Here is a 72,089-nt window from a genome sequence, read left to right as displayed (position 1 = left end):
GGGAGAGAGGAGATGGTGGGAGTAATAAAAAGATGACGGATTTGAGGGAAGGAGTTGGTGATGGAGAAGAGAAAAGGGTAGCTCAGAGGGAGTGGCGATCAACTATGGATTGTGTGTGTGTGGACACGAATGTTTCCTTCCCAGATCGACGCTCCCTATGTGCCATTGCCAGCCACCACGTCCGCACCTGCCCATACCCATGCCAGTTTTTTCCGTGGTATAGAACACCCTAGTGTGCCGTGTGTGTATTTGTGTACTTTACATACATTTCCTCTACAATATGTGTTTGGTGCCATAGCTTTGAGTTTTTTCAGTGTTATTCTATTATTATTTATGTGAATTACGTTTTCTATATTTTCTGGTGCAGACATTTGCGAGTATGGGTTGTATCCTTTAATTAATCTTTTATATAAGCAGTGGTATTGTTTGTGGTAGTGACGCCGGGTTGGACTTGTAATGGACCCACGCGCCACGTGGCCACGGTCTTCTATCGTGGCCTCCCACTACACGGATGCGCCGCATGGGGCGCAGGGCGTGAGGATGACGTTCCAAACCCTCAATCATCTATTATGTTGTCCGCTCGCACTTAATGCCGCATACAATGGCACATGACATAGTTTCGCATGTTGGGGAACGCAGTAATTTCAAAAAAAAATCCTACAATCATGCAAGATCTATCTAGGTGATGCATAGCAACGAGGGGGAGAGTGTGTCGACGTACCCTCGTAGACCGAAAGCGAAGCGTTAAGTAACACGGTTGATGTAGTCGAACGTCTTCGCGATCCAACCGATCAAGTACCAAACACACGGCACCTCCGCGATCTACACACGTTCAGCTCGGTGACGTCCCTCAAACTCTAGATCCAGCTGAGGCCGAGGGAGAGTTCCGTCAGCATGACGGCATGGTTACGGTGATGATAAAGTTACCGGCGCGGGGCTTCGCCTAAGCACTACGACGATATGACCGAGGTGGAAAACTGTGGAGGGGGGCACCACACATGGCTAAAGATCAACTTGTGTGTCTATGGGGTGCCCCCCACCCCGTATATAAAGGAGGAGAGGAGGGGGTCGGCCGGCCTCAAGGGGCGCGCCCAGGGGGGAGTCCTACTCCAAGTAGGATTAGGTTTCCCCCTTTCCTAGTCCAACTAGGAGGAGAAGGAAGGAGGGGAAGGAGAGAAGGAAGGGGGGGCCGACCCCCTAGTCCAATTCGGTTTGGGCTAGGGGGGCGCGCGCCTCACCTTGACCTGCCTCCTCTCTTCCACCAGTTGTCCCATGAGGCCCAATAACCCCCCCCCAGGGGGGGGGGGTTCCGGTAACCCCCGGTACTCCAGTTTTATCCGAAACTTGTCCAGAACACTTCTGGTGTCCGAATATAGCCGTCCAATATATAAATCTTTATGTCTCGACCATTTCGAGACTCCTCGTCATGTTCGTGATCTTATCCGGGACTCCGAACAACCATCGGTACATCAAATCACATAAACTCATAGTACCAATTGTCATCAAACGTTAAGCGTCCAGACCCTACGGGTTCGAGAACTATGTAGACATGACCGAGACACGTCTCCGGTCAATAACCAATAGCGGAAACTGGATGCTCATATTGGTTCCTACATATTCTACGAAGATCTTTATCGGTTAAACCGCATAACAACATACGTTGTTCCCTTTGTCATCGGTATGTTACTTGCCCAAGATTCGATCGTCGGTATCATCATACCTAGTTCAATCTCATTACCGGGAAGTCTCTTTAATCGTTCCGTAATACTTCATCCCGCAAATAACTCATTAGTCACAATGCTTGCAAGGCTTGTAGTGATGAGTATTACCGAGAGGGCCTAGAGATACCTCTCCGAAACACGGAGTGACAAATCCTAATCTCGATTTATGCCAACCCAACAAACACCTTCAAAGACACCTGTAGAGCACCTTTATAATCACCCATTTACGTTGTGACGTTTGGTAGCACACAAAGTATTCCTCCGGTACTCGGGAGTTGCATAATCTCATAGTCTGAGGAACTTGTATAAGTCATGAAGAAAGCAGTAGCAATGAAACTGTCATGATCATAATGCTAAGCTGATGGATGGGTCATGTCCATCACATCATTCTCCAAATGATGTGATCCCGTTCATCAAATGACAACACATGTCTATGGTTAGGAAACATAACCATCTTTGATTGACGATCTAGTCAAGTAGAGGCATACTAGGGACAATATGTTTTGTCTATGTATTCACACATGTACTAAGTTTCCGGTTAATACAAGTCTAGCATGAATAATAAACATTTATCATGAAATTGGGAAATAAATAATAACTTTATTATTGCATCTAGGGCATATTTCCTTCATCGCATGCGTCACTTCGCGCTCTCACTTAACTGTACATGACCCAGGTTGATGGATTTGTCGCTCTCTCTCAACAACCGAGCCGGGCGAGGCCTGGCCTATGCCAGGAATGATGTCAGGGATAAGTTCACCAAGATTCATGGCGCTTCGCGCTCTTGTGAGCCAGATTCAACCAAGTTTTACCGAATTGAGCCCAACTGGCACGGTTATAAAGGTCGCTAGGAGTTGACGCTCGATGAGTCAGCCCTCGGCACAACTAAGATAAGGTGAAGGAGTTGGATGTCGGGCATCCCTCGCGTGTCTAGACCCGGCTTACCATTGGGTATTCGCACCCGGCTGTTAGGGTGCTCTAGGGTTTTGGGTTTTGGTGGATGTGTGGAGAGAGAGAGAGAGAGAGAGAGAGAGAGAGAGAGGAAGAGGTGGGGGAGAGAAAGAGGATGGGAGGGAGGGAGGGGAGGTGGTGATGGAGGAGAGAAAGGGACAACTAGGAGCGAGGCACGATCAGTTGTGGTTAGCGTCAATGTGAGCACGAATGTTTCCTCCCTCGGGAGACACGCATGCTCCATGTGCCCTTTCCACCACGTCAGCCCTTGCCCATACCCATGCCAGATTTTGTCATGGTACAAAACACACTACTATGTCATCTGTGTATGTGTGTATTTTACATTTCCTCCCCAATGTGTGTTTGGTAACATAGGCTTGAGTGATTTTAGTGTTCTTCTACTATTATTTATGTGAACTTTGTTTTTTGCATTTATGAATTAATCTCAGATATAAGAAGTGATGTTGTTTGTGGTAGTAACGTAGGTAGGACTTGTTGTGATGGAACCGCATGTCATGTGACCATGGTCTTTTGCCGCGGCCTCCCACTATGTGCATGCCTCGTGTGGGGCGCGAGGCATGAAGAAGAGGGTCCAGGCCCTCATGCGCTTGTTGTATTGTCCACTCGCATTTAATGTTGCAGGCGATGGGACATTACACATTCGGGCCAACGTCGCTTTGCACTCTCGCTTGACAAGATATGACTCGGATTGATGGATCCAGTGCTTTCTCTCAGCAACCGAGTCGGCGAGGCCTGCTCTATGTCAGGAATGGCATCGGGGATAAATTTGTTAAGATCCGTGGCGCTTCTGGCTCTCGCGAGCTGGTCTCAACCAAGTTTGACCGAATCGAACCCAAGTGGCACGGTCATCAAAGGCCGACATGAGTCGACGCTCAAAAAATCGCCCCCTGACATAACTAAGATAAGGTGAAGGAGTCGAATGTCGGGCTCCCGGCTTAATCATTGTGTATTGCACCCAGCTGTTAGGGCTCTTTAAGGTTTTGGGGGGGCATGGGTGTCGATATATATAGAGAGAGAAGGAAGAGGAAGAAGCTAGATGGGAGAGGGAGGCGGTGGAGGTGGGAAAAAGGCAGCCGGGAGGGAGGGCAATCAACTGTGGTCAGGGTGTGTGTGGGCGCAAATGCTTCCTTCCCGGGGAGACTCGCCCCATGTACCCTTGCCGCCACGTCAGCCGCTGCTCTTAACCATGCCACATTTATGTGGTACAAAACACATTGGTCTACCATGTGTCTATGTGTGTGTTCTACATTTTTCTCTGCAACGTGTGTTTGGTATCACACCTTTGAGTTTTTTAGCGTTCTTATATTATTATTATGTGTATTTCCTTCCCTCTATTTTCTTGTAGACATTTGTGAGTTTTTCAGTGTTGTTCTATTAACTAATCTTGGACATAAGCAACGACAATGGCGCGGGTTGGACTAGTGATGTACCCATGCACAACCTGGTCACAGTGGTCTGCTACAATCTCCCACTGTATGCACATCCCGCGCGGGCCTAATGATGGCAGTTTATGCCCTCAAGCGCATGTTGTGTCGTTCGCTCGCATTTGAGGTTGCATACGATGGACATGGCACGGTTTGCATGCATCGCTTTGCGCTCCCGCTTGACCAGACCTAACCTGGATCGATGGATCTGTCTCTCTCTCTTGCTCTCTCTCTCTCTCCCTCTTTATCTCTCTCTCTCTCTCTCACACACACACAACCACCACCATCACACCACCACCACCACCACCACCACCAACAACAACAACAACAACAACAACCAAGTTGGATGAGGCATGGCCTATGTCAGGAATAACTTCATCAAGATTCGTTGCATCGCACTCTCGCAAGCCGGTCTCAACAAAGTTTGATCGAATTGAGCCCAAGTGAGGTAGTCAGCAAGGCTGTCAGGAGTCGACGCTTGACAATTGGCCCCTGTCACAATCAAGATAAATCGAAGGAGTCAAACGTCAGGCATCCTCGCTTGTCTAGACCCAGCTTAGCATTGGGTATTGGCACCCGGCTGTTTCCGTTGTTCCTTTCCTTCATGTGAATGACGATGGGTCCATTTACTTTTCAGGAATTCCATGCGTCCGTCAAGACCTTGTGCGTGCAGTATGAGACATCGCGCTCAGTTCGGTTTCCACCCGGACACAACTAAAGTTAATGAAGGACTCACGGGCTAATAATGACACATCATGTTGGAAATATGCCCTAGAGGCAATAATAAATGTATTATTATATTTCCTTGTTCGTGATAATTGTCTTTTATTCATGCTATAACTGTATTATCCGGAAATCGTAATACACGTGTGAATACATAGACCACAATATGTCCCTAGTGAGCCTCTAGTTGACTAGCTCGTTCTGATCAACAGATAGTCATGGTTTCCTGGCTATGGACATTGGATGTCGTTGATAACGGGATCACATCATTAGGAGAATGATATGATGGACAAGACCCAATCCTAAGCATAGCACAAAGATCGTGTAGTTCGTTTGCTAGAGCTTTTCCAATGTCAAGTATCTCTTCCTTAGACCATGAGATCGTGTAACTTCCGGATACCGTAGGAGTGCTTTGGGTGTATCAAACGTCACAATGTAACTGGGTGACTATAAAGGTGCACTACAGGTATCTCCGAAAGTGTCTGTTGGGTTGACACGGATCGAGACTGGGATCTGTCACTCCGTGTAAACGGAGAGGTATCTCTGGGCCCACTCGGTAGGACATCATCATAATGTGCACAATGTGACCAAGGGGTTGATCACGGGATGATGTGTTACGGAACGAGTAAAGAGACTTGCCGGTAACGAGATTGAACAAGGTATCGGTATACCGACGATCGAATCTTGGGCAAGTACAATACCGTTAGACAAAGGGAATTGTATACGGGATCGACTGAGTCCTTGACATCGTGGTTCATCCGATGAGATCATCGTGGATCATGTGAGAGCCAACATGGGTATCCAGATCCCGCTGTTGGTTATTGACCGGAGAACGTCTCGGTCATGTCTACATGTCTCCCGAACCCGTAGGGTCTACACACTTAAGGTTCGATGACGCTAGGGTTATAAAGGAAGTTTGTATGTGGTTACCGAATGTTGTTCGGAGTCCCGGATGAGATCCCGGACGTCACGAGGAGTTCCGGAATGGTCCGGAGGTAAAGATTTATATATGGGAAGTCCTGTTTTGGTCACCGGAAAAGTTTTGGGTTTTATCGGTAACGTACCGCGACCACCGGGAGGGTCCCAGGGGTCCACCAAGTGGGGCCACCAACCCCGGAGGGCTGCATGGGCCATGTGTGGGAGGGAACCAGCCCCAGGTGGGCTGGTGCACCCCCACAAGGGGCCCAAGGCGCAGGGGAGAGTGGGAGGGGGCAAACCCTAGGGCAGATGGGCCCTAAGGCCCACCCCAGGCGCGCCTCCCCTCTCTCTCCCCCTCTAGCCGCTACCCAGAAGGGATCTGGGGGCTGCCGCCACCCTTGGGGAGGGAACCCTAGAGGGGGCGCAGCCCCCTCCCCTCCCCCTATAAAAACTTGAGGTCTAGGGGGCTGCCAACACACGAGAACTTCTCCTCTTGGCACAGCCCCACCTCTCTCCCTTCTCCTTATATCCCGTGGTGCTTGGCGAAGCCCTGCAGGATAGCCACGCTCCTCCATCACCACCACGCCGTTGTGCTGCTGCTGGACGGAGTCTTCCTCAACCTCTCCCTCTCACCTTGCTGGATCAAGGCATGGGAGACGTCACCGGGCTGTACGTGTGTTGAATGGGGAGGTGCCGTCCGTTCGGCACTAGGATCTCCGGTGATTTGGATTACGACGAGTACGACTCCTTCAACCCCATTCTCTTGAACGCTTCCGCTTAGCGATCTACAAGGGTATGTAGATGCACTCTCCTTCCCCTCGTTGTTGGTTTCTCCATAGATAGATCTTGGTGACACGTAGGAAAATTTTGAATTTCTGCTATGTTCCCCAACAGTGGTATCCGAGCTAGGTCTATTGCATAGATTCTTTGCACGAGTAGAACACAAAGTAGTTGAGGGCGTTGATTTTGTTCAATATGTTAGGGAACGTAGTAATTTCAAAAAAATTCCTATGCACACGCAAGATCATGGTGATGATATAGCAACGAGAGGGGAGAGTGTTGTCTACGTACCCTCGTAGACCGAAGCGGCAGCGTTGACGCAACATAGAGGAAGTAGTCGTACGTCCTCCCGGTCCAACCGATCCAAGCACCGTTACTCCGGCACCTCCGAGTTCTTGACACACGAACAGCTCGATGAAACACCCCGAACTCCGATCCAGCAGAGGCACGGGGAGGAGTTCCGTCAGCACGACGGTGTGGTGACGATCTTGATGTTCTCCTGTCGCAGGGCTTCGCCTAAGCACCGCTACAATATGACCGAGGTGTAATATCGTGGAGGGGGCACCGCACACGGCTAAGGAACGATCTCAATGATCAACTTGTGTGTCTATGGGGTGCCCCCACCCCCGTATATAAAGGAGGGAGGGAGGAGGAGGCCGGCTCAAGGGGGAGGCGCGCCCTAGGGGGGCAAACCTACTCCAAGTAGGTTTGGCCCCCCTTTCCTATTAGGAGTAGGAGAGGGAAGGAAGAGGGGAGAGGAGAGAAGGAAAGGGGGGGCCGGCCCCCCTCCCAATTTGGATTGGGCTTGGGGGGGCGCGCCCCCTCCCTTGCTCCTTCTCCCTCCCTTCCACTAAGGCCCAATAAGGCCCATATACTTACCGGGGGGTTCCGGTAACCTCCCGGAACTCCGGTATAATCCCAATCTCATCCGGAACCCTTCCGGTGTCCAAATATATCCGTCCAATATATCAATCTTTATGTCTCGACCATTTCGAGACTCCTCGTCATGTCCATGATCACATCCGAGACTCCGAAAAACCTTCGGTACATCAAAATACATAAACTCATAATAACTGTCATCGAAACCTTAAGCGTGCGGACCCTATGGTTCGAGAACAATGTAGACATGACCGAGACACGTCTCCGGTCAATAACCAATAGCGGGACCTGGATGCCCATATTGGTTCCTACATATTCTACGAAGATTTTTATCGGTCAAACCGCACAACAACATACGTTGTTCCCTTTGTCATCGGTATGTTACTTGCCCAAGATCATTCAATCAGATCATTCAACTAATGATGTGACCTTGTTTAATCAAATAACAACTCATTGTTCATGGTTAGGAAACATAACCATCTTTGATTAACAAGCTAGTCAAGTAGAGGCATACTAGTGACACTCTGTTTGTCTATATATTCACACATGTATTATGTTTCCGGTTAATACAATGCTAGCATGAATAATAAACATTTATCATGATATAAGGAAATAAATAATAACTTTATTATTGCCTCTAGGGCATATTTCCTTCAGTCTCCCACTTGCACTAGAGTCAATAATCTAGATTACATAGTAATGATTCTAACACCCATGGAGTCTTGGTGTTGATCATGTTTTGCTCGTGGAAGAGGCTTAGTCAACGGGTCTGCAACATTCAGATCCGTATGTATCTTGCAAATCTCTATGTCTCCCACCTGGACTAGATCCCGGATGGAATTGAAGCGTCTCTTGATGTGTTTGGTTCTCTTGTGAAATCTGGATTCCTTCGCTAAGGCAATCGCTCCGGTATTGTCACAAAAGATTTTCATTGGACCCGATGCACTAGGTATGACACCTAGATCGGATATGAACTCCTTCATCCAGACTCCTTCATTGGCTGCTTTCGAAGCAGATATGTATTCCGCTTCACACATAGATCCCGCCACGACGCTTTGCTTTGAACTGCACCAACTGACAGCTCCACCGTTTAATGTAAATACGTATCCGGTTTGCGATTTAGAATCGTCCGGATCAGTGTCAAAGCTTGCATCAACGTAACCATTTACGATGAGCTCTTTGTCACCTCCATATACGAGAAACATATCCTTAGTCCTTTTCAGGTATTTCAGGATGTTCTTGACCGTTGTCCAGTGATCCACTCCTGGATTACTTTGGTACCTCCCTGCTAGACTTATAGCAAGGCACACATCAGGTCTGGTACACAACATTGCATACATGATAGAGCCTATGGCTGAAGCATAGGGAACACTTTTCATTTTCTCTCTATCTTCTGTAGTGGTCGGGCTTTGAGTCTTACTCAACTTCACACCTTGCAATACAGGCAAGAACCCTTTCTTTGCTTGATCCATTTTGAACTTCTTCAAAACTTTGTCAAGGTATGTGCTTTGTGAAAGTCCAATTAAGCGTCTTGATCTATCTCTATAGATCTTAATGCCCAATATGTAAGCAGCTTCACCGAGGTCTTTCATTGAAAAACTTTTATTCAAGTATCCCTTTATGCTATCCAGAAATTCTATATCATTTCCAATCAATAATATGTCATCCACATATAATATTAGAAATGCTACAGAGCTCCCACTCACTTTCTTGTAAATACAGGCTTCTCCAAAAGTTTGTATAAAACCAAATGCTTTGATCACACTATCAAAATGTTTATTCCAACTCCGAGAGGCTTGCACCAGTCCATAAATGGATCGCTGGAGCTTGCACACTTTGTTAGCCCCCTTTGGATCGATAAAACCTTCTGGTTGCATCATATACAACTCTTCCTCCAGAAATCCATTCAGGAATGCAGTTTTTACATCCATTTGCCAAATTTCATAATCATAAAATGCGGCAATTGCTAACATGATTCGGACAGACTTAAGCATCGCTACGGGTGAGAAGGTCTCATCGTAGTCAACCCCTTGAACTTGTCAAAAACCTTTTGCAACAAGTCAAGCTTTGTAGACAGTAACATTACCGTCAGCGTCAGTCTTCTTCTTGAAGATCCATTTATTCTCAATTGCTTGCCGACCATCGGGCAAGTCAACCAAAGTCCATACTTTGTTCTCATACATGGATCCCATCTCAGATTTCATGGCTTCAAGCCATTTTGCGGAATCTGGGCTCACCATCGCTTCTTCATAGTTCGTAGGTTCATCATGATCTAGTAGCATGATTTCCAGAATAGGATTACCGTACCACTCTGGTGCGGATCTTACTCTGTTCGACCTACGAGGTTCTGTATTAACTTGATCTGAAGTTCTATGATCATCATCATTAACTTCCTCACTAGTTGGTTTTGACGTCACAGAAACCGGTTCCTGTGATGTATTATTTTCCAACAAGGGAGTAGGTACAGTTACCTCATCAAGTTCTACTTTCCTCCCACTCACTTCTTTCGAGAGAAACTCCTTCTCTAGAAAGGATCCATTCTTATCAACGAATGTCTTGCCTTCGAATCTGTGATAGAAGGTGTACCCAACTGTCTCCTTTGGGTATCCCATGAAGACACATTTCTCCGATTTGGGTTCGAGCTTATCAGGTTGAAGCTTTTTCACATAAGCATCGCAGCCCCAAACTTTAAGAAATGACAACTTTGGTTTCTTGCCAAACCATAGTTCATAAGGTGTCGTCTCAACGGATTTTGACGGTGCCCTATTTAACGTGAGTGTAGCCGTCTCTAAAGCATAACCCCAAAACGATAGCGGTAAATATGTAAGAGACATCATAGATCGCACCATATCAAGTAAAGTACGATTACGACGTTCGGACACACCATTACGCTGTGGTGTTCCGGGTGGCGTGAGTTGCGAAACTATTCCACATTGTTTTAAGTGTAGACCAAACTCGTAACTCAAATATTCTCCTCCACGATCAGATCGTAGAAACTTTATTTTCTTGTTACGATGATTTTCAACTTCACTCTGAAATTCTTTGAACTTTTCAAATGTTTCAGACTTATGCTTCATTAAGTAGATATACCCGTATCTGCTTAAATCATCTGTGAAGGTGAGAAAATAACGATATCCGCCACGAGCCTCAACATTCATCGGACCACATACATCTGTATGTATGATTTCCAACAAGTCTGTTGCTCTCTCCATAGTACCGGAGAACGGTGTTTTGGTCATCTTGCCCATGAGGCACGGTTCGCAAGTACCAAGTGATTCATAATCAAGTGGTTCCAAAAGACCATCAGTATGGAGTTTCTTCATGCGCTTTACACCGATATGACCTAAACGGCAGTGCCACAAATAAGTTGCACTATCATTATCAACTCTGCATCTTTTGGCTTCAACACTATGAATATGTGTATTACTACTATCGAGATTCATCAAAAATAGACCAGTCTTCAAGGGTGCATGACCATAAAAGATATTACTCATATAAATAGAACAACCATTATTCTCTGATTTAAATGAATAACCGTCTCGCATCAAACAAGATCCAGATATAATGTTCATGCTCAACGCTGGCACCAAATAACAATTATTTAGGTCTAATACTAATCCCGAAGGTAGATGTAGAGGTAGCGTGCCGACCGCGATCACATCGACTTTGGAACCATTTCCCATGCGCATCGTCACCTCGTCCTTTGCCAGTGTTCGCTTAATCTGTAGTCCCTGTTTCGAGTTGCAAATATTAGCAACAGAACCAGTATCAAATACCCAGGTGCTACTGCGAGCTCTAGTAAGGTACACATCAATAACATGTATATCACATATACCTTTGTTCACTTTGCCATCCTTCTTATCCACCAAATACTCAGGGCATTTCCGCTTCCAGTGACCATTTCCTTTGCATTGTAAACACTCAGTTTCAGGCTATGGGCCAGCTTTGGGCTTCTTCGCAGGAGTGACAACTTGCTTGTCTTTCCACTTGAAATTCCCTTTCTTTCCCTTTGCCCTTCTCTTGAAACTAGTGATCTTGTCAATCATCAACACTTGATGCTCTTTCTTGATTTCTACCTTCGTCGATTTCATCATCAGAAGAGCTCGGGAATCGTTTTCGTTATCCCTTGCATACTATAGTTCATCACGAAGTTCTAGTAACTTAGTGATGGTGACTAGAGAATTCTGTCAATCACTATCTTATCTGGAAGATTAACTCCCACTTGATTCAAGCGATTGAAGTACCCAGACAGTCTGAGCACATGCTCACTAGTTGAGCGATTCTCCTCCATCTTTTAGCTATAGAACTTGTTGGAGACTTCATATCTCTCAACTCGGGTATTTGCTGGAAATATTAACTTCAACTCCTGGAATATCTCATATGGTCCATGACGTTCAAAACATCTTTGAAGTCCCGATTCTAAGCCGTTAAGCATGGTGCACTAAACTATCAAGTAGTCATCATTTTGAGCTAGCCAGACGTTCATAATTTCTGCATCTGCTCCTGCAATAGGTCTGTCACCTAGCGGTGCATTAAGGACATAATTTTTCTGTGCAGCAATGAGGATAATCCTCAAGTTACGGACCCAGTCCACGTAGTTGCTACCATCATCTTTCAACTTAGCTTTCTCAAGGAACGATTAAAATTCAACGGAACAACAGCACGGGCCATCTATCTACAATCAACATAGACAAGCAAGATACTATTAGGTACTAAGTTCATGATAAATTTAAGTTCAATTAATCATATTACTTAAGAACTCCCACTTAGACAGACATCTCTCTAGTCATCTAAGTGATCACGTGACCCAAATCAACTAAACAATAACCGATCATCACGTGAGATGGTGTAGTTTTCAATGGTGAACATCTTATGTTGATCATATCTACTATATGATTCACGCTCGACCTTTCGGTCTCCGTGTTCCGAGGCCATATCTGCATATGCTAGGCTCGTCAAGTTTAACCTGAGTATTCTGCGTGTGCAAAACTGGCTTGCACCCGTTGTAGATGGACGTAGAGCTTATCACACCCGATCATCACGTGGTGTCTGGGCACGACGAACTTTGGCAACGGTGCATACTCAGGGAGAACACTTCTTGATAATTTTTAGTGAGAGATCATCTTAAAATGCTACCGTCAATCAAAGCAAGATAAGATGCATAAAGGATAAACATCACATGCAATCAATATAAGTGATATGATATGGCCATCATCATCTTGTGCTTGTGATCTCCATCTCCGAAGCACCATCATGATCACCATCGTCACCGGCGCGACACCTTGATCTCCATCGTAGCATCGTTGTCGTTTACGCCATCTATTGCTTCTATGACTATCACTACCGCTTAGTGATAAAGTAAAGCAATTACAGGGCGTTTGCATTTCATACAATAAAGCGACAACCATATGGCTCCTGCCAGTTGCCGATAACTTCGGTTACAAAACATGATCATCTCATACAATAAAATATAGCATCATGTCTTGGCCATATCACATCACAACATGCCCTGCAAAAACAAGTTAGACGTCCTCTACTTTGTTGTTGCAAGTTTTATGTGGCTGCTACGGGCTGAGCAAGAACCGTTCTTACCTACGCATCAAAAACCACAACGATAGTTCGTCAAGTTGGTGCTGTTTTAACCTTCGCAAGGACCGGGCGTAGCCACACTCGGTTCAACTAAAGTTGGAGAAACTGACACCCGCCAGCCACCTGTGTGCAAAGCACGTCGGTAGAACCAGTCTCGCGTAAGCGTACGCGTAATGTCGGTCCAGGCCGCTTCATCCAACAATACCGCTGAACCAAAGTATGACATGCTGGTAAGCAGTATGACTTGTATCGCCCACAACTCACTTGTCTTCTACTCGTGCATATAACATCAACGCATAAAACCTAGGCTCGGATGCCACTGTTAGGGAACGTAGTAATTTCAAAAAAATTCCTACGCACACGCAAGATCATGGTGATGATATAGCAACAAGAGGGGAGAGTGTTGTCTACGTACCCTCGTAGACCGAAGCGGAAGCGTTGACGCAACGTAGAGGAAGTAGTCGTACGTCCTCCCGGTCCAACCGATCCAAGCACCGTTACTCCGGCACCTCCAAGTTCTTGACACACGTACAGCTCGATGACGCACCCCGAACTCCGATCCAGCAGAGGCACGGGGAGGAGTTCCGTCAGCACGACGGCATGGTGACAATCTTGATGTTCTCCTGTCGCAGGGCTTCGCCTAAGCACCGCTACAATATGACCGAGGTGTAATATCGTGGAGGGGGGCACCACACACGGCTAAGGAACGATCTCAATGATCAACTTGTGTGTCTATGGGGTGCCCCCCACCCCCGTATATAAAGGAGGAAGGGAGGAGGAGGCCGGCTCAAGGGGGAGGCGCGCCCTAGGGGGGGCAAACCTACTCCAAGTAGGTTTGGCCCCCCTTTCCTATTAGGAGTAGGAGAGGGAAGGAAGAGGGGAGATGAGAGAAGGAAAGGGGGGGCCGGCCCCCCTCCCAATTCGGATTGGGCTTGGGGGGGGGCGCGCCCCCTCCCTTGCTCCTTCTCCCTCCCTTCCACTAAGGCCCAATAAGGCCCATATACTTACCGGGGGGTTCCGGTAACCTCCCGGAACTCTGGTATAATCCCAATCTCATCCGGAACCCTTCCGGTGTCCAAATATATCCGTCCAATATATCAATCTTTATGTCTCGACCATTTCGAGACTCCTCGTCATGTCCGTGATCACATCCGGGACTCCGAACAACCTTCGGTACATGAAAATACATAAACTCATAATAACTGTCATCGAAACCTTAAGCGTGCGGACCCTACGGTTCGAGAACAATGTAGACATGACCGAGACACGTCTCCGGTCAATAACCAATAGCGGGACCTGGATGCCCATATTGGTTCCTACATATTCTACGAAGATCTTTATCGGTCAAACCGCACAACAACATACGTTGTTCCCTTTGTCATCGGTATGTTACTTGCCCGAGATTCGATCGTCGGTATCCAATACCTAGTTCAATCTCGTTACCGGCAAGTCTCTTTACTTGTTCCGTAATACATCATCTCGCAACTAACTCATTAGTTGAAGTGCTTGCAAGGCTTAAGTGATGTGTATTACCGAGAGGGCCCAGAGATACCTCTCCGACATTCGGAGTGACAAATCCTAATCTCGAAATACGCCAACCCAACAAGTACCTTCGGAGACACCTGTAGAGCACCTTTATAATCACCCAGTTACGTTGTGACGTTTGGTAGCACACAAAGTGTTCCTCCGATAAACGGGAGTTGCATAATCTCATAGTCATAGGAACATGTATAAGTCATGAAGGAAGCAGTAGCAACATACTAAACGATCGGGTGCTAAGCTAACGGAATGGGTCATGTCAATCAGATCATTCAACTAATGATGTGACCTTGTTTAATCAAATAACAACTCCTTGTTCATGGTTAGGAAACATAACCATCTTTGATTAACAAGCTAGTCAAGTAGAGGCATACTAGTGACACTCTGTTTGTCTATATATTCACACATGTATTATGTTTCCAGTTAATACAATTCTAGCATGAATAATAAACATTTATCATGATATAATGAAATAAATAATAACTTTATTATTGCCTCTAGGGCATATTTCCTTCACAATATGCTTACCGTTACTAGTCCAATCTTGTTTCGACGGTATTGTGGGATGAAGCGGCCCGGACCGACCTTACACGTACTCTTACGTGAGACAGGTTCCACCGATTGACATGCACTTGGTGCATAAGGTGGCTAGCGGGTGCCAGTCTCTCCCACTTTAGTCGGAACGGATTCGATGAAAAGGGTCCTTATGAAGGGTAAATAGCAATTGACATATCACGTTGTGGTTTTTGCATAGGTAAGAAACGTTCTTGCTAGAAACCCATAGCAGCCACGTAAAACATGCAAACAACAATTAGAGGATGTCTAACTTGTTTTTGCAGGGTATGCTATGTGATGTGATATGGCCAAGAAGAATGTGATGAATGATATGTGATGTATGAGATTGATCATGTTCTTGTAATAGGAATCACGACTTGCATGTCGATGAGTATGACAACCGGCACGAGCCATAGGAGTTGTCTTTATTTATTGTATGACCTGCGTGTCATTGAACAACGTCATGTAATTACTTTACTTTATTGCTAACCGGTAGCCATAGTAGTAGAAGTAATAAGTTGGCGAGACAACTTCATGGAGACACGATGATGGAGATCATGATGATGGAGATCATGGTGTCATGCCGGTGACGATGATGATCATGGAGCCCCGAAGATGGAGATCAAAAGGAGCAAAATGATATTGGCCATATCATGTCACTATTTGATTGCATGTGATGTTTATCATGTTTATGCATCTTGTTTACTTAGAACGACGGTAGTAAATAAGATGATCCCTTACAAAAATTTCAAGAAGTGTTCTCCCCTAACTGTGCACCGTTGCTAAAGTTCGTCGCTTCTAAGCACCACGTGATGATCGGGTGTGATGGATTCTTACGTTCACATACAACGGGTGTAAGACAGATTTACACACGCGAAACACTTAGGGTTAACTTGATGAGCCTAGCATGTACAGACATGGCCTCGGAACACAGAGACCGAAAGGTCGAGCATGAGTCGTATAGTAGATACGATCAACATGAAGATGTTCACCGATGATGACTAGTGCGTCTCACGTGATGATCGGACACGGCCTAGTTGACTCGGATCATGTAATCACTTAGATGACCAGAGGGATGTCTATCTGAGTGGGAGTTCATAAGATGAACTTAATTATCCTGAACATAGTCAAAAGATCTTTGCAAATTATGTCGTAAGCTCACGCTTTAGTTCCACTGTTTAGACATGTTCCTAGAGAAAATATAGTTGAAAGTTGAAAGTAGCGATTATGCGGACAGAAGAAAGCTTATGTCTTTAATGCACCGCTCAGTGTGCTCAACCCCAAACGTCGTTTGTGGATGTTGCGAACATCAGACATACACGTTTTGATAACTACGTGATAGTTCAGTTAAACGGTTTAGAGTTGAGGCACCAAAGACGTTTTCGAAACGTCGCGGAACATATGAGATGTTTCGAGGGCTGAAATTGAGATTTCAGGCTCGTGCCCACGTCAAGAGGTATGAGACCTCCGACGATTTTCTTAGACTGCAAACTAAGGGAGAAAAGCTCAATCGTTGAGCTTGTGCTCAGATTGTCTGAGTGCAACAATCACTTGAATCGAGTGGGAGTTGATCTTCCAAATGAGATAGTGATGTTTCTCCAAAGTCATTACCACCAAGCTGCTAGAGCTTCGTGATGAGCTATAACATATCAGGGATAGATATGATGATCCTTGAGGTATTCGCGATGTTTGACATCACGAAAGTAGAAATCAAGAAGGAGCATCAATTGTTGATGGTTGGTGAAACCACTAGTTTCAAGAAGGGCAAGGGCAAGAAGGGATACTTCATGAAACGGCAAATCAGCTGCTGCTCTAGTGAAGAAACCCAAGGTTGAACCCAAACCCGAGACTAAGTGCTTCTGTAATAAGGGGAACAACCACTGGAGCGGAATTACCCTAGATACTTGGTAGATGAGAAGGCTGGCAAGGTCGATAGAAGTATATTGGATATACATTTGTTAATGTGTACTTTACTAGTACTCCTAGTAGCACCAGGGTATTAGATACCGGTTCGGTTGCTAAGTGTTAGTAACTCGAAATAAAAGCTACGGAATAAACAGAGACTCGCTAAAGGTGAGCTGACGATATGTGTTGGAAGTGTTTCCAAGGTTGATGTGATCAAGCATCGCACGCTCCCTCTACCATCGAGATTTGGTGTTTGCGTTGAGCATAGACATGATTGGATTATGTCTATCGCAATACGGTTATTCATTTAAGGAGAATAATGGTTACTCTATTTATTTGAATAATACCTTCAATGGTCTTTCACCTAAAGGAATGGTTTATTGAATCTCGATCGTAGTGATACACATTTTCATGCCAAAAGATATAAGATAGTAATGATAGTACCACTTACTTGCGGCACTGCCATGTAAGTCATATTTGTGTAAAACGCATGAAGAAGCTCCATGTTGATGGATCTTTGGACTCACTCGTTTTGAAAAGTTTGAGACATGCGAACCATGTCTATTGGTGTATACGCATGAAGAAACTCCATGCATATGGATCATTTGGACTCACTTGATTTTGAATCACTTGAGATATGCAAATCATACCACATGGGCAAGATGACTGAAAAGCCTCGTTTTTCAGTAAAATGGAACAAGATAGCAACTTGTTGGAAGTTACACATTTTGATGTGTGCAGTCCAATGAGTGCTGAGGCATGCAGTGAATATCGTTATGTTCTTACTTCACAGATGATTCGAGTAGATGTAGAGTATATTTACTTGATGAAACACAAGTCTGAATTATTGAATGGTTCAAGTAATTTCAGAGTGAAGTTGAAGATCATCGTGACAAGAGGATGAAATGTCTATGATATGATCATAGAGATGAGTATCTGAGTTACGAGCTTTGGCACGCAATTAAGACATTGTGGAAATTGTTTCACAATTAATACCGCCTGGAACACCATAGTTTGATGGTGTGTCCGAACATCATAGTTGCACCCTATTGGATATGGTGCGTACCATGATGTCTCTTATCGAATTACCACTATCGTTTATGGGTTAGGCATTAGAGACAACCACATTCACTTTAAATAGGGCACCACGTAATTCCGTTGAGATGACACCGTATGAACTATGGTTTAGAGAAACCTAAGTTGTCATTTCTTAAAAGTTTGGGGCTGCGACGCTTATGTGAAAAAGTTTCAGGTTGATAAGCTCGAACCCAAAGCGGATAAAATGCATCTTCATAGGACACCCAAAACAGTTGGGTATACCTCCTAATTCAGATCCGAAAGCAATAGGGATTGTTTCTTGAATCGGGTCCTTTCTCGAGGAAAAGTTTGTCTCGAAAAGTTGAGTGGGAGGATGGTAGAGACTTAATGAGGTTATTGAACCATCACTTCAACCAGTGTGTAGCAGGGCACAGGAAGTTGTTCCTGTGGCACCTACACCAATTGAAGTAGAAGCTTATGATAGTGATCATGAAACTTCAGATCAAGTCACTACCGTACCTCGTAGGGTGACAAGGATGTGTACTACTTCAGAGTGGTACAGTAATCTTGTCTTGAAGGTCATGTTGCTAGACAACAATGAACCTACGAGCTATGGAGAAGCAATGGTGGGCCCAAATTCCGACAAATGGTTAGAAGCCATGAAATCCGAGATAGGATCCATGTATTAGAACAAAGCATGGACTTTGGTGGACTTGCCCGATGATCGGCAAGCCATTGAGACAAATGGATCTTTAAGAAGAAGATGGACGTGGATGGTGATGTCACCGTCTATGAAGCTCGACTTGTGGCGAAGAGTTTTTTCGCAAGTTCAAGGAGTTGACTACGATGAGATTTTCTCATCCGTAGCGATGCTTAAGTCCGTCGGAATCATGTTAGCATTAGCTGCATTTACGAGTTTCCTTACCAGTCTTCGTAAGGAAAGGTTGTATGTGATACAATCCGAAAGTTTTTGTCGATCCTAAGGATGCTAAAAGGTATGCTGGCTCCAGCGATCCTTCTAAGGACTGGAGTAAGCATCTCGGAGTTGGAATGTACGTTTTGATGAGATGATCAAAGATTTTGGGTTTATACAAATGTTTATGAGAAACTTGTATTTCCAAAGAAGTGAGTGGGAGCACTATAGAATTTCTGATGAGTATATGTTATTGACATATTGTTGATCAGAAATGATGTAGAATTTCTGGAAAGCATATAGGGTTATTGGAAAGTGTTTTTCAATAGAAAGCCTGGATTAAGCTACTTGAACAATAAGCATCAAGATCTATAAGATAGATCAAAATGCTTAATAGTACTTTCAAATGAGCACGTACCTTGACATGATCTTGAAGGTGTTCAAGATGGATCAGTCAAAGAAAGAGTTCTTGCCTGAGATGTAAGGTATGAAGTTAAGACTTAAAAGCTCGACCACGGCAGAATAGAGAGAAAGGACGAAGGTCGTCCCCTATGCTTTAGACGTAGGCTCTACAGTATGCTATGCTGTGTACCGCACCGGAAGTGTGCCTTGCCATGAGTCAGTCAAGGGGTACAAGAATGATCCAGGAATGGATCATTGGACAGCGGTCAAAAATTGTCCTTGGAGTAAATTAGGACATGTTTCTCGATTATGGAGGTGATAAAGAGTTCGGCGTAAAGGGTTACGTCGATGCAAGCTTTAACACCTATCCGAGTGACTCTGAGTAGCAAACCGGATACGTATAGTGGAGCAACCATTTGGAATAGATCCAAGTGGAGCGTGGAAGCAGCATTTACAGAATGACCTAGAGATTTGCGAAGTACATACGGATCTGAAAGTTGCAGACCCGTTGACTAAAACCTCTCTCACAAGCAAGACATGATCAAACCCCAGAACTCACTGAGTCTTAATCACATGATGATGTGAACTAGTTTAATGACACTAGTAAACTCTTTGGATGTTGGTCACATGGTGATGTGACCTGTGAGTGTTAATCACATGGCGATGTGAACTAGATTATTGACTCTAGTGCAAGTGGGAGACTGTTGGAAATATGCCCTAGAGGCAATAATAAAAGTATTATTATATTTCCTTGTTCGTGATAATTGTCTTTTATTCATGCTATAACTGTATTATTCGGAAATCGTAATACACGTGTGAATACATAGACCACAATATGTCCCTAGTGAGCCTCTAGTTGACTAGCTCGTTCTGATCAACAGATAGTCATGGTTTCCTGGCTATGGACATTGGATGTCATTGATAATGGGATCACATCATTAGGAGAATGATGTGATGGACAAGACCCAATCCTAAGCATAGCACAAAGATCGTGTAGTTCGTTTGCTAGAGCTTTTCCAATGTCAAGTATCTCTTCCTTAGACCATGAGATCGTGTAACTTCCGGATACCGTAGGAGTGCTTTGGGTGTATCAAACGTCACAATGTAACTGGGTGACTATAAAGGTGCACTACAGGTATCTCCGAAAGTGTCTGTTGGGTTGACACGGATCGAGACTGGGATCTGTCACTCCGTGTAAACGGAGAGGTATCTCTGGGCCCACTCGGTAGGACATCATCATAATGTGCACAATGTGACCAAGGGGTTGATCACGGGATGATGTGTTACGGAACGAGTAAAGAGACTTGCCGGTAACGAGATTAAACAAGGTATCGGTATACCGACGATCGAATCTTGGGCAAGTACAATACCGTTAGACAAAGGGAATTGTATACGGGATCGACTGAGTCCTTGACATCGTGGTTCATCCGATGAGATCATCGTGGATCATGTGAGAGCCAACATGGGTATCCAGATCCCGCTGTTGGTTATTGACCGGAGAACGTCTCGGTCATGTCTACATGTCTCCCGAACCCGTAGGGTCTACACACTTAAGGTTCGATGACGCTAGGGTTATAAAGGAAGTTTGTATGTGGTTACCGAATGTTGTTCGGAGTCCCGGATGAGATCCCGGACGTCACGAGGAGTTCCGGAATGGTCCGGAGGTAAAGATTTATATATGGGAAGTCCTGTTTTGGTCACCGGAAAAGTTTCGGGTTTTATCGGTAACGTACCGGGACCACCGGGAGGGTCCCGGGGGTCCACCAAGTGGGGCCACCAACCCCGGAGGGCTGCATGGGCCATGTGTGGGAGGGAACCAGCCCCAGGTGGGCTGGTGCGCCCCCCACAAGGGGCTCAAGGCGCAGGGGAGAGTGGGAGGGGCAAACCCTAGGGCAGATGGGCCCTAAGGCCCACCCCAGGCGCGCCTCCCCTCTCTCTCCCCCTCTGGCCTCTACCCAGAAGGGATCTGGGGGCTGCCGCCACCCTTGGGGAGGGAACCCTAGAGGGGGCGCAGCCCCCTCCCCTCCCCCTATAAATACTTGAGGTCTAGGGGGCTGCCAACACACGAGAACTTCTCCTCTTGGCACAGCCCCACCTCTCTCCCTTCTCCTTATATCCCGTGGTGCTTGGCGAAGCCCTGCAGGATAGCCACGCTCCTCCATCACCACCACGCCGTTGTGCTGCTCCTGGATGGAGTCTTCCTCAACCTCTCCTTCTCACCTTGCTGGATCAAGGCATGGGAGACGTCACCGGGCTGTACGTGTGTTGGACGCGGAGGTGCCGTCCGTTCGGCACTAGGATCTCCGGTGATTTGGATCACGACGAGTACGACTCCTTCAACCCCGTTCTCTTGAACGCTTCCGCTTAGCGATCTACAAGGGTATGTAGATGCACTCTCCTTCCCCTCGTTGTTGGTTTCTCCATAGATAGATCTTGGTGACACGTAGGAAAATTTTGAATTTCTGCTACGTTCCCCAACACATCACCCCCATGGTTTACCTGCGAGGCAGGAGTCGGCCTGTTAACCACGGGATGTCCCAAGCCCACGACTCGGCCCATGAAGCACACCGGGGAGCATCCCGCAAGATCTGGCATAATCCCACATGATTAAGCTAGATCATGCCAACTCGGATACGTGCAAACCCTAGCCTTTTCCCTCTATATAATGCAAGACATGGACATATACATGAGTGGTTCTCTTCAACTCCCATACTCTATGCAATCCTTACTATGTACATCACTCTACACAAACCTTCTCTCATACAAGGCTATGATCCCATTATATTTATACATCAAAATAGAAGTAGGGTATTATCTCGATCATGAGGGCCGAAACCTGGGTAAACTTGCCTCGCGTGAATCGCTTCTAGGAAATTAGCTACGTGCAATAAACTTGCCCACATGTTAAAGCTTGAGATTCAATATCGATACCTATGCTCCTAAAATTAATGGATTTCTCTTACAAATGTATTGTTGCTTAGTATTTTGTCATAAGTTTTCACCCAATAATATTCTCACATGTAATTTGAGTGTATGAGACATATCTAGCATCGGTACTTCCATTTATCCTTGTGCATAAAAATAAGACTATTATGTAGGTTAGGGATTCAATTGATGAAAAGCGTAACAGAATTACCCCTGTTGTTTCCATTGTGTGTTTATTGGCATGTAAATCCACCTCTTTCTTTTATTTTCAAAGACATGGTTAGAAGAAATACGGCCAGACATTAAATTAAATATTTGATACAGTAATGTTTCTAAAAACAAAATTATATAAAAATAATAATGTGCGAAGATTCAAAATCGAACACTTGTGCTTTTTAGGAGTTTTGCGCTGGATTCAGGTTTTTTTTTCTGAAAAAGGTTTATGCACACACGTTTTTCTAGAGTGAGTTGTAAGCACTAATTTGGTAGTACTGACAAGGATGGTCTTTGACTGATGGGCTGCAGATGCAAAGGAAGTATGCACTGCAGTTGCTGGCCCGTCGTGTAAGTGTTTGTAGGCTTGTACATTCACGCCTTTCGTTTATTTTTCAAAGATTCGACCTAGAACAAATATTAACTAGTCATGTTAGATCGAAACAGCTCGTCTCACGTGAAAGTTATTCCACACAATAAAATGTGTGTCTACCACATTGCGCGAGGTCTCTACACAATGATATACCAGGAACAAATTTCCACTAGGAAATCAGGTTTGTAGTAAACATCAATGATAAGAGACATGTTGTGATATATACACTAGTACTACTATTAAACTATCGGCTCCACCGTGATTTAATGTGGAACTATATACCAAAAGTAACCATATAAAATCGGTTTGTTAATCAACGTAAAACTAGCTTAGGAGGATATATCCCCTGCACTGTTCAGCTATATGCTGTCTTCCACCATGCAAAATGGAAATAGATAACACACTAAATGGATTTATTACATGCTGGGCACAGAAAAAACCGTCTCTTTCTGCTATCCGTGTATCTCTCTCGTGTTCAAGATTCACTCTACATGCATGTAGCTGGTATGTTCATTGTTAATTTAGAAACCGAAGCTAATCTCTCGACTAGTCAGATTGCTTAATTATTGAAGAAAGATTGCAGCAAGAGAGCAAGCAAGCAGTACACACCCAACACAAGCAACCTAACTCATCTCATGTCAAGTACTAGTACTACCAAGCAGCAACAACAACCAAGCAGCAACAAAACACCAAGCAGTCAGCGGGGCACAGACAGAATGGCGCAGAGGATCCGCAAGGAGAAATGGGTGGGGAGAGGCGAATCAGATGCCACACCACCCAATCCACACACACACATCGACGCACACACACATCCCACTATCTTCTTTACTCCACCCACACGCTGGCCAGCAAAAGTGGAGGAGGCCCTAACCCTAACCCTAACCCAACCACAGGAGGCTTAACCTGACCTAACCCAAACCAAACCACAGGGGGCCCACAAAAGATATTGAAAGCTCCGTGGCCTGCGTGGGCCCGGCGTGGGTGGGGTGCATTCAAGGAGGGGACGGACGGACTGTTGTGAAGCAAAAGTACAAAATAATGGTGGTGGTTTGTTGCTGTGCTTACCTATACATCATGCTCTTGGGGCTGCAAGGTGCACACCACCCGTGCACCTCAGAAAATAAATCATACTCCCTCCGTTTTTAAATATAAGTTATTTTAAAGATTTCAACATAGACGATTAAAATGAGTGAATCTACACTCTAAAGTATGTCTATATATATCAGTATGTGATAGATATTAAAATATTTAAAAACTTATATTTAGAAACGGAGGGAACAGTAGTGTGTATCGTTGGAACATGTTTAATTTGGCTTATGGCTTATGTGGTGTTCTCTTTTTATTGTGGGTTTAGGGAGCAATACTATTTCATGTAGGAGTAGTATATAAATAAGAAAAGAATATATGCACACACCGAGTCAGCTCGTAAAGACCGACCATCTTGGTCCAAATTTAATATTATCTAGCTAGTCATGAGGATGAGCTAGGTATTAGGGTTTGCTGAAGAAAAAAATTATCTCAATAATCTATTTTTGATGGATTTGCTCGGATCTCGTCATTGTTCGTGTGTCTACGGATTTGATCCTTCCGCTCTACGTTATTCTTCATTGACGGCGGTTGTTGTTCTGGTGCGCTAGTCCTATGAGGCCTTAGCACGACGACTTCCCGACTGTCTACTACAACAAGTTATGCCCACTCCGGCGATGAAGGGGCGATGACAGCGGGGCGCCTTCGGCTTACTTCAGTGCTTGTAGTCGTCGCTAGATGGTCGATGAATCTGCATGTAATTTTTATTATTTCTGGTGTCTGTTGTACTATCATGTTTGAAAATAAATAGATCGGAAGTTTTCTCGTAAAAAAGGAAGTATCTCCCCGCAAAAAAGAAGAAGAGTAAGTATCTCTCCACCCCCTCCCCTCTCTCACACACACAGTAGAATGCACAAAGCTCCTGCTGCACAATCCAAAAAATGTAAAATAAAAAAATCGTACTAAAAAATAGGTTGTTTTATCTCAAAATTGGTGAAAGCTTATCAAGCTACATGCATGTATGTATATATGGATATTAGCAGAATCTTCTAAATCACTACATTTGCTGAAAATGGCAATGTTGCTTTCTATAATCCGCACATTCAAGAGTGTGGTTCCCTTCCAAGATTGATTTCCTTTTTATCGTCGTAACTTCTGAAAGAATCAATGCATTCATATACACAAATATATACATCAAGCCCTGCCCCACATTATCTTTTATTTTCCTGGAGCAACAAATATTCTCTTTTCAGCTTGATGCTTGCCACGCTTTGCCCTCACCTACCACACCTTGCCACCTGTTTCCTCTAATATGGTGCGCGCTCCATCCATTAACAAAGCTACGTCCCCCCTTATTATCACACCGGCACTTGGAGGAGAAGGATTGTGCTGCAACAGGGAGATGTCATTTCTTGCTCCCTGCAGCACATGGTTCTTGACGTTCATCATATCATTGTTAGCCCAGTTTAGCTACTGATTAAAAAATGTAATTAACCATGTCATTTTCTCCTTAGCCGCAGTGGCGCTCTTAAAGTCTACACGGGCTAGCTTCTTCATTCCTGAATCAAAGGCGGGCTTTGGGTCTTCGAAGGGCAAACTAAAGTCACACATATCGATAGAATGAGAGCCACTCTTTGATTGGTCCACAGGATAGAAAAATCATAGGAATAGAAAAAAAAACATAGAAAGTGAGATGACATGTATCTCAATTCCTATAAAAGAGATGTCATTTGATGCATAGGATAGAATTTTTCATTGAGTTTAGGCTAACGTTTTATTTTTCTTTCAAATGTAAGGATTGGTTTCTATCCTACATAGGAATAGGAATCCATTCCTACAAATCAAAGGGGTTCAAAGGAAATTATTCTACAAAACTCATACCTTTAGAATTCCTACAAAATTCCTATAAGCCAAAGGTGACCTTAATATGGGCCCCATACACATAACACATAGAGTGGAGCGTAGGAAAATGTTGGTTAATTTTGTCTCACGCGTAAAACAAACCATAGTGGGCGTTTGGTACTAGCGCAACCCCACCAACCGAGTGAGGCATAATTTTCTATCTCACACAAATAAAGCAAACCCCTACGGTAAAAATATCTCAAACTTATTTACCGAGCATTTTAGCCCAAATTATGTGTTATTATCGTTTAAATTGTTAAAAAATGGCATTAAATTAATCCTTGGTTACCATATGTAAGGGTTGAAACAAATAATTTTAAATGTTTATGTATAATATTTATTATTTTAAATGCTGTTTGGGAGCATATATATATTGCATATGGTAGATACTGTTGGGTAATATTAATCCTTGATACTTTTTGGGAATATTGTTTTTGGTCGAATATATTGGTTTAGTCCTTAGCAAAATGGGGGCACTTACCACTTTTTAGCTACCTATTGATTATGTGTTAATCGATATATTCAACAAAGATAATACAAGAAATTGAAGAAACTAAAACTGGCACAAGCAGTAGAACTCTGACAAAGTTTAAAAGTTACGTCCAAGACCTCTGAAGTTGTTGTCTACAACTTCGCCCTTTCCGATCTCAATGTTCCTCCAGCATTCGACTAACGACAGACTAACCTAGAAGGCTTTGATGAGACACATGAGCCGCCTAACACTGATGTTGGTGTGACCAGGAGACTGTTGAACGCAATGTGTCGAAGAAACAACCTTTGTCAAGCAAAATGCATAGTTCTTGCCTTGTCAGCGGATCATTGGGAAGAACACTATGACCACTAATTAAAAGCATAACATGAGAGAACCATCCGTGTTGATCAACATGAAACTATGTTCCACCATCACCACAGGAACCACCGAGATAACAAAGAGCTAGATGAACGTCCACTAGATCGAAGTCTTTAGGCAGGACAAAAAGCGCCACTTTCCCCCTCTTAGTGACTAAGAAGACAAGATGGCAAGTCGACAACATAGCCAAATGAATTTAGCTTCATACACCAGAGTACAACATTTTTTTAACCATCGAGACGTCGTAGTGGATGACACACACACATACCTTAACATATAAAGATTTGATATGCACACTAAGAATACTACCCCCCCTCCCCCTTGTCAAAATGCCTCTTCCTATACCCGTACAACCCATGGAGGCAAGACGGAAAAATGGTGGTGTCTTCTTGTCCATGCGAGGTAAGATAAATTGCAATTCCATGGCGTCCTTACTAGTCAAAGTTTGAGAATTTGAAAATACCCCCCCCCCCCCCCTAATCTTGCAGAGAACTTTAGTTAACTTTGTTATTTCTTAACAGATCGCTAATTTTGCTAATAATCAAATTGATGCATATAACTTTTTACTAAAATGATTTTCCTTACTTGGGACCGGGTCAAGATGGCAACCGGGAGAAACTTGTCCAGGTATTGCTCTGTCTTCGCCGTCCTTGTGACACCAGTCCCCATCCTCTAATCCTCCCATCCACGTCCCCTGCCAGGTAAATTTCTTCGCGGGGATCCCCACTCCATCATCGTAGGCTACAACAACACAACAAGTTGCTTGTCAACACAACTATGTTCAAATCACGCAAGGCGAGGCTGCACAGCGGTGACGCAAGCCCAAGGGTCGAGGGGCATCACGAAACATGGATGGCGAGTCGCCATCAACAACTTACACTATCGGGCGGCGCAAGCGATGATGGGGAACAAGGGAGCTTTGGGAAGAGCGGATCAACGAGATGGGGTTGTCGGAGTAGCATCTTTGGTAGTGAGCACATGCTTGCGACGGCTATCGAGGCGGCGGCGGCGGCTTGATCTGGTGGAGGCATGGAGTCGTGGTCTCATGGAGAATGGGGCAAGAGAGAAAGAAGGGTTGGATGGTTGGCTGCTGAGGCAAAGTTTGGACTCGAGATGAAATTGAGCGCTTTAGGTTTAGGTAATTAGGGTTTCAAAGATAGGCCCACATATCGGCCCCTCCTGGTGGGTACTTGTGGGTATGATGTCACAATGAGAGGTTGATCGTAGCGTCTCCGGGATACTCGACGACGAAGGAAAATCTTGGCCCATTTACATACACACGAGTATCAAATTTGGCCCAACCCCCCCCCCCCCCCCCAACATAGTAATTACCCTTCGGGGTCACATAATGGGTATCCATAACCATCATCTGGGCCCCGAATAGTGTTTGATGCGCCGCAAGAAGAACAAAGAAATGTACAAAGAACTTTCCTCCAAAATAGAGTGCAACTGATTCCCAAGGATCTCATTCCTATAAATCAAAGAACATAATAACCCTCCAAAAAGACCTTTGCAATTCCTTAAATCAAAGCAGCCCTTGCTTCTCTAAAAAGAAATACCTTACTCATATCTGGCTCCCCTTCCGCTACAGATCTGGCTTTCCTTTCGTGCCACAGATGTGACAGTCACACTGACACCTACATGTGTATATAGGTTAGGCTAGTACATAAGGTGAGAGAAAAAAGGGTAGTAGACCAGCTGGCTAACTAGCAATAGCTTGCTCGACCTAGATCGCACATGATGCCATACTAGTAGTAGCTAGGTTCCACGCATCAATATCTGCACATGGTTCTCAACTCACAACAGGAGTAATACCCGGTAAGGAATAATGTCCCTAAAAAAAGGAATAATGTATTTCTCCTGTAAAAATGACATAATGGATTTATGGGACTAAATTATTCCCACCTTCTATGGATTTTAATGTAATTTTCTACTTAAAGATCCCAAGCCTCCGTGAAACAAAAAAAAGATGATAATTAGTCGTTAATTAACCCTTAAGTGTTGCTTCGGTACACCCACTTAAAAATTTGCACGGATCTTAAAGTCACTAAAAAAGAGTTTTCTCATACATTCACGATCAATAGTTTTAATCCATATTCTCCAATTCATCAAATAGGACATCAGAACAATCTAATCTTTTTTATTGAAGGAGTAGCTTCTAATCTCTATCTTTAATCTACAGCGGAATCTATAAACTGTAAACTTTTCTAAGAAGTATCAAAATCCGTAAACCCTTTTCTACCTGAAATTCTACCGCATGTTATTGTGCATGCAACCAATTTCGCATGATGTTTTTTCTTGAATATAGGTATAGATATGCCACATTAAATATTGTTGTGTGCGTCAAGATTACGCTAAGCTTGAAGGTTTCAACCTTTTATATAAAAAAGTGAATACTATAATATGTCTATTGCTGTCTTTTGAGTTGGATTATAGTTTTTCCCCGTGGATAGGTCTATTACTTACATACACAGTTTACTCCCTCAGTCCCAAAATCTTGTCTTAGATTTCTTTAGATACGGATGTATCTAGTAACATTTTAATGTTAGATACATCCATATCTAGACAAATCTAAGACGAGAATTATGGGACGGAGGGAGTACATAAATGCGCGGTATTTTACTCCAACAATCAAATATCACAATCTAATCCTTTACCATAAAGGTAATACTAACGGTTGCTACTAAGAGCATGGTTAATAATATAGCCAGCTGCAGGCTATATAGACATGTCAAGTCATCAAGAGTTAGCAATATTAATTTCTCATACAATAGTGTTGGCTACAAGGTTGGCTATAAGCCCAAAAGTTTTTTCCACTTTCTCTCTATCTCTTTCTTCTCAGTAAATGTTTTTATCTAGAACACGCATAGAACCTGACTCCTGCATAAGAGCACACTCCTTTACTTTTTCCTTATCTCTCTTCTTCATATAGGCAAAAGTGTCATGTAAGCAAGCTTATAGCCACTATTGTCTTGCTCTAAGATAAACTACTGTACACCGTTATAATCTTAGAGTAGGCAACATGTTCTGGAAAGAGCGAGGGTTAATAATTGAATAGAGGATACTCCACGGTGCTCCACCATCCTGGAGAAAACCACCACCATATCTGCTGCCTAAAGCGTTGTGCCCGGCCGGCACAGTGGAAAACCCTAGGGCTCAAATAATTAACTAGTACTACGTCACATCCATAGGTCAGAGAAATAGCCACCTCTGTCTGCGCAGTGGCTCTCACATCATAGGGTTTCTGTGGACCCAAACGCAGCGCTGCGAGACAGATCGATCGACTTTGACAGTACGTATTATTCCATCAGTATTCTTTTCATGGCGTACATCGGCCGTCGGATTTCGATCCGACGTACTGGCGGGCCCGTCTCGCAAAGGGCTTCGTAAGAGACGTACGTACCACGCGTACTGGGCGATTTGATGCGGCGATGTACTGATGTGAGCTATACTTACTTGCTGGTCAAAAACGGCATCATATCATGTACGCATCACGTATAACAGGCCAGTTTAACCAGAGAGGAAGGCAGTTTAAACCATTGTTGCCGAGTCCAAGAAGCTTGTAATTATAGCTGACAGCCCCCTGCGGCCGACCACATGGACGGTGCATGGGCGACCCGTGGTGTTCGGTCCATGATTAGGTCCATGCTTTGGTGCGTGACCAGAGAGCGTCTTCGGCGGAGGCAGATCGACCCTAGCCCTAGCGGATGGATGGATGTAATCTGCTTATGCAGTAGCAAGTTCCAGTAAGAACACGCCTCTTATTAACTATTAAATCATGGATATATAACTCGTGTGGTATAAAATCATAACCACAAGTAAGTACAATACAAATCTAACGACATTCAACTGGATGTTACATAGAGTACATACTAACAATTTAACGGTTATGCTCACAGAAAAATGTAACTTTTTTTTTTTGCGGGGCAGGAAAGAAAACCAATGTACTCTCTCCGTAAACTAATTTAAGAGCGTTACTGATCTAAACGCTTTTATATTAGTTTACGGAGGGAGTAACTGTTAGTCAAAGACTTGTCTTAAGGAAGCCTAAAATGCTACTACCTCTGTACGCAAATGTAAGACATTTTTGCAGCTCAAATTAAACTACAGAAACATCTAATATTTAGGAATAGAGAGAATAGATAATTTGGAACGGAGGTATGTTCCAGTGACTAAGAATGAGATTATAGTATGTGGAACAGACGATGTTAGGCTCCAGGGCTTTGCGTGCTATGATATTTTTAAATGTTCAAAACTATATTTAAAGAATGAAAAACTAAAACACTTTTACTTGTGTATGTATATATGCCCTGCTATATATTTAAATTTATCAACAAGTAATCTATTTGCGAGTTGTTCTGTTTTGGTAGAGCCAAAGAGGAACAAGATGCTTACAAGCAACTGTTTGGTTGCGATCTGGGGTCTCTTCCGTTTACTTACCTTGGTATTCCCATTCACCATAGTAAGTTAACTAACAGCGAATGGAAGTGCATCGAAGATCTGTTTGAGAAGAAACTGAGCTGCTGGAAGGGTAAACTTATGTCGTATGGAGGCCGGTTGATTCTTATTAATTCGGTGCTCACGAGTTTGCCTATGTTTCTCTTATCCTTTTTTGAGGTTCCAGTTGGAGTTAGGAAAAGGCTGGACTTCTATTGGTCTCGTTTCTTCTGGCAGAGCGATGAAACTAAGAGAAAATACCGCCTAGCCAAATGGGATGTCATCTGCCGACCAAAAGACCAAGGGGGTCTTGGGGTTGAGAATCTTGAAGTTAAGAACAGATGCCTTCTAAGTAAGTGGCTATATAAGTTATCTGCCGAGACTGAGGCAACTTGGGCGCAGATTCTGCGTGACAAGTATCTGTACTCTAAAACCCTGTCGCAGGTGACGGTTCGACCCACTGATTCGCCCTTCTGGAAGGGGTTAATGAGGGTCAAAGCTACTTTCTTTAACAGAACAAAGTTTGTTGTCGGTGATGGCAATAACACTCGTTTCTGGGAAGATACCTGGCTAGGTGATGCACCACTGGCACTCCAGTACCCGGCGCTTTATCGCATTGTGCAGCGACGTGATGCTCTGGTTGCAACGAGTCTGCAATCGGTTCCTCTTAACATCCGATTTAGGAGGGTGCTTGTGGGTGACCGGTGGGAGGCTTGGATTCATCTGGTGAGTAGACTTATGGAGGTTCAGCTTACTCATCAGCATGATCAGTTGTGTTGGAAGCTTACTAAATCTGGTGAGTTCACAGTCAAGTCGATGTACATTGATGTCATCAACTATAGTGTAATTCCTAGTTCCAAACACGTTTGGAAAGTTAAGGTTCCTCTGAAAATCAAAGTGTTTATGTGGTTTGTGCATAAACAAGTCGTTCTAACGAAGGATAACTTGATTAAGCGCAACTGGACAGGATCTACTAGGTGTAGTTTCTGTGATCGGGATGAAACCATCAAGCATCTTTTCTTTGAGTGCCCGATGGCGAGGGTGTTGTGGCCCTCAGTGCAGATTGCCTTTAACATTACTCCTCCGAATTCGGTCAGGTCGTTGTTTGGAACGTGGCTGGTTGGTATAGAGGCCGAAACAGCTAGACAAATTCGTGTAGGAGCATGTGCGTTGTTATGGGCAATTTGGAACTGCAGAAATGACTTGGCTTTTAACAGAACAACTGTGACGCCCGAATAATCATGCTACAGTAATCTCACGTTAATGGTGCCATGTCACCTCGGTCACTGTAGTTAATCTCGGGTTGATTCGAAAACGTTTCAAATTCAAATTCAAATTAATGTCAAACGACAAAGTTTTCAAAACTACTAAACTAAAATGTTCGGGGTGTGCAGTTAAATGCCTGGGTAATTATAATAAAGCAAACACATTTTTATAAAATACCTAGATAATTTAAAATGATTTAAAACAGAAAAGAAAATAAATAAAAAAATAAAAGAAACTACAAAAACAAAAAACAAAACAAAACAAAGAAAGGAAGAAAGCCCCCCCCCCCATGCTGGGCCTTGGCCCAGCTGGCCACCGGCCCAACTGGGCAGGCCCAAACCGGCCCAGCCGGCCACTCCCCCCACTCCCCTTATCCATCCCCCAGGGCACGAACCGCCACCGACACTCCCCACTCCTCCCCGAAAATATCTCCTCCCCCCTCTCCCCCGATTTGGATCGGGATCGAGGAGGAGGCCACCGACGCCGTCGCCCGTCGCCGTCAGGACCGCGTCGCCCGGAGCTCCCCCCCCGCCGGACTGCTTCGCCCTCCCCCGCCGGACTGCCCTCCTACGCACGTCGTCCCCGTCGTCCCCCCCCGACCTTCCCCGAGCTCACTTCTTTAGACCCTGCCACCCCCGGTGAGGCCACGACCACGGTCCCCCTCTCCTCCTCCCCCCACGCGCTCGCTCCGGTGCCGCGCTCGTCGCGCCCCGGCTCGCGCCGGCTCACCGCGCCCCAGTTTTCCCCCTTCCCCTGCACGTCCCCCCCGCTCGCGCTCGCGCTCGCCGCGCGGCGACCGCGCCCGCTCGGCCGCGCGTGCGCCTGCGCCTCTCCTCGTCCGCCCTGCTCGCTGCCGCGCCTCGCCTGGGCCGCGCCTAGCGCCGCCACCCGCCTGCGCTGCTGCCCGCTGCTGCGCCGCCGCCGCGGCTGCATCGCGCCCCCTCGCGCGCCTCGGCCCTAGCCTACGCGCGCGCATCCCCTGCCCTCGCCGCCTGCGCCACACTCGTCGTCATCCCCTGCCCGGTGCCACTCCGGCCGCTCTCCTCCCCAGCGCCCGCGCGCGCCCTCGGGACCGCTCCGCCCAGCCGGTCCGCGGCGATCCCTCCGCCGTCTCCCTTGGTCCTAGCCGCCGGCGAGCGCCGTGCGTGCCCAGCGCCCCTCGGGCTTGCGCCCGTTCGGGCTATGCCCGTTAGCCACGCGCCCACGCCCGCTCGCCTGACCCGCAAGGCCCCTGTGCCACAGACAAGTGGGCCTAGCCCCTAGAACGTTTAAAAAAACGAAATAAAAATAAATATATAATTAATTAATAATTAAAATAGTTAATGAATTAATTAAGTTAATTAATCCTGTTTAATTAATCTAATTAAGTAGATAGTTTAATTAAACCCTAATTAGACTAATCAGTCAATGACGAATGGGACCCACATGTTAGTTGACCAGTCAACGCCCTTGTTGACTGCTGACGTCATGCTGATGTCATGCTGACGTCAGCGTGCACTGTTCTGGATAATCTTGAATTTAAATAATTAAATAAATCCTAAAGATGAATTAAATCTTTTAAAATTAATATAAAATAAACCGTAGCTCGGATGGGAAAACTTTGTACATGAAAGTTGCTCAGAACGAAGAGACGAATCTGGATACGCAGCCCGTTCGTCCGCCACGCATCCCTAGCATAGAGAACCTGCAACATTTCACCTCTGGTTCATCTGTCCGAAAACACGAAACACCGGGGATACTTTCCCGGATGTTTCCCCCCTTCACCGGTATCACCTTATACCGCGTTAGAACACGTCTAGCTCTGCTTGTTGACCTGTTATGCACTTGCTTGCTATGTATTTACTGTTTCTCCCCCCTCTTCTCTCCGGTAGCCCCCGTGACGATGCTGATGCCCCTGTGGACGACTACGTCACCGACGACCCCTCCTTCTTGTCTGAGCAACCAGGCAAGCCCCCCCTTGATCACCAGATATCGCCTATTCTTCTCTATACTGCTTGCATTATAGTGTAGCATGTTACTGTTCGGTTACTCCTATTCTGTTGCATAGCCTGTCATTGTTGCTACAGTCATTGATACCTTACCCGCAATCCTAAATGCTTAGTATATGATGCTAGTTTATCATCATTGGCCCTACATTCTTGTCAGTCTGCCTTGCTATACTATTGGGCCGTGATCACTCGGGAGGTGATCATGGGTATATACTATACATATATACATACTACATATGGTGACTAAAGTCGGGTCCGCTCGAAGAGTACCCGTGAGTGATTCACGGATTTGGGGCTGAAAGGACCTTTGTCTCGACGGCCCTCTGTGTGGATCTTTGTGGCGGAGCAACAGGGCAGGTTGAGACCACCTAGGCGAGAGGTGGGCCTGGCCCTGGTCGGCGTCCGCGGTTGCTTCATAATAACACGCTTAACGAGATCTTGGTATTTGATCTGAGTCTGGCCATTTGGTCTATACGCACTAACCATCTACGCGGGAGTAGTTATGGGTATCCCGACGTCGTGGTATCAGCCGAAGCCTTCTTGACGTCAGCGACTGAGTGGCGCGCGCCGGATTGGAACGTAAGCCTGCACTTGTATTAAGGGGGCTAGTTCTGCTTCCGGCCGCGTTCGCAACGTGCAGGTGTGCAAAGGGCGATGGGCCCAAACCCCTGCGCCATAGGAGTTAGACCGGCGTGCTGACCTCTTTGTTGTGCCTAGGTGGGGCTGCGATGTGTTGATCTTCCGAGGCCGGGCATGACCCACGAAAGTGTGTCCGGCCAAATGGGATCGAGCGTGTTGGGTTATGTGGTGCACCCCTGCAGGGAAGTTTATCTATTCGAATAGCCGTGTCCCTCGGTAAAAGGACAACCCGGAGTTGTACCTTGACCTTATGACAACTAGATCCGGATACTTAATAAAACACACCCTTCCAAGTGCCAGATACAACCCGGTGATCGCTCTCTAACAGGGCGACGAGGAGAGGATCGCCGGGTAGGATTATGCTATGCGATGCTACTGGAGATGCTACTTGGAGATGCTACTTGGAGGACTTCAATCTACTCTCTTCTACATGCTGCAAGACGGAGGCCGCCAGAAGCGTAGTCTTCGACAGGATTAGCTATCCCCCTCTTATTCTGGCATTCTGCAGTTCAGTCCACTAATATGGCCCTTTACACATATACCCATGCATATGTAGTGTAGCTCCTTGCTTGCGAGTACTTTGGATGAGTACTCACAGTTGCTTTCTCCCCCCTTTTCCCCCTTTCCTTTCTTTCTGGTTGTCGCAACCAGATGCTGGAGCCCAGGAGCCAGACGCCACCGTCGACGATGACTATTACACTGGAGGTGCCTACTACTACGTGCAGGCTGCTGACGACGACCAGGAGTAGTTTAGGAGGATCCCAGGTAGGAGGCCTGCGCCTCTTTCGATCTGTATCCCAGTTTGTGCTAGCCTTCTTAAGGCAACTTGTTTAACTTATGTCTGTACTCAGATATTGTTGCTTCCGCTGACTCGTCTATGATCGAGCACTTGTATTCGAGCCCTCGAGGCCCCTGGCTTGTATTATGATGCTTGTATGACTTATTTATGTTTTTAGAGTTGTGTTGTGATATCTTCCCGTGAGTCCCTGATCTTGATCGTACACGTTTGCGTGCATGATTAGTGTACGATTGAATTGGGGGCGTCACAAGTTGGTATCAGAGCCGACTGCCTGTAGGAATCCCCTTTCCAACTCCTTGGCCGAAGTTGAGTCTAGAAGCCGAAAACTGTTTTACTAACTTGGCTGTGCGGCCCCTGGGCCCACATCGCCATTGGGTGGTATTAGGATCTTTTATTCCTTGTCCATACTCTGGGATTCTAATCTCTCTTCTATTCGGGTTAAATGATTTTGCTGAAACCTAACTCTAGGTTCTCGTTATCACTTCCTGCCGGAGAGCCCCTTCATTACAGATGATCGACCGCTTCAACAGAAGATTCTGACAATACTCTCCGATGTTTCCCTGAGACCATTGTGCCCTTCGCCGTTGCAATTCCATACCACCGATAAATCCCTATGGAAAGCTACATACACTTGTCGTCCATAACTTCATTCCCAGTTGATCTTGTTATTACAAGATACCTCGAAAATTCTCTCTATTATTCCGAGAATACTTTGTACCTACTGCCTTGCCGTTCGTTATCCACATTTACACCCCTATGGATAATTACTCGCACTTACCGAGTATCCGCCCATCCCTAGTTGTTTGTGTGTTTCACTAAGTTCTTCAAAATACTACCCGATCTTCCGAAAATCCTGATTAGCCTATTGCTCTTGAAATTCTTGCTTACTTGCATTATGGTTAATCCCATAAGTCTCGTAGTCTTAATGGCATCCCTTGTCATTATCATTTTGAGTCTGTTGACTCAATATGTTTGCGAATACACGCAATCATCATTGATACTTATAAATTACCTTTCCGACTGAGCTGCCATTCTTTTAACTGGAATTGGTTCTCGACGAATCCAATTGCCATTGATTGTACCCTAAGGCTATTCAACTTATCCATCCCTAATCAGAGCATTGCTTCTGATCCTTCGATTTGGTTTCATAATTCCTTTGCATTTATGCTTCGAATTAGTCAGATGATTCTATAACCTGATGCATTTGCATTCTTTCCTTTTCTGGTTGAGTAGCCATACTCACATCAGATCCTTTGTGGACCGTCAAGTCCTTTGTTGGATTATTATCCGAAAGTGTCCTTCATATTCAAGTAACCTTGTGAGCCTTTCCACGGATATATAAAGCCTTGTTAATTTGTATCCTCTGTTTTCTCAACCATGCTCTATTCTCGAGCTGGTGGTATTTACTATTGAAGCTTGTGGTATATGTTTCCACGATACCCTAACGGGTTCAACCTATGCATTCCTTAATATGTGTGAACTCCAAAAGTTTTCACGAGTCATACTCTTCTGGTATTTTGCTAGATAAAATTTCAACACTACAACTTCTTCGAAAGTGAGAGGTGAATGGAAGGTTATACATTGAAGAAGTGGGAGTCGACCTTGAACTTTGTGTTCATGCCCATGGACACGATGTGGGACCTACCATAGAAGCTTCTTGTTATAATAATTATTTCGTTGATATAATATCATCTGGTATCTGTGAATTGATCCTATGCAATCGTGGTTCCGACCATGTTCTCCTTCAAATACCATTTCTTGTGCAAGTTTAAGCACTTGTCTTCTGCGTAGTAATACCCCAGTCCAACCTCTACTTTGATTTGTCGTCGAGTATTACCCCCCTGGTATCTCAACATTACCACGGAACTGCTTAACTTCTTATGAGTTCTTCATCAAGTGCTACATTCTCATTGATTCCTATTTTTCACGGGCTTTGAGTTATTAAACACTCAAAGACACCGATAACTAACTCGAGTCCGCATCGCGATTAAACAAGTCTTAGTAACCTTCATTACTTACGAGTTTGAACTCAATCACGTCATTCCTAGCCTGTTTGACTATATCCTTGTCATGCCGATTTTAACTGTGCTACCTGGTCTTTCTTCCCAGAGCACAATTTTTGACGATGAGCTAAGCTTACGTCGATCTTCCTCATCATATCATTTCGCTTTGGACAACAAGCTTGCTTTGGAGTTTGTGTCGTACCCATGGTTTCAATAACCTTTTGCTTCATCATTCCTTTGACTTGATGTCATCGCCAATTGATTACATCTTCATGAATTCTCACGACAAATGTGTCGTGCTCATCATCAGCATTCTGAGCTCTTCCAGGATATCAATGGAATTCATGATGAGAAAAACAATCCTTGCCCTCGATGATTAGTGTTATCATCGACCACTCTACTACCTTTCCTCTAACACAAACTTGTTCTTGTTTCGTGTTATACCTTGAGTTCCTTGCTATCCAGCAATTGTTCTTCTTTACATTGGAGTATTGCCATCTTTTATGTCAAGAATGTCGTGAGAGTTTCACCACCTCTTAAGGAATTCTTGATACAGTGATGCTTCTCACCATCATAATTCTTCTCTTGGTCCCCGTGTTGAGTGAACTCTGTTATGAGAATTTAATATCTCTAGCAACCTTGCTACTTCAGAGTTAATGGACAATAATTCCAATGTAGTGTGCTGGTTGCTAAATTTCCATTCCGACTTTGGTCGTGCAACCCAACCCATATTTCGGGTGCCCCTTTTCAACCAATATTTAATTGTGTATGTTTTCATCGAGCATACATCATTATATCGTTTGGTCTGACAAGTGTTGCCACCTTGTTCACATCATTGTGGAAATCCATCTTTTGTTAATCTCGATGAATAGTCGCCGAGTCCATTAGCCATCTCCTCGTCTTCTCCTTGGTTTAATGATGAGCTTTTGTTTCGGAACTCGCTTCCGTAGTAAATTTCCCGAGAATCTTGCAATGTCATCTCGTCAATTTGTGTTGCACCTTTCTTCTCAGGCATCCCGAGTCCGAGTTATCCTGACACCAATCAGATCTGAATCTCGGTCAGATATGATGGTTGGAACATATTTCCAAGAGTTATAAGAATGGTCTTTATGTGACCCAGTAAGGTGCTGTCGTGCCTAGCACACCTGGCCGGAGGCCCTGTTGTTATAGATTCCTTTCCAACAAGATTATCCATTCTTCCATGAGGAAACTGTAAGACTTATTCTATAAGTTGTTTTTGATGGATCCTTTGTATCCAAAGCCTGACCTTTGCTTGAAGACCATGTCATTCCTGTCTCGAAGCATGTCGGTGGTACTCCGATTTTCAACAAGAACATTTAAAGCCCAATGATAAATGTTTCTTGATCAATTATCCAAACACCGCTGTATGGATAATGTCGTGAAAATTTTCTCCCCTACCTAAAGAGTTTTCTACATTATATCCTGTCATGGATATCATGCTCTGCTTGTCCTTGGGAAGGATATACCCTTGAATTATGTGTTTAAACACATTTTCCTTTCCATTGGTTGGTTTAACGTTTCTTCTGATCTTTATGATCTAAGCAATAATATTCTCCTGCTCATGTAAACACCTCAGTGTACAATACTATTGTTGATGACATTCTGGTGACCATCGACGGGTGATAACTTTGCCAATTGGTTCGCCTCGTTCAACAAGCAGGAAAATTGCTCTTTGTTCCCCGTCCTTGGTACCGACATTGTTGCCGACATAACTGACACCCTATTCTCTTACATGCCTTGCTTACATGATCGTGCAAGATGTCACCGCCCATCCTTCTTTTAACCCACATGGTGGGCCCATAACCCACAGTTTCACAGGATCGAAACCTGACTCTCCTATACACCCCCTGTTTCCGAAGTTATTCCCCATGCTTGGCTTCGTATGTAATTCACGAGCCACCTTCCCTGTAATCATCAATTCTGGTATTAGACACAATACTTGTTTCCGTTGCCTTGAACCCCTTTCACACTCTATTTCAGGCAACGAACGATTGTCTATCCGCTCGAAACTTCTCATGTTACCCCCTCACTTTGCTCTCAATAATGTCTAAAGTTTCAATTCGAGAGTTACTTTTCGCCACCTTCCCTGATGTTATCTGCTAGATAAGCAACCATTGTAACGGTCCATTCTTCCGTAATACCCTCTTATTCGTTCATCAGTACGATGGAGTTCCCGAAGGAAGACAACTTCATCATGATGCATTGGAATAAAGAATTGAAGACATCAACGAAAGGGATTAACTTCTTCGAGAAGATTCGCTAGAATATCGTCACCAGAACTTTCCCCCTTACTCCCCTCTTAAATCTCGGGACGAGATTTCTTGTAGTGAAGGAGAATTGTGATGCCCGGATAATCATGCTACAGTAATCTCACGTTAATGGTGCCATGTTACCTCGGTCACTGTAGTTAATCTCGGGTTGATTCGAAAACGTTTCAAATTCAAATTCAAATTAATGTCAAACGACAAAGTTTTCAAAACTATTAAACTAAAATGTTCGGGGTGTGCAGTTAAATGCCTGGGTAATTATAATAAAGCAAACACATTTTTATAAAATACCTAGATAATTTAAAATGATTTAAAACAGAAAAGAAAATAAATAAAAAAATAAAAGAAACTACAAAAACAGAAAACAAAACAAAACAAAGAAAGGAAGAAAGACCCCCCCCATGCTAGGCCTTGGCCCAGCTGGCCACCGGCCCAACTGGGCAGGCCCAAACCGGCCCAGCCGGCCACTCCCCCACTCCCCTTATCCATCCCCCAGGGCACGAACCGCCACCGACACTCCCTACTCCTCCCCGAAAATATCTTCTCCCCCCTCTCCCCCGATTTGGATCGGGATCGAGGAGGAGGCCACCGACGCCGTCGCCCGTCGCCGTCAGGACCGCGTCGCCCGGAGCTCCCCCCGCCGGACTGCCCGTCGTCCCCGTCGTCCCCCCCGACCTTCCCCGAGCTCACTTCTTTAGACCCTGCCACCCCCGGTGAGGCCACGGCCACGGTCCCCCTCTCCTCCTCCCCCCACGCGCCCGCTCCGGTGCCGCGCTCGTCGCGCCCCGGCTCGCGCCGGCTCGCGCCGGCTCACCACGCCCCGGTTTTCCCCCTTCCCCTGCACGCCCCCCCCGCTCGCGCTCGCGCTCGCCGCGCGGCGACCGCGCCCGCTCGGCCGCGCGTGCGCCCGCGCCTCCCCTCGTCCGCCCTGCTCGCTGCCGCGCCTCGCCTGCACCGCACCTAGCGCCGCCACCCGCCTGCGCTGCTGCCCGCTGCTGCGCCGCCGCCGCGGCTGCATCGCGCCCCCCCGCGCGCCTCGGCCCTAGCCTACGCGCGCGCATCCCCTGCCCTCGCCGCCTGCGCCACACTCGTCGTCATCCCCTGCCCGGTGCCACTCCGGCCGCTCTCCTCCCCAGCGCCCGCGCGCGCCCTCGGGACCGCTCCGCCGAGCCGGTCCGCGGCGATCCCTCCGCCGTCTCCCTTGGTCCTAGCCGCCGGCGAGCGCCGTGCGTGCCCAGCGCCCCTCGGGCTTGCACCCGTTCGGGCTATGCCCGTTAGCCACGCGCCCACGCCCGCTCGCCTGACCCGCAAGGCCCCTATGCCACAGACAAGTGGGCCTAGCCCGTAGAACGTTTAAAAAAAACGAAATAAAAATAAATATATAATTAATTAATAATTAAAATAGTTAATGAATTAATTAAGTTAATTAATCCTGTTTAATTAATCTAATTAAGTAGATAGTTTAATTAAACCCTAATTAGACTAATCAGTCAATGACGAATGGGACCCACATGTCAGTTGACCAGTCAACGCCCTTGTTGACTGCTGACGTCATGCTGATGTCATGCTGACGTCAGCGTGCACTGTTCTGGATAATGTTGAATTTAAATAATTAAATAAATCCTAAAAATGAATTAAATCTTTTAAAATTAATATAAAATAAACCGTAGCTCGGATGGAAAAACTTTGTACATGAAAGTTGCTCAGAACGAAGAGACGAATCCGGATACGCAGCCCGTTCGTCCGCCACGCATCCCTAGCATAGAGAACCTGCAACATTTCACCTCTGGTTCATCTGTCCGAAAACACGAAACACCGGGGATACTTTCCCGGATGTTTCCCCCCTTCACCGGTATCACCTCATACCGCGTTAGAACACGTCTAGCTCTGCTTGTTGACCTGTTATGCACTTGCTTGCTATGTATTTACTGTTTCTCCCCCCTCTTCTCTCCGGTAGCCCCCGTGACGATGCTGATGCCCCTGTGGACGACTACGTCACCGACGACCCCTCCTTCTTGTCTGAGCAACCAGGCAAGCCCCCCCCCCTTGATCACCAGATATCGCCTATTCTTCTCTATACTGCTTGCATTAGAGTAGTGTAGCATGTTACTGTTCGGTTACTCCTATTCTGTTGCATAGCCTGTCATTGTTGCTACAGTCATTGATACCTTACCCGCAATCCTAAATGCTTAGTATAGGATGCTAGTTTATCATCATTGGCCCTACATTCTTGTCAGTCTGCCTTGCTATACTATTGGGCCGTGATCACTCGGGAGGTGATCATGGGTATATACTATACATATATACATACTACATATGGTGACTAAAGTCGGGTCCGCTCGAAGAGTACCCGCGAGTGATTCACGGATTGGGGGCTGAAAGGACCTTTGTCCCGACGGCCCTCTGTGTGGATCTTTGTGGCGGAGCAACAGGGCAGGTTGAGACCACCTAGGCGAGAGGTGGGCCTGGCCCTGGTCGGCGTCCGTGGTTGCTTCATAATAACATGCTTAACGAGATCTTGGTATTTGATCTGAGTCTGGCCATTTGGTCTATACGCACTAACCATCTACGCGGGAGTAGTTATGGGTATCCCGACGTCGTGGTATCAGCCGAAGCCTTCTTGACGTCAGCGACTGAGTGGCGCGCGCCGGATTGGAATGTAAGCCTGCACTTGTATTAAGGGGGCTAGTTCTGCTTCCGGCCGCGTTCGCAACGTGCAGGTGTGCAAAGGGCGATGGGCCCAGACCCCTGCGCCATAGGAGTTAGATCGGCGTGCTGACTTCTCTGTTCTGCCTAGGTGGGGCTGCGACGTGTTGATCTTCCGAGGCCGGGCATGACCCAGGAAAGTGTGTCCGGCCAAATGAGATCGAGCGTGTTGGGTTATGTGGTGCACCCCTGCAGGGAAGTTTATCTATTCGAATAGCCGTGTCCCTCGGTAAAAGGACGACCCGGAGTTGTACCTTGACCTTATGACAACTAGAACCGGATACTTAATAAAACACACCCTTCCAAGTGCCAGATACAACCCGGTGATCGCTCTCTAACAGGGCGACGAGGAGAGGATCGCCGGGTAGGATTATTCTATGCGATGCTACTGGAGATGCTACTTGGAGATGCTACTTGGAGGACTTCAATCTACTCTCTTCTACATGCTGCAAGACGGAGGCCGCCAGAAGCGTAGTCTTCGACAGGATTAGCTATCCCCCTCTTATTCTGGCATTCTGCAGTTCAGTCCACTGATATGGCCCTTTACACATATACCCATGCATATGTAGTGTAGCTCCTTGCTTGCGAGTACTTTGGATGAGTACTCACGGTTGCTTTCTCCCTCCTTTCCCCCCTTTCCTTTCTTTCTGGTTGTCGCAACCAGATGCTGGAGCCCAGGAGCCAGACGCCACCGTCAACGACGACTATTACACTGGAGGTGCCTACTACTACGTGCAGGCTGCTGACGACGACCAGGAGTAGTTTAGGAGGATCCCAGGCAGGAGGCCTGCGCCTCTTTCGATCTGTATCCCAGTTTGTGCTAGCCTTCTTAAGGCAACTTGTTTAACTTATGTCTGTACTCAGATATTGTTGCTTCCGCTGACTCGTCTATGATCGAGCACTTGTATTCGAGCCCTCGAGGCCCCTGGCTTGTATTATGATGCTTGTATGACTTATTTATGTTTTTAGAGTTGTGTTGCGATATCTTCCCGTGAGTCCTTGATCTTGATCGTACACGTTTGCGTGCATGATTAGTGTACGATTGAATCGGGGGCGTCACAACAACAACTATTTATTTTTTGCAGGTTCTATTCCGGGCTACTGCGCTAATCCGTACTTGGTCATTACTCACTCCGACGGAGGCCAGGGCGCGTTTGGTTACTGGATCTGTCCGGTGAGAGATGGTAGCGCGGGATATCTTCAACCGGTTTGGATGGCGGTCATGTAATAGGATAGGCGCCTAGTTTACCTATCTCTCTATATTTTGCCAGCCGGTTGTGGCTTTTGGGCCTTGTTTTATTTTGCTTGCTCTGTGTGAGCCAGTTTCCTTTTGTTGCAGCACTTTATAAGACTTTGTTGAACTACTTATTTATTTATAAATGTGGCCGTATGCATCTTTCTGATGCAGAGGCCGGGGAACCCCCCCTTTTCGAAAAAAAAGTAATCTATTTGCTTGGGCTACACAAAAGATTTGTTTGTTGTTTTCCTATGACCCTTACCATAAATATGTTTCTTCATTAAATTATGTGGATGCACAATGCACGACTATACGTATACTATTTTCCCAAATGATTTAATGATTAAAACATTTTTTTATCTTTTGAAATACTAGATATACAAGGGCCAGAGGTTTTATGTATAACTAGTATTGGCCAGGTCATTCACAGCCGCCGCCTCTTCCTCCTCCAGAAAAAAAAACAGCTAGGGTTTCTGCCTCTCGCCGGCAACGTCGTAGGCCCGCCTCGTTTCCGGTGGCCCTAGGGCCATGGAGGCGCGGTGGATCCTCCCAAGGACTGGCGGGGGGGGGGGGGCTTCGTTTTTAGTCGTTTCTTTCAGTTTTATTAGAGTTAGTGTTATGCTCAGGAAGGCAAAATGGCGGCGGCTCCCTGAAGATAAAATAAAGGTCTCCCCGCCTAGCCCCCATTCCAGCGGTGCGTCTAGCATCGTTGGTGGACTTGTGGAGGTGCGTCTCTGGCGGATCTATCTTTGGTGGATTTGCTCGGATCTCGTTGGTGTTCGTCAACATTCGTGTGTCTTCGGATTCGATTCTTCTGATCTATGTTATTCTCCCTGTTCAAGAATTCATCCGATTAATCAGTTAACTTACCGATTAATCCCTACTCGTAGGGCCACCGAGTAGCCGATTAACTGATTAATCGTCTGAGTAATTGATTAAATGGCCGATTAACTTGCCGATTAGCCTATTAATCCCCTACTCGCCAGCCAACCGAGCAGCTACCGGTTAACGATTTTCTCAACAATGGTTATTCTTCATCTGCGGCGGTTGTTGTTCTGGTGCGCTGGTCCTATGAGGCCTTAGCACGACGACTTCCCGACTGTCTACTACAGCAAGTTATGCCCGACTCCACGATGGAGGGGCGATGACGGTGGCGCGCCTTCGGCTCGCTTCAGTTCTTTTAGTTGTCGCTAGGTGGTCTACGGATCTGGATGTAATTTTTATTATTTCTGGTATTCGTTGTACTTATCAAGGTTTTGTCTTGGTTTCCTTCTACAAACAAAACTAATCTTTTATTCGATTGAGCCCTCTTGAGGAGGTTGGTCATAGAAAAATTACTAGCTTAATATTTAGTACTAGGGTGTATAGCAAGGGCATATTTCTAAGAATGGCCGGGGGATTATATTAGAGGGTAGCATATATGCTACTTTATTATGAACAAAATGTTTGGTGGAAACTGGGAAGTAATGCAATGTTTGACAGGAATATAGTTGGTGGTGAAGGGAAGGAGGGAACCACCATTCGTACATGTCTCGGGTCCCTCCAAAAACTTTGTCGGCTCGGTCAAAACACTCAGTTTGCTTGCGTTTCGTATTTATGGGAATTGATCTATAGGTTGCACTGAGCGTATATATATGTGCATGCATGACTTGGGCATATAAAGTTTTTCGTTCTTCTTGTTCATACGTACTTTTCACCTTATGATTTTCTTCTTGTATCTTTTCTCTTTGTTTCTAATGTACACAGCCATCCCCATTCGTTTTCTAAAAACAAACAATCTCGATTCGTCTTCACGCATAAGTTAACGATTACTCTCGATCAGCATCAGTAGATCGCTGACCAAACCCTAAATTAAGCTAGTGTCTTCCATTGTAATAACAAACCGATCGATATGGTTACGTGTTATGAGACTAGCTAAACGAACTAAACAAAAGTAGTTTGTGCGCATTCGACAAATAAAAAAACCTAACAAACTTTCTTTTGGAGCAAAAGCTGCATGAAACTTGAATACTAGCAGAAAAAAAATTCAATTTTAAATTAATTAACAACATTTGAGAATTCTTATGGTAGCAAAAAAATTTCTCTCTAAATTTCATCCAATGATTCTAACCTTCTAATTTATTCGCCATTCGAGCTCCAACGAGGTGTCGTGACACTGCAAAGGCAATCTCTCCAACCAAGACGGAGGCGGGGATCACGAAGAGCGGCAACTCTGAGTAGACGAAGGTGGAGATGGCGTATATGACCACACCGGTGAAGGCGCTAAGATGATGGACCTATTCAAAATGAGTGATCTAGAGTTACTACCTTAGGATCGAGGTACAACAAAAGCAGGAGGGGATCACACTATGTCAGGAGGCATATGCAAAGAGGATACATGAAGGCTGTAGCATGGAGGATTGCAATCCAACTTATGTTCCAATGGAGCCTCGGCTTAAACATAGCAAAAGGAGTGAAGTACCCATGCAACAGGGTATATGAGTGTGGTCGGAAGCTTAAGGTATCTTGTGATACATGACCGAACTTGGCCTATTCCATTGGTATAGTGAATCGCTTCATAGAAGCACCCATGATGGAATATTGGGCAATTGTGAAACATATACTCATGTACATCAAAGAAACAACAAACTTCGGTTATGTCTATTTGAGTGAGAAAAAGAAGGAGATGGTGGAGCTACTTGGCTTGGCTATAGTGATAGCACATGGCAGAAGATATGGACGACCGTAAAAGTATGTCGGACGAAGCATATTTTGTGAGAGAGGCATAGTAAGTTGGCTATCACAAAAGCAAAAGGTGGTCGCATTATTACCATCATGTGAATCAGAGTATATTACAGCTGCAACCGTGGCGTGCCAAGGTGTGTGGCTAGAAAGGCTACCTGGTGACCTCACGGACAAGGAACCGGAAAGAGTGATGCTCAATATTGACAACAACTCCGTGGTTTACCTATGTAAGAATTCGATACATCATGACAGGAGCAAACACGTCGATATCAAGTATCGTTATATATGGGAGTGTGTGGAAGAAGGCAAGATTGTAGTCAACTATATTTGCACTGATGACCAGCTTGCAGATATCCTGACCAAATCTTTGGGACAACATAAGTTTCTGGAGATGCGGGAAAGGATCGGTGTCCAAGCTGTAAAGTGAGGATATCGTGCTTAAGGTGATTGTTGAAGTTAATAACGATTCGGTAATCCAGACTTGTAGCCAACACCTTGTCGTACATGTACTAGGTAGAATAGGTAATATATGTAGTACCAACGTCAGATCTTTAGACATGGCAAATCAAATGTTTTTATGGCAATTTATGTTAGCATGTTGATGTCAAATTAATTTGCAAGCATCGTAATTTTCTAGAAAAAAATGAGCTGAGACGGATTTTTCATACTCGCTAACTAAACTTGTCATCGGCGATGAACAAAATTTGTTGAAAATATCATAATCCAACAAAATTTACCATAAAAAACGTTCGTTTTGGCATGTCTAAAAATCTGATGTTTGCTTAATATTCGGGTTCATAAACTTTATAGGAGTGACAGGCTCCTATATATTGCAATAAATCACGGTGTTCCTGTAATGTGTTCCGGGGAGATCAAATCGATGAAGCCACCCGGCGTTGAGTAGCTTTGCTTTCGTAGCTAGCCTACAGAACCACAAAACCATCCACCCGCCTGCCTGCTTGGTTCTATACGTGGCGTATAGTTTGCCCTGTATCTGTATGGTTTACGTACGGCCGGCAAGTTGCCCTGTATCTGTATGGTTTACGTACGGCCGGCAAGGTGCCCGACCGCTGCGCCGATGCCTCCCGTGCTCGTCCCAGGCTCCACCGCTTCCGCTGCTCTAGGCCACCGCCTCCATTGCTACTGCCGGCTGCAGCTAACCAGGATTACGCCGTCCTTGCTCCCCTACACTGCTCACCTCGCTGTTCACCACTCATCGCTCGACGTTGGTGCTCGCCTGCTCGGTGTTGGCTATGTCGACGACGGCCGAGAGCGCGGATGTGGGGGACCTCGTCCTGCACGCAGTTGTGCGTGGCGGCGAAGTCGAGCGTGCTCGGGCATCGTGTGGTAGCTGGGACGCACTCGGCATGCTCTAGATATAGCTTTTGTTCCCTTCGGCAGCACCGCCTGAACCTGAAGCCAGGAGCAACAGTGTGTTGGAGACAGAAACAGCACTTTGCTGAACTGAAGCATGTAGCAGTGTGAAGCAACATTGACAGCAGCTGCATTTTGCTTCCTTCATGTTCCAATTACCTGGTTCATTGCTTGCTGTTGTTCCAATTAGCTGTAGCAATTATGGTTTACAGGAGCAGATGGTCTAGTGTATGGCAACTGTAATGGTGTCTTGTGTATACAGTTTGACAAATTACATTTGCAACTGGTAGCTCTGTTTGCACAGGAATACATGCAAAATGTACAAGCAAGGAACATTTGACAATATGTACTTAAAGTCCTTACACAAATACCATACATATCACATGGACGAAATAAACAACTAATGCAGTATTGAACATTCTGATCCTTGTTCCTTGATGAACGGAGACACCATACCGCAGGATCGCCACCTAAACACAAGAACCGCTCAGATTAGCCCATGTTTTGTAAATTCTTCACCCGCCGTATACGTACGCACCCTCAAATCCATGAACTTATTTTTTCAAATGAATGAGTGTTTTTCAATTTTGCAAACTTTTTTCACATTCATGAATTTTTTTTCAATTTCATGAACTATTTCCAAATTCATAAACTTTTTGTCAAATTCGTTATTTTTTTTACAAATCCTTGAACCTTTTCAAATCGATGAACTTTTTTAAAACTTGTGAAGTTTTTCTTTAATCTCAGGGTGGGCGGTAGAAATCGAAAACTCAATTTTTACCACTCAATTTATTTTAAATTTCAGTTAGCAAAACTATAAACTGAAATGAACATGCAAAAGCAGTTAACCGGTAATTCGGTTAGCCGGCTTATACGGTTAGGTGTTCAGTTTACACCAAGCAAACTTGTCAAATGTGTTGCTTTGTATTATGACACTCCGTCACATAGCAGTGCTTTGTGCCCCCGGTTTCGTAGCTCAGCGGGGTGGGACTAAATTGGACGCTATGGGCGCCTGGGCGCACGCATGACCGAAAGACTCAATCAGGTTTGGGCCTTCGTGGCCGGGTCAGCCCATGTGGCATGCACAGAGCAAGCTCCTTAGCTTCACTCGCCACAACGTCAGTTTCCGTTTTTTATTTCATTCATTTATCTCCTTTTTAAACTTTATTATTTCTTTTGAAACCTATTCAAAAATTTGAAATATTTGTTTGAATTTTTATGTTTTCAAATAATGTTTACAATTTTATGAAATGTTCTGAAATTTTAAAAATGTTCCAGTGTTCAAATTTTTTGTTCACAAATTTATGAAATGTTTGCGTTTCAAGAAAAGCTGACAATTTTTTAAAAAAGGTACGTGGTTTACAATTTGTGTTCACCATCAATTGTCAGATTTTTTTAACAAATTTGAAAAAAGTGTTCAAATCTATAAATTTTTCAGACACAATTTGAAATTCGAAACTTGGACAAATTTGAAGAAATGGTTAGGATATAAGAATATGTTCATGTTGATTGATAATGAAGGAAATTGCAAATAACCAAAGCATTCAAATTAGGAAAAATTACGTACTCACGGATGCATCCGTCTGACCTAGCCTAGCACACTCCTCTCGACTGGTGATTTTTTGGACTATGGATAAATGCCCCCAACTTCTTGCAGCAGCTTGGCACAGACATATGAGGTATCCATGCCAGGTTTGAACAACTTCCGACACCATTTGCATGTTACGACATGTCCGGCCATTTATCAACCCCTTTTTACAGAGAAAACTCTAGAAAATGCAAAACTTTGGTCACAGAAGATGGTGGGAAAATTTTTGGGGCGATTTGACGGATGTCAAAAAAGAACGTGCTTTCAAACGGACCTTCTCACCCTACCTGAACATTATCCATTACACATGGTCTATTTTTTTGACACCCTTAAAATGACTCAAATTTTGAAAGCAGGTGGGCAAAATGCCCATGGTAGGCATCCATGCCTGGTTTGGATGACTTTTGATATTGTATGCAAGTTGCAACACGTTCGGTTATTTATCGACATTTTTTTTACGGTGAAAACTCCAAAACATGCGTACTTATCGAAAACTCAAAAAACATGGCATGGTGATTTGAATTGGCCATACAAGGTGATAATCCCCAAGTGCAGGGAATCATCGGAGCAATTTCCAAAGGTGGAAGTGATAAGTATGGAGTGTCGAACCCACAAGGAGCTAAAGGTAGATCAATATTCTCTCAAGTCCTATCTGTCACTGATACGACTCTACATGCACCGAACGTTTGCTTCCAACTAGACACGAGAAATAAAACTACGTTGTGAGTATGAAGAGAATAACTTTGATGATATCAGAGAGCTAAATTATAAGATTAGGTGTTGTTATCATAAAGTTAGAATATATTACTAAATATTATAAATAGCGTGTGGAATAATGATGGGTCGGTGTGCGGAATTATCCTAGGCAATTATTAACAAGACCGATAGTCGTCATTGCAATTTTATATGAGGGAGAGGCATAAGCTAACATACTTTCTCTTTTTGGATCATATGCACTTATGATTGGAACTCTAGCAAGCATCCGCAACTACTAAAGATCATTAAGGTAAAACCCAACCATAGCACTAAAGTATCAAGTCTCCTTTATCCCATACGCCACAACCCCCTTACTCGGGTTTATGCTTTTGTCACTCAAGCAACCCACTATAAGAGAATCATGAACGCATTGCAACACCCTACAGCGGGAATCCCTCACACTTGCGCGACACGGAGGGCACAATAGGACAACACCAAAATAAAGCATACAACTCGTACCAATCTAGATTATCAATCAACCCAAAGACAAAAGGTATCTACTCAAAACATCATAAGATGGCAACACATCATTAGATCATAATATGTGGCATAAAGCACCCACTACTAGGAAAAGGCATGCTAGTGGCGCACCAGTTTTGCCTTCTAATGGCGCACTACTAGTGCGCCACTAGCATCACGCCATTAGAATTAAATTCTAATGGCGCACCACTGGTGCGCCATTAGGATCTGGTGTTCTAGTGGCGCACCACCTAGTGCGCCATTAGTATTGCCCACAGTGCGCCATTAGAATTCCTCCCAGGGGGCCATATGTATCCATGTGCTTTGGCATACTAATGGCGCACCGGTGGGTGATGCGCCATTAGTGTGATTATCTCAGTGCGCCATTAGTGTCTTGTGTGCTGCGCCACTAGTATGAATATTAGGGACTTTTTTTCTTTTCTGATATTTTCACAGGTTACAAAATATATTATTGGACAGAATTTAGACAACACCACACAACAACAGCAGATTCATCAAATACAATAGAAGATTAGTCTCCGAATACAAATCATCATATTAGTCTCCGAATTCAAAAGACCGAACAAAGATAGAACATTACAAGTCTCGAGACCGCGAGTAGCGAGTTTGTCTTCACATTACAAGTCGATATCGACCATCTAAACTACCATCACATAGAAGAGAGTTGTGGTCATCATGATGAGCATCATCGCGATCAAACTGGTCTTCATCCGGTTCCTCCAACACTCCCTCCTCTCTCCCGCTAGATAGCGGGCGTATCTAGATTTGGCCTCCACCCTAGTGGTGTATCCTTTGTAACTGTTACCGCTGAAACGGTGAACCTGTCTCCGACACTCCTCCCAGTCGTCGTAGACTCCGGGAACCTTACCCTTGTACACGACATACGACGGCATCTCTATGCACAAGCTAAACAACAGACAATACATAAGCAATATGTAAGTATGCAACAAAAGGATCGGAAGAGAAAAGCAAGACATTAATAACACGATTCATGGTCCTACTAATAAATAGCATCGATTACATCTAAGTTGAACGACTGTCCAAACCAAAGAGACATACGAATTCATTAAAGTTTAATTACAACATGAGCCAATCAATGTTTCAGAACTACACATCACTACTTTTGACTCAACTCATCGGACAGGAGCGTGGATGAAGCCGCCGTCTGTCGCGATGGTCATGAAATCGCGGTCGTTGTCACCCTGCATTTGTAGCATTCCATCTATCTCATTGTTGGACAACTGCCCCGACGTATGAAGGACATCTTGGTGGATGATGTCCGCAAAGTCCGACTGGATGCGAAAGAATTCTTGTGTGAGGTCCGCGTCCTGGATTGCCGACAAGTTCGCGGCCCAATCTTTGAGATTATCTGGTAGCAGAAGTTGATGATGGTCCCTTACGATCGCCCGCATGTGATGGAGGGCGTAGTAGGCATCCTTCTGACCGCCAGGCGGCTGCTTGACGCAACAGAACTTCGTATTGTATGAGAACATGTGCTTGCCGTACTTACAAACAGTCCTGGTGAAGGTGCCTCCAGATTTGGCGTAGCCGGGGAGAACATCATCAAGAACTTTCTTGACATTTGTGTAGTCTATCTTGGAGTTACGGTTTGGATCGAAATACGTGGCCATGGAATATTTCGGGCTTAAGAGGATGAGTGTGCAATGTGTGTCACTTCACAGAACACGGAATGTTAGAAAAAAAAGAACGATCGAAATCTAAGAAATCATATGTTACGGGGCGGTTAAGGGATGACTTACTCGGGAAAGTAAGCCACAAGGAAGTTATCCTTATCTAGGTTTACCAGAATGACGCCTTCGAGGTGTGAACTTGCAACTTGGCGGTCCCCAACGCTGCTCAAGTGCTTGGCACGCATGTAGAAGGGGTCGACTATCACGATGTCCGGGGTCTTGTCTCTAATGATCCGCATCTCCATACTCAGCGAAAACAGCCGAACGAAGGTGTAGTGCAGCGGATGAAGGTTAAACATAGCAAAGATGTCATCAAACCGCAGGACGATCGTACCCCCGATGTCGCCATCCACAAAGCCCTTGCCCTCTGGCACCTTGGCCACGAAAACCGGGTATGCCACATCCTTCTCTCTGAGACGCCGCTTCTCCAAAGAAAGAACACTGTCGTGCAGACTCCGCATAGCATCGGTTGTAGCATTCAGCATATTTGGCGGTAGCATCGCCCTACCCGCCACATGCACCCTCCTTGAGATATCCTTAGGTGAAGGTGGCCCGTCCTGAGCACGGATCGAACTCGGTGCCGGCTGGCTCGCACCGGCGCCCTTGTTAGTCTTTCGTTTCTGTCCCTTCTTCTTGATCTCCTATAATGGGACCGAGTTCTGCTCACAGACCGCCTTCTTGAGCGTGTTGGGGCTGATAATTTTTCCCACCTCAGCTATCTGAGGCTCGGTGAAGGTGGGAGCTGGAGGCGTCTCCTGAGAACTGAACGCCAGACGACGCCTATTGCAATTGGATTTCTCCGCCATACCAGCTAGATTGCGGTCGTCTTGGTTGGGTTCTTGAGAAAGAGGCCCACAGAACTCGTCAGCATACCCATGTTCGGCAAAGTACTTATCGACTTTGGTAAATGTACCGTCGTCGTTGTCGTCGTCGTCCGGATCCTGTGCCATAGGGCTGTCCGGATCCTGTGCCATAGGGATGTCCGACATAGGGATGTCTGGCAGGTCCGGTAGCGTTGCGGCGTTCTTGCCATGGCTTGGCGCCGGCACGATTGGCGGTCTTGTCTGTGGGGTGGTGTCCCCCGCCCCCAAACGAATCTGGCTCTTCGGCCAAAGCAGGGGCCAGTTTACGCAGGCGCTGAGGGTCATCTCATCTTCTTCGTCGGCCCCAGCGGGTCGAACCGGAGGTAACAGCTCGTCGCAGCCTGGCAGCACCCGAACCACTTCAACCCTATACATTGTGGGTGGCATCGGATTACCATGGAACATGGGGTTGCCTGGTTGAACGATTCTGCCCTTGGCGACATCGACCAACTCGGCGCCCACGAAGTGCAGAAGAGTGCAAGGAACGTCGGCGGTGCCCTGCGAAAACATGTACAGGGCGTCAGGGATGCCCAGTCAAAGGCAAGGAGATGAAGTCATCGACCGAGAGGCTTAGTTACCGTGATGCCGTCGAGCTCGGCTAATGTCGAGGCACCGCCAACAGCGGGCGTGCAACTGACGGAGGGGGCGCTTGTTGGCGAGGTGCCGGCTGGCGTACACCCGGGTGCATTAAGCTCCAACGCCCGTGCCGGCGCCGGAGACACGAATACCGCCTCCGCCGGAGGCACCAATGGCGCCGCCGCCGGAGACACCAATGGCACCGCCGGAGACACCAATGGCGCCGCCTGCGCGCTGTGCGAGTTGCTGGCCGTGAAGCTGGGAACTGGGGGAGGCCCCTGTTGGCCGCCCGCAATCCACGTCGTCAGCCCATGAATCAACGTAGGCACCATGGCGTTGAGCTTCGTTCCCAGTTGTTGTTCCACTTGCTCTTGGACAAGCTCCGGAATCCGTGCCACTTGTGCCTTGAGTGCTTCAACCTCGCGCGTCTGGCTTTCCGAGCTGGCCTTTTTCTCCTTCCGCACACCAGCTGTTGGGGAACGTAGTAATTTCAAAAAAAAAAAATCCTACGCACACGCAAGATCATGGTGATGCATAGCAACGAGAGGGGAGAGTGTTGTCTACGTACCCTCGTAGACCGAAGCGGAAGCGTTGACGCAACGTAGAGGAAGTATTCGTACGTCTTCCCAGTCCAACCGATCCAAGCACCGTTACTCCGGCACCTCCGAGTTCTTGACACACGTACAGCTCGATGACGCACCCCGGGCTTCGATCCTGCAAAGCTTCGGGGAGGAGTTCCGTCAGCACGACGGCGTGGTGACGATCTTGATGTTCAACTGTCGCAGGGCTTCGCCTAAGCACCGCTACAATATGACCGAGGTGTAATATCGTGGAGGGGGCACCGCACACGGCTAAGGAACGATCACGAAGATCAACTTGTGTGTCTATGGGGTGCCCCCTGCCCCCGTATATAAAGGAGTGGAGGAGGGGAGGGCCGGCCCTCTCTATGGCGCGCCCTAGGGGAGTCCTACTCCCACCGGGAGTAGGATTCCCCCTTTCCTAGTCCAACAAGGAGACCTTCCAAGTAGTAGGAGTAGGAGACAAGGAAGGGGAAGAGAGAAGGGAAGGAAGGAGGGGGTGCGGCCCCTCCCCCTAGTCCAATTCGGACTAGGCCATGGGGGGGCGCGCGGCCTGCCCTAGGCAGCCCCTCTCTCTTTCCCGTATGGCCCAATAAGGCCCAATACTTCTCCCCGGCGAATTCCCGTAACTCTCCGGTACTCCGATAAATACCCGAATCACTCGGAACCTTTCCGAACTCCGAATATAGTCGTCCAATATATCGATCTTTACGTCTCGACCATTTCGAGACTCCTCGTCATGTCCCGATCTCATCCGGGACTCCGAACTCCTTCGGTACATCAAAACTCATAAACTCATAATAAAACTGTCATCGAAACCTTAAGCGTGCGGACCCTACGGTTCGAGAACAATGTAGACATGACCGAGACACGTCTCCGGTCAATAACCAATAGCGGGACCTGGATGCCCATATTGGTTCCTACATATTCTACGAAGATCTTTATCGGTCAGACCGCATAACAACATACGTTGTTCCCTTTGTCATCGGTATGTTACTTGCCCGAGATTCGATCGTCGGTATCCAATACCTAGTTCAATCTCGTTACCGGCAAGTCTCTTTACTCGTTCCGTAATACATCATCTCGCAACTAACTCATTAGTTGCAATGCTTGCAAGGCTTAAGTGATGTGCATTACCGAGAGGGCCCAGAGATACCTCTCCGACATTCGGAGTGACAAATCCTAATCTTGAAATACGCCAACCCAACAAGTACCTTCGGAGACACCTGTAGAGCACCTTTATAATCACCCAGTTACTTGTGACGTTTGGTAGCACACAAAGTGTTCCTCCGGTAAACGGGAGTTGCATAATCTCATAGTCATAGGAACATGTATAAGTCATGAAGAAAGCAATAGCAACATACTAAACGATGGGGTGCTAAGCTAACTGAATGGGTCATGTCAATCACATCATTCTCCCAATGATGTATCCCGTTAATCAAATGACAACTCTTTGTCCATGGTTAGGAAACATAACCATCTTTGATTAACAAGCTAGTCAAGTAGAGGCATACTAGTGACACTCTGTTTGCCTATATATTCACACATGTATTATGTTTCGGTTAATACAATTCTAGCATGAATAATAAACAATTATCATGAAATAAGGAAATAATTAATAACTTTATTATTGCCTCTAGGGCATATTTCCTTCAGTCTCCCACTTGCACTAGAGTCAATAATCTAAATCACATCACAATGTGATTAACATCGATAGTTCACATCATCATGTGATTAACACCCATAGTTCACATCGCCATGTGACCAACACCCAAAGGGTTTACTAGATTCAGTAATCTAGTTCACATCGCTATGTGATTAACACCCAAAGAGTACTAAGGTGTGATCATGTTTTGCTTGTGAGAGAATCTTAGTCAACGGGTCTTTCACATTCAGATCCGTTATGTATTTTGCAATTTTCTATGTCTACAATGCTCTGCACGGAGCTACTCTAGCTAATTGCTCCCACTTTCAATATGTATCTAGATCGAGACTTAGAGTCATCCAGATCGGTGTCAAAACTTGCATCGACGTAACCCTTTACGACGAACCTTTTGTCACTTCCATAATCGAGAAACATATCCTTATTCCACTAAGGATAATTTTGACCGCTGTCCAGTGATCTACTCCTAGATCACTATTGTACTCCCTTGCCAAACTCAGTGTAGGGTATACAATAGATCTGGTACACAGCATGGCATACTTTATAGAACCTATGGCCAAGGCATAGGGAATGACTTTCATTCTCTTTCTATCTTCTGCCGTGGTCGGGTTTTGAGTCTTACTCAATTTCACACCTTGTAACACAGGCAAGAACTCTTTCTTTGACTGTTCCATTTTGAACTACTTCAAAATCTTGTCAAGGTATGTACTCATTGAAAAAACTTATCAAGCGTCTTGATCTATCTCTATAGATCTTGATGCTCAATATGTAAGCAGCTTCACCGAGGTCTTTCTTTGAAAAACTCCTTTCAAACACTCCTTTATGCTTTGCAGAATAATTCTACATTATTTCCGATCTACAATATGTCATTCACATATACTTATCAGAAATGCTGTAGTGCTCCCACTCACTTTCTAGTAAATACAGGCTTCACTGCAAGTCTGTATAAACTATATGCTTTGATCAACTTATCAAAGCGTATATTCCAACTCCGAGATGCTTGCACCAGTCCATAGATGGATCACTGGAGCTTGCGTATTTTGTCAGCACCTTTAGGATTGACAAAACCTTCTGGTTGCATCATATACAACTCTTCTTTAAATCCATTAAGGAATGTAGTTTTGTTTATCCATTTGCCAGATTTCATAAAAATGCGGCAATTGCTAACATGATTTGGACAGACTTAAGCATCGCTACGAGTGAGAAAATTTCATCGTAGTCAACACCTTGAACTTTGTCAAAAACCTTTTCGACAAGTCTAGCTTTGTAGATAGTAACACTACTATCAGCGTCCGTCTTCCTCTTGAAGATCCATTTATTTTCTATGGTTTGCCGATCATCGGGCAAATCCATCAAAGTCCATACTTTGTTCTCATACATGGATCATATCTCAGATTTCATGGCCTCAAACCATTTTGCGGAATCTGGGCTCATCATCGCTTCCTCATAGTTCGTAGGTTTGTCATGGTCAAGTAACATGACCTCCAGAACAGGATTACCGTACCACTCTGGTGCGGATCTCACTCTGTTTTACCTACGAGGTTCGGTAGTAACTTGATCTGAAGTTACATGATCATCATCATTAGCTTCCTCACTAATTGGTATAGTAGTCACAAGAACAGATTTCTGTGATGAACTACTTTCCAATAAGGGAACAGATACAGTTACCTCATCAAGTTCTACTTTCCTCCCACTCACTTCTTTCGAGAGAAACTCCTTCTCTAGAAAGGATCCATTTATTAGCAACGAATGTTTTGCCTTCGGATCTGTGATAGAAGGTGTACCCAACAATTTCCTTTGGGTATTCTATGAAGACGCACTTCTCCGATTTGGGTTTGAGCTTATCAGGATGAAACTTTTTCACATAAGCATCGCAGCCCCAAACTTTAAGAAACGACAACTTTGGTTTCTTGCTAAACCACAGTTCATATAGTGTCGTCTCAACGGATTTAGATGGTGCCCTATTTAACGTGAATGCAGTTGTCTCTAATGCATGATCCCAAAACGATATTGGTAAATCGGTAAGAAACATCATAGATTGTACTATATCCAATAAAGTACGGTTATGACGTTCGGACACACCATTATGATGTGGTGTTCCAGGTGGCATGAATTTGTGAAACTATTCCACATTGTTTTAATTGAAGACCAAACTCGTAACTCAAATATTTGTCTCCGCGATCAGATCGTAGAAACTTTATTTTTCTTGTTACGATGATTTTTCCACTTCACTCTGAAATTCTTTGAACCTTTCAACTATTTCAGACTTATGTTTCATCAAGTAGATATACCCATATCTGCTCAAATCATCTGTGAAGGTCAGAAAATAACGATACCCGCTGCGAGGCTTAACACTCATCGGATCGCATACATCAGTATGTATTATTTCCAATAAGTCAGTTGCTCGCTCCACTGTTCCGGAGAACGGAGTCTTAGTCATCTTGCCCATGAGGCATGGTTCGCAAGCATCAAGTGATTCATAATCAAGTGATTCCAAAATCCCATCAGCATGGAGTTTCTTCATGCGCTTTACACCAATATGACCTAAACGGCAGTGCCACAAATAAGTTGCACTATCATTATTAACTTTGCATCTTTTGGTTTCAATATTATGAATATGTGTATCACTACGATCGAGATCCAATGAACCATTTTCATTGGGTGTGTAACCATATAAGGTTTTATTCATGTAAACAGAACAACAGTTTATTCTCTTACTTAAATGAATAACCGTATTGCAATAAACACGATCAAATCATATTCATGCTCAACGCAAACACCAAATAACATTTATTTAGGTTCAACACTAATCCCGAAAGTATAGGGAGTGTGCGATGATGATCATATCAATCTTGAAACTACTTTCAACACACATCGTCACTTCACCCTTAACTAGTTTCTGTTTATTCTGCAACTCCTGTTTCGAGTTACTACTCTTAGCAACTGAACCAGTACCAAATACCGAGGGGTTGCTATAAACACTAGTAAAGTACACATCAATAACATGTATATCAAATATACCTTTGTTCACTTTGCCATCCTTCTTATCCGCCAAATACTTGGGGTAGTTCTGCTTTCAGTGACCAGTCCCTTTGCAGTAGAAGCACTTAGTCTCAGGCTTAGGTCCAGACTTGGGCTTCTTCACTTGAGCAGCAACTTGCTTGCCGTTCTTCTTGAAGTTCCCTTCTATCCCTTTGCCCTTTTCTTGAAACTAGTGGTCTTGTTAACCATCAACACTTGATGTTCTTTCTTGATTTCTACCTTCATCGATTTCATCATCATGAAAAACTCGGGAATCATTTTCATCATCCCTTGCATACTATAGTTCATCACGAAGTTCTACTAACTTGGTGATGGTGACTAGAGAATTCTGTCAATCACTATCTTATCTGGAAGATTAACTCCCACTTGATTCAAGCGATTGTAGTACCCAGACAATCTGAGCACATGCTCACTAGTTGAGCGATTCTCCTCCATCTTTTAGCTATAGAACTTGTTGGAGACTTCATATCTCTCAACTCGGGTATTTGCTTGAAATATTAACTTCAATTCCTGGAACATCTCATATGGTCCATGATGTTCAAAACATCTTTGAAGTCCCGATTCTAAGCCATTAAGCATGGTGCACAAAACTATCAAGTAGTCATCATATTGAGCTAGCCAAACGTTCATAACGTCTGCATCTGCTCCTGCAATAGGTCTGTCACCTAGCGGTGCATTAAGGACATAATTCTTCTGTGCAGCAATGAGGATAAACCTCAGATCGCGGATCCAATCCGCATCATTGCTACTAACATTTTTCAACACAATTTTCTCTAGGAACATATCAAAATAAACATATGAAAGCAACAACGCAAGCTATTGATCTTACAACATAATTTGCAAAATACTACCAGGACTAAGTTCATGATAAATTTAAGTTCAATTAATCATATTACTTAAGAACTCCCACTTAGACAGACATCTCTCTAGTCATCTAAGTGATCACGTGATCCAAATCAACTAAACCATAACCGATCATCACGTGAGATGGAGTAGTTTTCAATGGTGAACATCACTATGTTGATCATATCTACTATATGATTCACGCTCGACCTTTCGGTCTCCGTGCTCCGAGGCCATATCTGCATATGCTAGGCTCGTCAAGTTTAACCTGAGTATTCCGCGTGTGCAAAACTGGCTTGCACCCGTTGTAGATGGACGTAGAGCTTATCACACCCGATCATCACGTGGTGTCTGGGCACGACGAACTTTGGCAACGGTGCATACTCAGGGAGAACACTTCTTGATAATTAGTGAGAGATCATCTTAAAATGCTACCGTCAATCAAAGCAAGAATAAGATGTATAATAGATAAACATCATATGCAATCAAAATATGTGACATGATATGGCCATGATCATCTTGCGCCTTTGATCTCCATCTCCAAAGTACTGTCATGATCTCTATCGTCACCGGCACGACACCATGATCTTCATCATCTTGATCTATATCAATGTGTCATCACATGGTTGTCTCACCAACTATTGCTCTTGCAACTATTGCTATCGTATAGCGATAAAGTAAAGCAATTATTTGGCACTTGCATCTTATGCAACAAAGAGACATCCATAGGGCTTCTGCCAGTTGCCGATAACTTCAACAAAACATGATCATCTCATACAACAACTTATATCTATCACGTCTTGACCATATCACATCACAACATGCCCTGCAAAAACAAGTTAGACGTCCTCTACTTTGTTGTTGCAAGTTTTACGTGGCTGCTACGGGCTTAGCAAGAACCATTCTCACCTACGCATCAAAACCACAACGATAGTTTGTCAAGTTGGTGCTGTTTTAACCTTCGCAAGGACCGGGCGTAGCCACACTCGGTTCAACTAAAGTTGGAGAAACTGACACCCGCTAGCTCACCTGTGTGCAAAGCACGGCGGTAGAACCAGTCTCGCGTAAGCGTACGCGTAATGTCGGTCCGGGCCGCTTCATCCAACAATACCGCCGAACCAAAGTATGACATGCTGGTAAGCAGTATGACTTATATCGCCCACAACTCACTTGTGTTCTACTCGTGCATATAACATCAAACCATAAAACCTAGGCTCGGATGCCACTGTTGGGGAACGTGGTAATTTCAAAAAAAATTTCCTACGCACACGCAAGATCATGGTGATGCATAGCAACGAGAGGGGAGAGTGTTGTCTACGTACCCTTGTAGACCGAAGCGGAAGCGTTGACGCAACGTAGAGGAAGTAGTCGTACGTCTTCCCGGTCCAACCGATCCAAGCACCGTTACTCCGGCACCTCCGAGTTCTTGACACACGTACAGCTCGATGACGCACCCCGGGCTCCGATCCAGCAAAGCTTCGGGGAGGAGTTCGGTCAGCACGACGGCGTGGTGACGATCTTGATGTTCAACTGTCGCAGGGCTTCGCCTAAGCACCGCTACAATATGACCGAGGTGTAATATCGTGGAGGGGGCACCGCACACGGCTAAGGAACGATCACGAAGATCAACTTGTGTGTCTATGGGGTGCCCCCTGCCCCCGTATATAAAGGAGTGGAGGAGGGGAGGGCCGGCCCTCTCTATGGCGCGCCCTAGGGGAGTCCTACTCCCACCGGGAGTAGGATTCCCCCTTTCCTAGTCCAACTAGGAGACCTTCCAAGTAGTAGGAGTAGGAGACAAGGAAGGGGAAGAGAGAAGGGAAGGAAGGAGGGGGTGCGGCCCCTCCCCCTAGTCCAATTCGGACTAGGCCATGGGGGGGCGCGCGGCCTGCCCTAGGCAGCCCCTCTCTCTTTCCCGTATGGCCCAATAAGGCCCAATACTTCTCCCCGGCGAATTCCCGTAACTCTCCGGTACTCCGATAAATACCCGAATCACTCGGAACCTTTCCGAACTCCGAATATAGTCGTCCAATATATCGATCTTTACGTCTCGACCATTTCGAGACTCCTCGTCATGTCCCCGATCTCATCCGGGACTCCGAACTCCTTCGGTACATCAAAACTCATAAACTCATAATATAACTGTCATCGAAACCTTAAGCGTGCGGACCCTACGGTTCGAGAACAATGTAGACATGACCGAGACACGTCTCCGGTCAATAACCAATAGCGGGACCTGGATGCCCATATTGGTTCCTACATATTCTACGAAGATCTTTATCGGTCAGACCGCATAACAACATACGTTGTTCCCTTTGTCATCGGTATGTTACTTGCCCGAGATTCGATCGTCGGTATCCAATACCTAGTTCAATCTCGTTATCGGCAAGTCTCTTTACTCGTTCCGTAATACATCATCTCGCAACTAACTCATTAGTTGCAATGCTTGCAAGGCTTAAGTGATGTGCATTACCGAGAGGGCCCAGAGATACCTCTCCAACATTCGGAGTGACAAATCCTAATCTCAAAATACGCCAACCCAACAAGTACCTTCGGAGACACCTGTAGAGCACCTTTATAATCACCCAGTTACTTGTGACGTTTGGTAGCATACAAAGTGTTCCTCCGGTAAACGGGAGTTGCATAATCTCATAGTCATAGGAACATGTATAAGTCATAAAGAAAGCAATATCAACATACTAAATGATGGGGTGCTAAGCTAACTGAATGGGTCATGTCAATCACATCATTCTCCCAATGATGTGATCCCATTAATCAAATGACAACTCTTTGTCCATGGTTAGGAAACATAACCATCTTTGATTAACAAGCTAGTCAAGTAGAGGCATACTAGTGACACTCTGTTTGTCTATATATTCACACATGTATTATGTTTCCGGTTAATACAATTCTAGCATGAATAATAAACAATTATCATGAAATAAGGAAATAATTAATAACTTTATTATTGCCTCTAGGGCATATTTCCTTCACCAGCGGTATAGTATGACCCCCATTTTGTGGACAAGCCTTTGCCGGCCACACGACCAGCTGACGTCGGCTTAGTGAGCTTATCCTTGTTTTTCATTATGTTCAATGCCCTATTTAAAGGGGTGTCGAAAGGGGAGCTCTGAGACGACCCCGCGCTACTACTTTCAGTGTCTTGCGAAAGGAACATGAACCATTTAGAAATATTGGGGATTAATTAGAGTGCAACCATATGGAGCTAATTACGCCGGGGTGTATTCCTTACCAGAACAAGCTCAAGCGCCCTGGTCTTTGGATCCGTGGTAAGCTCCTTTGTTATCGGGTCCTCCTTGTATCGGGCCCTGACGTAGTTCCTGGTCTGCTTGTTACCGCTGTATATCTCAAAGCGGGGTGGTAGGCCTTGCTCGGCACGCTCCGCGTCCTCCTTGTCCCATATAGGCTCCGCCACTCTGTAACCGCCGGGACCGAGTTTGTGTTCCCCTAAGTTCAACTCCCGCATTTCTTTCCTCCACTGACTTGATTCGGAGGTTGCACTGCTTGAGCACTTGATCTCGAACTCCTTGTACTCATCTTCGCTCATCAAAGGATATTTCGCCTTGATCTTCTCATAACTATCACCTTTATCAATCATTTTCTTCACCGCGCTTCTCCAAGTAGACAGGGCCGTGCTCATCTTCGTGAGGGCGGCACTATTCACTTTATTCCCTGAGAGGCGTGTGTTTTCAAATTCGGCGGGGAACTTGTATCGTTCGTGCAGCTTCGTGAAGAGGAGGTTGCGCAAATTCCCTCGGTCCTTATGCCTAAGGTTCTCGGTGTTGATCGAGACGGTGCTCCGGAGAATGCACCCGAGCTGAACCGAGTACCCCTTGACTATATGTTTGGGCTCCGTTCGATTCCCGTCGGAGTCCACTTGAGTGAATTCCTCCTTGACGGTGCGGAGCGCATTCGGACGCCGGTCCTTCCTTTGCTTCTTCGATTGGCTGCCATCTGTGTGTGCGCCGCCATCATCAGTGGTGGCATCCTCGGCGGCACCATCAGTGGTGTCATCCCCGGCGCCACTAGGGGTTGTGTAATCAGGATCAATGTCTTTCACGGCGTCCTCATAGCGGTGAGGTTGTTCCTCCATCTCCTGGGATAGCTCCTAGAATTGCTTGCCGCCCGAACCACCGGCCTCATCATTGTGGGCCATGTTTCTCTCTAAATAGGAAAAAAGTTTGGTCAAAAAGTTGGTTATTGTCAAGGAACAAGATCATGGTCTCATCATTTAGGGTTTGTCGACACCGAGGCACCCTAAAAGCCTAAGCTTTCATCATTTAGGGTTTGTCGACGCCGAGGCACCCTAAAAGCCTAAGCGTACATCATTTAGGTTCTCATCAACACCGAGGCATCCGGGGCAGCCAAGTTAAGTTTTCATCATTTAGGGTTTATCGATGCCGAGGCACCCTAGGTTGGGCCTAATCACTTGGCACTAATCACTTGGCTCTATTGCCACCTATGGTTTAATACAGCAAGAATAAAGGGGCAGTTGATCCTACTTAATTAAGTACTAAGATACCCCGGCCCATGCATTAGTAGCAAGTACCTCATATGTCTGATTTTTAGCAAAGTCATGCTAAAATTCACGGAAAATTTCAGCATGACCTTTGCTGAAAATAGGACATATGGAGTACCCGAATTTGCCGGAATGGAAGTTAATCGACATTCCGGCAAACTCAAGGGCCTCTCGGGGTACCTGCAAAATCATCACGACACGAAGGGCCTCTCAAGGGCCTCAAGCAGCAGCGGCGTCTCCCAGGACCCCATTTTTTTGCTAAATTTCTTTGAGCAACAATCAGAGCAGAAAATTCAGCATATTTCTATACAACAACACTGTAAAGATGAAGAACAGTTCTACAACAGCCAATTTATATACAATAGCATCTTTGGTCATACCAATTTCCGAAACAATTCAAAGATGAAGAAATTAACTATGTATAGTTTATTCTTTTTGTACCAGGAACTATTTTAGTTTATTATTTATTGTACCAGGGAGGAATATAACAATCTTTTTTGGTATATATCCTAGTTATACTACTGCAGGAAAGGAGGATCATCATACACATATATATGTGCATAAAAATCATAAAAATTCAAAATCACTTGAAACCTGATCACTCGGACCACACCACATGCCACAACATACATAGTACATAGAGTTGACAATTCAGTTTGCAATCATGTAGTAATGGATTGTTCTACCTAGCAGGTTGTTGGAAATGGATTGTTCTACCTAGCAGGTTGTTGGAAATTCAGTTGCTTTTTTCATTAGGGCTGGCAACAAGACATGGTCAAATTTCAATTAAGATTATCTATTGGTTCAAGACTGGCAACAAGACTTGTTCTACAAAATCAATTATCTATTGAGTAGTTCTTGTGCTCATCCAGTAGCAACATCTTTCATACATGATCAGTAGTCATGTACCAAATTTTTATTTAAACTGAATTTGCAAATCACCAAGAGCTCTACTAGTTTCAGACTAGATTTACACTAAATACACTAGAGTATTTGACCAGTAGTCAGTTACATTTACACTAGACTGAAGAAATTGCTGCATCACTAGACTGAAGAAATTGTGTTGTCAGTTAGGGACTGAAGAAAATACACTAGAGTTTTGTACTGATTCAGTTAACTGACAGCAAGTAACAACATGTTCTAACAGCAACAGTTTCAGAGTACTACTCCAAAATCCTCCTAGTTGTAGCTCACCTAAATGGTTGAATTCAAAGAACTACAGTGGCCTTCAGTGATTGAGAGCTTAAAATTTCCAACAATCTGAACAAACAAAGTAAAAAAGGATCAGTATCTCATTTCAGCTGATTTATTCTTCATAAGCATAGGCTTTGTTTGTTGGAAACTAGCCTGTGAAACTGAAATTTAACAGTAAACTGAATTACTGTCATTTGACGGTAAACTGAATTTTAAACTGAGTACTGGAGTAAACTTGCTGGAGTACAAATTTATGCATTACTCCATATATTTCGAAATACCTACTGTCGTGGTTCTAAGCCTGACAGTAGAGTGGGGGGTAGGTATGGAGAGGCAAGGTCCTAGCTATGGAGAGGTTGTAAACACAGGGGATGTACGAGTTCAGGCCCTTCTCGGAGGAAGTAAAAGCCCTACGTCTCGGAGCCCAGAGGCGGTCGAGTGGATTATATGTATATGAGTTACATGGTGCCGAACCCCTCTACCTGTGGAGGGGGGTGGCTTATATAGAGTGCGCCAGGACCGCAGCCAGCCCACGTAGGAGAGGGTTTAAGGTGAGTTAAGTCTGGGGCGTTACTGGTAATGCCCCACATAAAGTGTCTTTACTATCATAAAGTCTACTTAATTACAGGCCGTTGCAGTGCAGAGTGCCTCTTGACCTTCTGGTGGTCGAGTGAGTCTTCGTGGTCGAGTCCTTCAAGTCAGTCGAGTGAGTCCCTCGTTGGTCGACTGGAAGGTGACCTCTTCTAAGGGTGTCCTTGGGCAGGTACTTAGATCAGGTCAGTGACCCTACCCTAGGTACATGACCCCATCATTAGCCCCCGAATGGATTGAGGCTTCGAGTGAGGAAGGAGTTGATGTTGTTTCCGATTAACCTTTGCACACTGGTCATGCGTTGTTCTGGACCAAAGAATCTCTTCGTTGGTAGTGAGCAACTTGTCTTCAGTCGACTCGATCCATTCTCTTCTTTCGTCGAGTGATCTTTCGGGCTTTGACGATTCCCGAGCGACGGATCGCAGGAAATCCCGCGTCTGACAGACCGATCTGCCGTTCGCGGATTCCGCGGGATGCGAAATTTGGGGAAGCGCGCGAAGCGGAGCGGACCGCGGCGTTCGGATGGGACGGGACATAGACGCCTCGATCTCCGCGCCGCTTTCTTCGCCACGTATCCCGCCTGCATAACTGTTCCTGGATATGATTAGATCGACCGGGCCCACCTGTCATCCACTCGGAAGGGACCTTATAAATACGCCCGGCGAGGATTTTTGTACAGCGCCTCAGCATTCTCTTTCTCTGCTCCCTTCGTCTCCGTCCAGCGCGCTCGCTCTCGCCTCCGCACAACTTCCCCTCGCGCGTCTCACCGGCAACCATGGCCAAGGAGAAGACGGCGGCGCTGGAACGCGCGAAGAAGGCGTCAGCGACGGAGAAGGCGAAAGGGAGATCCACCAGCCGCGGCGGGTCTTCGTCTAGATCCCGCCTACCGAAGGGCTGGGTCCAAGGAGATTGGATCCAGTCGACCATCACGGAGAAAGATCTCCTCGACATGGCCAATGAGGGTCTGATCCCTCATGGAGCTGCGAGGCTTCCGGGGAAGGAGTGGCAGCCCCAGCCAGAAGAGGGTGAGTGCGTGCTCTTGGCCACCCATGTTGATCGTGGATTTTCTTTGCCGCCGAGTATTTTCTTCCGTGGCTTCTTGAACTTCTTTGGGGCGCAGCTCCACCACTTTACCCCAAATTCTATCGCCTATCTTGCCGCATTCGTGTCCATGTGTGAGGGTTTTCTGGGCTGTCGACCGCACTGGGGCTTGTTCAAGCATATATTCACGTGTCGCTCTCAGACCGTGAAGAAGGCGAGCCCAGGCGACGAAAGAACCCGAGTCGTCCAAATGTGTGGGGGTCTGGGGATCCAGGTGAGGAATAAGAGCACCTTCCCGCCCATGACCTTTCCCGAGTCAGTCAGAGGCTGGCAGTCGACCTGGTTCTACTGCCAGGACCAGTCGACGCCGGGGCAGTCGAGTGGACTCCCTCAGTTTACCATGGACCGAGTGAACAAGCCCTCCTCTCTGAAGTTGATTCCGGAGGAGAAAGCTGACGTGAAGATGTTGATGGAGCGCGTGGTGCAGTTGGTTCGGGAGGGAGTGACGGGCATGGATCTCCTGGAGGTTTTCCTTAGGCGTCGTATCCAGCCCCTTCAGTTCCGGAGCCACTGCATGTGGTTGTACTGTGGGACTGAAGACGAGACTCGAGTCCATCCAGAAGCAGTCGACGATGTCACTCTGGAAAGATGGATGGCCGCCGTTACCGGAAACAAGGATAACCCACGCGGAGCCAGAAGGATTCCTCCACTCGACCACAACAATGATCCAAACAAGGTATGCCTGCTCTGCTCTCCACTGTGTTCTTGTCATATTCATTTCTGGTTATTCAGCCAATTGGTCGATTGATCCTTGTCTTGATGTCTATCAGGCCCTCACCAAGCTGTACTCGATGCCCAATGGAGCACAGCTCCGACTGAGGAGGGTGAGGCGAGTGGGGGCGAGAGCCAGGAGGAGGAGGAATGGGACTCGGACGTTGCTGAGGATGATGATGACGATGACGACGATGACGGTGATGAAGATGACGCTGAAGACGAGGAAGAAGAGGAGGAGGAGGTCGTACCACCGCGCTCAGAAAGGCGGTCGAAGCTTGTCCACGACCCTTCGACTGAACGTGGCAAGGGGGTTGCGACCGTTGCACAGTCGACCAAGCGCCCTCGGACCACCTCTCCGGCGCCGACTGAAAAGGCGCCGAAGCAGCCCAGGGCGGCTCCGTCGAAGCCGATCAAGCTCCTGCCGAAGATGAAGGTGTCCATCCCCACCATATCAGGGTAATCATGCTGCTTAAGTCTTCTTATTTTGTGTGAACTTTGTCTCTGGTTGACGCTGAAGTTAGTCGACTGATTCTTTGGAGTTGCAGTGCTGCTACTTCTGAGACCTCAGCCCGGGCTGATGACCATGAGATGGAGGACGCAGCAACTTCAAAACCAGGTACTATATTCTTAACACCGTCTTTAGTCGACTGACTCATGATCTCTGATCCTGATTCTTCTCCGTAGCTCCACCCAATGCTGTTATCAATCTCCCTGATGATGATGAGGATGAGGAACCGCTGAAGCGCAGAAGGAGTAGGAAAGCGTCTGCCAGCAAGGGTGCCCCAGGATGTGACGGCGCCTGAGATTCTGATTGCGGAGGAAGAGAACACCACTCGACACACGGTGTCCTTCGCAGATCCAGTGACGAGTGCTCAGCAGCCCTCCCTCTTCACGACGCACCACGTCCCAGAGGACCAAGCTGGCGCCGCGAAAGAAGGCGATACGCCAGGCAGGGATCATGATGGAGCAGTTAAGGACCATCCGGGATGCGAGCCAGGCAGCTTACGACGCCAGTTCCGCCCTTCAAAGCAATGTTCAGGTCAGTCGACCACCGCCTGTTCTGTTAGGATATGCTATCAAAAACTTTTCTTTCCAGAATTTATAGTAGTCACCCATTGGGTGTGTCGATTTAGACTCCGTGTTTGCGGGGGCACGCTGAGTGCACCCGCTGGGTGTAGTCCCCAAGGCTAAGGTTGACTGCTGGCAGTCGGCCTTAGGCTTTATAATTTCAGTCTTTGCGTCATTCGACTATGTCGACTGGATTTCGCAAACTGGTCGACTGGTCGACTCTGTCTTCAATAGGATTAGTGGGGGCACGCTGAGTGCACCCACTGGGTGTAGTCCCCGAGACTGTGGTCGACTGCTTGCAGTCGATTATAGTCTTAAAGAATACATCTCTCTCTTTTTTTTGAGGTTGACTGGTCGACTTTATCTTCAACAGGATTAGTGGGGGCACGCTGAGTGCACCCACTGGGTGTAGTCCCCGAGACTACGGTCGAATGCTTGTATTCGGCTGTAGTCTTAGAAACGTGTGATTTTTCCTTTTTCACTCGGAAGTGAATTATATTTGACATTTAGTCGATTGGTTCTTCGCAGAACTCCTGTGATCTTGTGGCTCGCTACTCTGAGCTGGAAAACAAGCACACTCAACTCGAGCTGAGCTTGAAGCTGGTTCAGGAGAAGCTGACGAAGGCAAAGGAGGAGACCGAAGGTATGTTTGGTGAGACCCTGACGACTGCTTTTCCCCTTGCTTGTTTCAAAATCTGATCTTGCTGTAACTTGCAGGTAAGGTAAGGGAGGCCCAACAGAAGAAAGACCTCGAACTAGCTGAGAAGATCAAGCTTGCTGACGAGAAGTTAGCTTCAGTCACCAAGCTTGAACAAGACAATACCAATCTGAAAGCTGCTCTTGGGATCGCCAACAAGGAGGTCAGTCGACTGAAAACTGATAAAGCTGCCCTGACCGACCAAGTCAGTAAGTTGACTGAGAAGAAAAATGATCTGGAGGCCTTCCTGAGTGGTCTTGCCAAGAAGCTGTTTCTTATGCTTGAAGGTAAACCTCTATGCTAGGCAAATATTTCCAATCGTGGTTTTTTCCATTCGACCATCGCCTTGACTCAGTGATCGTCCTTGCAGAATTTTGTCAAAACTTTGAAGAAGAAACTAGCCGGTTGGAGCCAAACCTCGACCCCGTCAATTCTCCGGTGAACGACGAAGTTGCCATGGATGTTTTCCGACTGGAGTCTCGTGTTGCAGCTGCCGTGGACTATCTCGCAAGGCTGAAGGCCGCCACATCTCGCATCGACTCGACGCTCTGGCCTGGGGAGACACTTCAGAATGACCTTGAGTCGCTGATGGCTCGCTTGAACACGATCCCTGGTCGAGTGCAGGAATGGAAGAAGTCCTCGGCTCGGTGCGGTGCAGATGTTGCTCTGTGTCTGGCCCGAGTCCACTGCAAAGATGCGCGAGAAGAGAAGCTGGCGGCCCTCCGGGTGGCCAACACCAAGAAACATGACTTCAGGTCCTTTATGGAAACTTTCCTTGCGGCCGCCACTCGGATCGCAGATGGAATTGATCTTGATGAGTTCGTTGCACCTTCCAGCCCTCCTCAGGAGGGGTAAAAAACTTCTTCTAAGCTCGACGCTTAAAATTTGCCTCGGTATGCCGAGTGGAGTTGTAACCGATAAACCTTAATGGGCTTAGCACCCGAGCACTTTCGGTTCCTTTAGGTATCGATCCGAACTTGAATTTGTCGTTTGAATATGATTGCTCTTGGCTCGAAATGTCTTTTGTAGGTTTAAAGCAGAGCGCTTACTGCAATCGACTTATTCCTTAGTCCACTTAGGTGAGCGCTGGGCTGCAGCTAAGCCCCCGAGTGGAAGCCTGGCTTACCACTCGGCAGGATTTTTATAACTTAGGCGACTACTTGGACTGCAGCTAAGCCTCCGAGTAGAAGTCTGACTTACCACTCGGTAGGATTTTTGATTACTTAGGCAAGCACTTGGACTGCAGCTAAGCCTCCGAGTGGAAGTCTGGCTTACCACTCGGTAGGATTTTTATAACTTAGGCGAGTACTTGGACTGCAGCTAAGCCTCCGAATGGAAGTCTGACTTACCACTCGGTAGGATTTTTGATTACTTAGGCGAGTACTTGGACTGCAGCTAAGCCTCTGAGTGGAAGTCTGGCTTACCACTCGGTAGGATTTTTATAACTTAGGCGAGTACTTGGACTATAGCTAAGCTTCCGAGCGGAAGTCTGGCTTACCACTCGGCAGGATTTTTATAACTTAGGCGAGTGCTTGGACTGCAGCTAAGCCTCCGAGCGAAAGTCTGGCTTACCACTCGGCAGGATTTTTATAACTTAGGCGAGTACTTGGACTGCAGCTAAGCCTCCGAGTGGAAGTCTGGCTTACCACTCGGTAGGATTTTTATAACTTAGGCGAGTACTTGGACTGCAGCTAAGCCTCCGAGTGAGAGGTTTGCTCTTCACTCGGTAGGATTTTTATAACTTAGGCGAGTACTTGGACTACAGCTAAGCCCCCGAGTGAGAGGTTTGCTCTTCACTCGGTAGGATTTTTATAACTTAGGCGAGTACTTGGACTGCAGCTAAGCCCCCGAGTGAGAGGTTTTCTCTTCACTCGGTAGGATTTTTATAACTTAGGCGAAACGGATTCGCAGCTAAGCCTCCGAGTGAGAGGTTTGCTCTTCACTCAGTAGGGTTTTCATAACTTAGGCGAAACGGATTCGCAGCTAAGCCTCCGAGTGT

This window comes from Triticum aestivum, chromosome 3B (assembly GCF_018294505.1).
Source record: "Triticum aestivum cultivar Chinese Spring chromosome 3B, IWGSC CS RefSeq v2.1, whole genome shotgun sequence".
Classification (NCBI taxonomy): domain Eukaryota; kingdom Viridiplantae; phylum Streptophyta; class Magnoliopsida; order Poales; family Poaceae; genus Triticum; species Triticum aestivum.
This window is presented reverse-complemented; position numbering follows the sequence as displayed.